The 72,089-nt window shown below is 47.1% G+C and overlaps 5 non-coding genes across 5 annotated transcripts; all 5 read right to left on the minus strand.

The window, feature by feature from the left end:
• Positions 1–3,510: 3,510 nt before the first annotated feature.
• On the minus strand, positions 3,511–3,582 carry trnaw-cca (transfer RNA tryptophan (anticodon CCA)). Its single transcript has one exon. It is a non-coding gene; the product is annotated as a tRNA-Trp (tRNA).
• Positions 3,583–4,572: 990 nt separating this feature from the next.
• Positions 4,573–4,645, minus strand: trnav-uac (transfer RNA valine (anticodon UAC)). The gene has a single exon. It is a non-coding gene; the product is annotated as a tRNA-Val (tRNA).
• A 31,665-nt stretch (positions 4,646–36,310) lies between these two features.
• trnaq-uug (transfer RNA glutamine (anticodon UUG)) lies at positions 36,311–36,382 on the minus strand. Its single transcript has one exon. It is a non-coding gene; the product is annotated as a tRNA-Gln (tRNA).
• Positions 36,383–37,445: 1,063 nt separating this feature from the next.
• Positions 37,446–37,517, minus strand: trnaq-uug (transfer RNA glutamine (anticodon UUG)). Its single transcript has one exon. It is a non-coding gene; the product is annotated as a tRNA-Gln (tRNA).
• Positions 37,518–38,579: 1,062 nt separating this feature from the next.
• Positions 38,580–38,651, minus strand: trnaq-uug (transfer RNA glutamine (anticodon UUG)). Its single transcript has one exon. It is a non-coding gene; the product is annotated as a tRNA-Gln (tRNA).
• Between the last annotated feature and the right edge of the window lie 33,438 nt (positions 38,652–72,089).

Consider the following 72,089-nt stretch of genomic DNA (forward strand, 5'->3'; position numbering starts at 1 on the left):
AAAGCTTCACTTCTGAGAAAACCCTGAGCCCTTACCCAGCTGGCCTGGGATATCTGGTTACTGGCTTGGGAAACTCGCGACCATGTTCACCACCACACGCAGCCGGTTTCCTTGCTCAGCTCAGCTGTGGGAAGTCACTGCCTGGTCTTCAGTCTCGATGGCTTCTTCTGCAGTACTGCGGCCCCTTCCTCTGGTACATCGATCGGTGGAGCGAGAGCGAGAGGGAGAGGAGGCTCTCTCTCGACACAAGCTGCAAGCTGCAAGCTCCAAGCTTCACACCAAGCTCCAAGCTAAAAATAAAGTGGAAAGGACCCTGTCTTTCTGGGAGTCTTTCTACTACTATCTTTCCCACCAATCTTTAAAAGCCCTTTGTTTCTAAGCATGGGTATTTAGTCAGTGATGGGCCATCCCACCCATGCATTGGGCTGATGGCCCTTAGTCTGGGCATCTCTCTGAGCCTTTGTGTTGGGAAAGACCCAGCTCCTCCTTGGCTGGCCAAGCTGGTGGGTTCATTGTTCTGTGTCTCCTTCTGAGATGGAGGTGAGAAGTGCTTTTACAAATTAGAGTGGCTTTGTCAGTGGCCCCCCTTCCTGGCTGACAGCTCTTTTGTCAATGGATGACTGATAGGTCTTTGTCCCAGCTAACCTCCATGCGGTCTCTGGAGTTTTAACAAAACCATTTTTTTCACATATTTGCGCAGGGTGTTCCCAGCACAGGAAAGATAGCCTCAGAAAAATGAAATCCGCAAAATATTCTTGACTGAGTCCATTCTTTAAACAGAAACTTTGCGATCTCTTCATTCTGCTCTGCTAATTGTCGATCTTGCCACGTAAAAAGTGCGTTGGCATTGCAATGCATTAATGTAAAATTAATGAAAAGAAAATGCAACGTTTTGTCGAGTGCAAAACATGCAGTGCCTGCATTTCAAAAAGCATTGCTTTTATTAATCCTGCGGAATGCATATTGCACAGATAATCTCAGCACACATTGTGCAGGCAAAGGCAGCATTAGACAACAGCTGAGCAGGATAGCTCAGCACTTATCAGCCAGCGAGGTCGGGTCGTCTCCCCCCATGTCATTCGCAATAAAGAAGTGTTCGAGCCTTTCCACAAAGGCCTCCCAATCTTCCCCATTGGCGAATTGTTCAAACGTGCCAAGGTTTGCCATTGTCACATGGAAATTCGTATTCTCGTCACCAGTTATTGTGTCTGTAAGCACTCTAATAATGACTCCACGAGGTAAGGTATTGTACTTGAACTGTGGTGACCTTCGTCCACTTATTGCAGCTCCTGAGTGAGGGTACAGTACTGTGAGCTCCCTTTTATACCTGGTTACCTATCGTGTACAGGTGACCGCGAGGTCTCCACCAGTTGCACCCTCTGGTGGTACAAGCACAGTGTATACAGTGTGAAGGTACATCCAGTGGTCTTATGTAACTGTACATTGAGTGTACAGGGTGTATACTTATTTTATACACACACAACAAAGATCATCGGTTAATTAATGGTGTTTTCCCGTGAAAGCAGGATAACATTTATCGATGATTTGATTTCTGCATTTAGAAAGACATGGGTTAATCACGGATAGTCAGCATAGATTTGTTCAGGGAAGGTCTTGTCTGACTCACTTGATTGAATTTTTTGAGGAGGGAACCAAGTGGATCGATGAGGGCAGTGCGTATGATGTAGTGTATAAGGATTTTAGCAAAGCTTTCACCAAGTTCCCACATGGAAGACTGGTCACGAAAGTAAAAGCCCATGGGACCAGGGCAAAGTGGCAAGTTGGATCCTAATTTGGCTCAGAGGCAGGAAGCAAAGGGTAATGTTTAATGGGAGTGTTTGGGACTGGAAGGATGGTTCCAGTGGGGTTCCACAGGGCTCAATACTCGGTCCCTGGCTTTCAGTGACAACATCAATGTTCTAAACTTCAATATAGGAGGTATGATTAAAACGTTTTCAGGTGATACTTATTTAATCCAGAGAAGTGTGAGGCTATGCATTTGGGGAGGGCAAACAAGGAAAGAAACACACATTAAATGGTCCGACATTGAGAAGTGTGGAAGAACAAAGGGACCTTGGAGTGCATGTCCACAGATCCCTGAAGGTAGCAGTCCAGTTGGATAAGGTGGGTAAGAAGGCGCACGGAATGCTTACCTTTATTGGCTGAGGCATGGGATAGAAGAGCAGGTTGGTTATGCTTGAAATGTATAAAACACTGGTTCAGCCACAGCTGGAGTATTGCATGTAGTTCTGGTCACCTTATTACAGGAATTATGTGATTGTACGAGAGGGTACAGAGGAGATTTATGAGGATGTTGCCAGGCATGGAGAATCTTAGCGATGAGGACAGATTCGAAAGGCTGGGTTTGTTTTCATTGGAACAGAGGAGGCTGAGTGGAAACAAAATTGAGATGTATAAAATTATGAGGGGCGTAGATATAGTGGATAGCAGAGGGGTCAACAATCAGGGGAATATATTTAAAGTAATTGGTCGAAGGTTTAAAGAGGATTTGAAGGTAAAATACTTCATGCAGAGGTTTGTGGGGGAAGGAACTCGCTGCCTGAAAGAGTGGCGGAGGCAGATACCACATGTAAAAAGTATTTGGATGTGCACCTGAAGTGCCGTGACCGGCAGGGTTATGGACCCAGAGCTGGAAAGTGGGTTGAAGATGGATCGCCTCTTGTTTGCCGGGGTGGAAGTGATGGGCCGAAATGGCCTCCTTCTGTGCTGCAAACTTCTCTCATTCTATAATTCTGTGAAAAATTGAAATGTCCAATGTGGGTGTCGAAACCACGACCCTGAGATTAAAAGTCTTATGTTCCACTGACTGAGCTCGCCAGGCTTCTGCCAAACATGCCGTTCTATCACTGATTGCAGCCAGGCGCCTGTTGGCTCCGCCCCAGATGTTTAAACTTGCTGTCGAGGAACTGCCAGGATCTTCTTGAATGGTGGACCAGTCTCGAGGGGCCGAATGGCGTAATCCGGCCCCTAATTCTTACATGCTTATCATCTTATGAACTTTTCACAGGAGAACAAACTCGCCCCTGAGCATGCATGAGGAGAAAGCTGCAGAATAATTCCCGCCTTGTGAGCTTTCGCGTGTGAGGCGAACGTGTTAACCGCGACACTGCGGAAACATCTCCAGTTTCAGCACCAGGTCAGACGGAAATGTTAAGCGAGCAGGTGAACTGCTGAATCCCAGTTTTAAGGAGTTGGTCGTGGTGTCAAACAATGAGTTTCCCTAAATGATTAAAAATAAGAAATGTCAGAAGTTTGATTCAAACCCACACCTCCAGAGAAAACTGTGATCTAATCACAGCACCTCAGACCGCTCGGCGGTGTGTGTGGCCACCTGCAAGTTGATTTGGAACTTGTGTGTCCTGGCACATGAATGAAATGAGGACAGCAGGCGTATCTCTGCCTGACACCGGGGAAACAATGAGACAGACCTTGGAACAAGGGTCTGGTTATTGCCAAACAGCAAAGAAAATATTAACTCTGAAAGAACAGTGACTCCGACGTGATTTGAACACGCAACCTTCTGATCTGGAGTCAGACGCCCTACCATTGCGCCACGAGGCCGACACAATGTGTTTGAGATGTTCCTCTATATGAAGCTTTCACAATACAAGGGGCTTTGAAATCCCCGCCCATTCCCACCAGGTGTCAAAGCAGCACTCACCTGCCAGTCACCGGATGTTTTTTTCTGAAACTTTTATGTTGCATTCATGGAAAAGGATCATTAATTAACCCGTCACCTTCTTTTGCACGATGAAAGAAATGCTAACTGAGAGACAGTCGATACTTCAATCATTTGTCCTGTGCTTTGCGGAGCGGGCAGGGAAGTGGACCTGAGTCCATGATCGCATCGACCATGATCGTATTAAATGGCGGAGCAGACTCGAGGGGCGTATGACCGACTCCTGCTCCTATTTCTTTTGTTCTTATGTTCTTCAGCTTGTTAACCAATTTTACACACTGTATTGCCGATGTCACCAGGAATCCGGTGCAACTTTTGTCAAATTTTACAGCACCGGTTATTCCTTCCGTGCAGAGAAAATAGAATCAGGAGTGAAGATAAAATCCCACGGTGTTCATTTTCAGATTCAACGCAGTAGGATTTCAAATTAAGTGAAAGAATTTTACAGTGAAAAGATTTGGAAGTTTTACTTGTATTTGTATCTTTAATTAATCTTTGTGGCATCTGACTCCCGTTCATGCCTCTGCTGAATAAGAAACGAGGATTTGACGTTGACCAGACTGCACTGCCCCTGATATTTGTGAGCTCATCCTTTATATTCAGTGGTTTCTCGTCCTTTGATGGGCTGCAGTGTAGCGGATATCACGTTGGCCTCACACGCGAAAGGTCCCCGGTGGATCCGTTTTCTCTCACTGAAAGTTATCTATTTATTGGTTAAATAAAGAGCAATTCAGGAATAAGGGAGCCCTTTTACCAGGAGAATAAATAGCAAATAAAAACAGCAAATGCTGGAAATCTCAGCAGGTCAGCCAGCATTTTCCAGGAGACTAAACTCTCCTCCGATTGTTCCCTTATAGCAAGTTTAAACATAATGTTTCTGCCTGGGATCGAACCAGGGACTTTTTGCGTGTAAAGCAAACATGATAACCACTACACTACAGAAATCACTGGAAGAGCGCCCCAACAGAGGGGAGCTGACCAGTGAGCTTCTTCTGTGCTGATCGGGAATGTGTTGGCTCACCTGAAACAACTTCTGTCCCACACAGAAAGCTCTCAATCCTTCTCCTCCGCTGCCCTTAACAGAAATGTCACGGATCACCCAGCCACCATGTTCACTTCCACATCCTCACAGTGGGGCCACAGAGGCTCCGACCGTCTCCCCGCGATCAGCGAACTCGCCCAGTTTACTTAATTAAACCCCGAACACGTGCCCGGCAAAGGGCAGGAGAAGCCAGATAGTCTGGCAGCTTGGTCCATCGCAGAAAGTATTGGTATTCATGGTGATTACAGCAATTATTAATTGTCTCACAAAACTCAATTATTTTTATGCGATAAATTGATCGAGAATTGAAACCCGTTTAGTGCGCCGGATCTTAACCCCTCGACCAACAGGGAACGGTTATAATACATGTAGATATATTTATATATATTTATATATGAACCTGAATATCAACGGCTAGCTACCGAGACCTCATGGTGCAACGGTAGTGCATCTAACTTTGAGTGAGAGAAATTGTTCCACAGTGATACCCATTTCATCCTATGTTCCCTTTTAAACACGAGAAACTGAGATAGGGGGAATAAATATAGAAATAAAAGCCCAGGGATACAGACAAGAGGAAGAGAGAAGGGGAAAGATACAGTCCCCACCCAGAACTAATGCAGAAACCCCTCTGCTGCACTTGGGGTGGCCACCCACAGCCTGGATACACTAACGGAAGAACACCAGCTGCAGGCCGGGGCCATAAAAGGAACAGCGAGTGGCCCTGGGAGCAGCTTGGAGGTCCCGGGAGACGACTCCAGGGAGCAGCGCAAACTGGTGCAGGAGGGCGGCGGCAGCGAAGAGTGACGTCATCAAGGTCCAGGTCAGTGATTGGAGCGTGGGAAGATACAGCAGGATAGGCGAGATCGGGGCGAAGGAGCGGTGAGAGACTGTGGAGGGATCAGTTCAGTGCCCAGGGGAGGCATGAGTTCAGGGCCAGGGGCCCAGGGTTAGCACGGGCCAGCCCACACTGCGATATGTGTGTGCACAAGGTCCGTGCAGCAGAGCTGGTCGCCTGTCGTCTTGGATAACCCTTGCCACTGACCAAGACCTCGCTCTGTCAAGCCCGTGTGATGGCTGGGGTGCAACGGCCACCACACGTTTAAAAAATCCACGCACAGGCATCTTCCACCCTTTGGGATGTCGTTCGGGTCCTTCATTGAAACACCTGTGAACTCATCCATTTTCGGCGTGGAAGCAAGTCATCCTCGTTTTGAGGGAACGCCTCTGATGATGATGATGATGATGGATACATTAACGTCCCAACAGCTCATTGACTGCAGGAGTGGGACCATGCGGCGCTTCAGTAGACATGACGAAAAGGCGAAGTCACTGATTCCGTCTCATGTGCTCCGCTGATCAAGAACAGCAACACACACTAAAAATGCTTCAATAATGGTTGCATCTTCTCTCCACATTTGCTAAGCAGGTAGTTTGTTGGTCTCGGGGTATGATTCTTGCTTCGTGGTTGTTACTTCAAATTTGCAGAAAAATTGTGGCTTCAAATCCCAGACCAGCCTTGAGTTTGCATTGAAAGTCTGCAAAGAGGGACTTGCATGTCTGTCAGGAACGCATGATGCCCCAAAGTGCTTTACAACCGTTGAGTTGCTTTTCAAATGTTGTCATGTGAGGAAAGATGTTCCCAAATCACCTCAATTCTTTGCAAACGAGTTCATAGAATCAAAGAAGTTGACAGCACGGAAGGAGTCCATTTCGGCCCATCGTGTCCAGGCCGGCCAACTCGAGGCGATCCAGCCTAATCCCACTTTCCAGCTCAAGGTCCAGAACCTGCAGGTTGTGACATTTCAGGTGCACATCAAAGCACTTTTTAAATGTGGTGAGGGTTTCTGCCTCTACCACCCTTTCAGGCAGTGAGTTCCAGACACCCACAACCCTCTGGGTGAAGAAATTTCCCCTCTAAACTTTCTAACAATTACTTTAAATTTATGCCTCCTTGTTGATGACCCCCGCTGCTGAGGGAAATAGGCCCTTTCTATCCACTATATCTGGGCCCCTCACAATTTTATACACCTCAATGTGGTCTCCCCTCAGGCTCTGTTCCATGGAAAACAAATCCAGCCTAGCTAATCTGTCCTCATGGCTAAGATTCTCCACTCCCGGCAACATCCTCGTAAATCTCCTCTGCACCATCTTCAGTGCAATCATGTCCTTCCTGTAATATGGCTACCAGAACTGCACGCAGTACTCCAGCTGTGACCTAACCTGCCCACCGACCCCATCTCTTGCATTCTATGCCTCGGCTAATAAAGGCAAGCATTCCATATTCCTTCATAACCACCTTAGCTACCTGGCCTGCTACTTTCAGGGATCTGTGGACATGCACTCGCTGGATTCTGGGGAGGACCCAGAAGATTGGAAAACTGCAAATGTAATGCCCTATTTAAAAAAGGAGGCAGACAAAAAGCAGGAAACTATAGACCAGTTAGCCTAACATCTGTGGTTGGGCAAATGTTGGAATCCATTATTAAAGAAGCAGGAGCAGGACATAGAAACATAGAAACATAGAAAATAGTTGCAGGAGTAGGCCATTCGGCCCTTCGAGCCTGCACCACCATTCAATAAGATCATGGATGATCATTCACCTCAGTACCCCTTTCCTGCTTTCTCTCCATACCCCTTGATCCCTTTAGCTATAAGGGCCACATCTAACTCCCTCTTGAATAGATCCAACAAACTGGCATCAACAACTCTGCGGCAGAGAATTCCATAGGTTAACAACTCTCTGAGTGAAGAAGTTTCTCCTCATCTCTGTCCTAAATGGCTTACCCCTTATCCCTTAGACTCTGACCCCTGGTTCTGGACTTCCCCAACATCGGGATCTGTCCAGTCCCGTCAGAATTTTATATGTTAAATGAGATCCCCTCTCATTCTTCCAAACTCCAGTGATCTCTCGATCCCTTGATTTCCCCGAGACTCGAAAATCTATCTAACGCAGCCTTGAATATATTAAGAGACTCAGCATCCACAGGCCTTTGAGGCAGAGAAATCCAAAGATTCATAACCCTCCGAGTGAAGAAATTCCTCCTCATCTCTGTCTTAAATGGCCGAACCCTTAACCTGAGACTGTACCCCCTGGTTCTAGACACTCCAGCCCGGGGGAAACAACCTCTCAGCATCTACCCTGTCAATCCCCTTCAGAATATTGTGTGTTGCAATGAGATCACCTCTCATTCTTCTAAACACCGGAGAGTATCGGCCCATTCTACACAATCTCTCAACTTAAGACAGTCCTCTCATCCCAGGAATCAATCTGGTGAACCTCCGTTGTACCACCTCCCAGGCAATTATTTCCTTCCTCAAATAAGGAGACCAAAACTGTGCGCAGTACTCCAGGCGTGGTCTCAGCAGGGCCCTGTACAATTGTAGCAAGACTTCCTTACTCTTGTACTATGGGCTATATATTAGGTACTATGGGGAGAGTGCCCTGTTTTTTTGCTGTTTCGATGGTTGTATAAAAAGTTATTAAAATTTGACAGTTGCTCGGCAAACATATTTGTATTTCCTTCAGTGTACTCCTTACTCTTCAAGGGCTAGATTTTCCCCAAGCAGTTTTGTCGGCGCACTGACCTCAAGCGCACCGACTTTGCGCGCTGGAAACGGCGCGGGGAAAAACTCGCCCCATCCTGGCCGCTGTGCACAGTCCCCGGAGTCCTGGCGTGGTGTCGATGGTGAAGTGGGGGGCGGAGCCAATTGCCTGCGCCGAAAACACTGCCGGCACCATCGCGCATGGGCAGTAGGGAGAGAAAACTTGGCACTCTGCCATTTTTAAACAGTGTCAAACCCGATGAAAAGCACCGCAGCTTCTCAGCTTCTCCGGTCGCTCGACGGGCTCTCCCCCCGTCCCTCCCCGATAAAACGCACAGCTCCAGCAGCTGCAACTTCTCCGGTCCACAAGCTCACACTTCTCCGGTGTGTCTTCCCTCCACTATCCCAGGGATATAGGGCCCGAGTTTCCACAAGAGAAAAAACGGGCGCCCCTCCGAGCTGGGCATTGCATCATGAGGTCGACAGCGCAGAGTGCCCATGTTTGTATACATGAAGGTTCCTGAAACACAGTTTCATTTACCCTGCATTGGTGCAATGAAAGGGCTTTAAAATCCCCGGCCACTCCCACCGTGGGTCAGACAGCATCAGAAGCAGTGCCCACCTGTCACTCACCCTCTCACGCCCGCTTTCATCACCTGCTGCCCGCGGACTGCAGCAAATCCAGTTCATCAGCATCATAGGCAGTCCCTCGAAGCGAGGATGACTTGCTCCCACGCCAAAAAAGGATGAGTTCACAGGTGTTTCAATGATGGACCTAATATTCCAGGTCCCGAACTGCCTGTTGAAGGGTGGAAGATGCCTGAGCGTGGATTTTTTTAACGTGTGGTGGCCGTTACACCCCAGCCATCACACGGGCTTGACAGAGCGAGGTCTTGGTCCAGTGGCAAGGGTTATCCAAGACGACTGGAGACCAGCTCTGCTGCACGGACCCAGTGCCCACACATATCGCAGTGTGGGCTGGTCCGTGCTGCCCCTGGGCCCCTGGCCGTGAACTCACGCCGCCCCTGGGCCTCGATCACATTCCTCCCCAGTCTCTCGCTGCTCCTGCTGTCCCTGCCCAAGCTCCAATCACTGACCTGGACTTTGATGACATCACTCTTCGCTGCCGTCGCCCTCCTGCACCAGCATGCGCTGTACCTTGCCGTGGTACACCAACACGCTGCTCCCAGGCCGCCGCTCACCGCTCCTTTTATGGCCGCGACCTGCCGCTGGTGTTCTCACACAGGTCGGGGCCTCCACGCTGCTCCCAGCAAATCCAGTTACACGCCGTGTCACTGCACAATTCTCAGCTGTGGTTGTAAGCTGACTATATTTAAAGCTATCGCAGAGAATGCAAGCAGTGTTCCCTGGTAGTCTACTGGTTAGGATTCGGTGCTCTCACTGCCGTGGTCTGGGTTTGATACCTGGTCAGCGAAAGCATTTTTACAGAGCAAGCTGACAAATATAAGTCAAGTCTGTGAGATACTGAATAATTGTTTCAATCATCATTAATCCACCCACGTGTGTTGCACACTGAAGGAAATCAAAATATGTTTGCCGAGTGACTGTCAAATTTTAATAACTTTTTATACAACCGCAGAATCAGCAGAGAAACAGGATATTCGGCCCATAGTACAAGAGTAAGGAAGTCTTGCTCCAATTGTACAGGGCCCTGGTGAGACCACACCTGGAGTCCTGCACACAGTTTTGGTCTCCTTATCTGAGGAAGGATATATTTGCCTTGGAGGTTCCTGGGATGAGAGGACTGTCCTATGGTGAGAGATTGTGTCGAAGATGCCGATACTCTCTGGAGTTTAGAAGAATGAGAGGTGATCTCATTGAAACAGACAATATTCTGAAGGGGATTGACAGAGTAAATGTTGAAAAGCCTGGCTAGCTCAGTCGGGTCAGCATGCGACTCTTAATTTCAAGTTCGTGTGTTCAAGCCCCACGCTGGGTGTTTACTTTTCATTAGCTTTCATGTTGCTTTCGTGGGTAAATATCATTAATGAACACATGATCTTCTTTTGCACAATGATAAAAATGCGAACTGAGGGAGAGTTGATAATTTAATCAAATAATGAAAGCAGTGCCTCAGACCGCTAGGCCGTCCTTAGTGTTAGATGCTCCAGTTACAAGTTATTACTCTGGAAAGTTTCAGACCGGGCGCTTGTTCAGGGCTGCTGGAAATCCCAGTGACCGGGATAACCTCTCCCCCGGGGTTTTCCTGAGCCTGTGCTCGGTGTACGGGAAGCTTTGGCCTGGGTCTGAGGTAGCTTGTATCCCAGGGATGGACAATAACCCTCTGAGCTCTGGAACTGGGGAAAAGCGAATAATTAATGAGTTGTTTGTGGTTTCAAATGCAGCTTTGATCTGCTGATGTAAACCGATAGCATAGTTTCACAGAATGAATGAAATGCTGACAGGGACAGTCAATACTTCAATCAGTGAACTTTAATAATTCATGAAACTTTAATCCTTGATGAAGTTTTATCCCCGATCTGATTTTACACAATCTGTATTTGAGAAGACTGGTATTAAATGTTCATTGCTCATGTAACAATGTATCCAAAACAGCTTTTATTTAATTTTATTGCAGACAAGTTTTTGTTTGAGAAATAATGTTTCTGCGCAGGCTTGAACCGGGAACTTTTCACGTGTGAGGGAAATGTGATAACCTCGACACGACAGAAATTGCTGCTCAGCTCAGTGCCCAGAGAGAAGTGTTCAGGAACAAGCTGAAATGCTCAATTCCTCTCTCTGCAAAAAGTTCCTTTCACAAACATTTCTCTGACCAGAATGGCACCAAACAACAATGTCCTCCTTTCAAAGTCATTAAACTTCGCAATTTCCGCGTCTGCAATTTTAAGGACAAGGACTGAAAGAGCTTTACGATCAGAAAATTGCAGGAAACCCATTGCGGTTCATGACAGGGCTTTTGATGGTTGATTTCTGTACACATCTTGTGTTATGTATTTAACCCTTGACAACCTGTACACACCACCACCAGAGGGCCTACCTGTCGAAGTCCCAAGGGATCCCAGTATCCCTTGGGAGCACGGTATGTAAGCAGGCCACACATGAGGTACCTGTACTCTGGAGTCTTATTAAAGGAGCGAAGGTCACACTTACTCATTATTCACAATACTAAATTTCATCCTTTATTATGAGCATATCAATTGGCGACGAGACAATGAACAACCACGCAAAAATGCAAGGAACAGTTGGTATCCTGGATAAGTTCTCAGAAGTGGATGATTGCGAAGCCTTTGTGGAGATTCTCGACCAATACTTCGTGGCCAATGAGCTGGAAGGGGACGAGAACGCTGCCAAATGAAGGGCGATCCTCCTTACCGTCTGTGGGGCAGCAACCTATGGCCTCATGAAGAATCTTCTCGCTCTGGTGACACCAACAACTAAATCCTATGAAGAATTGTGTACACTGGTCTGCGAGCATCTAAATCCTAAAGAAAGCGATCTGATGGCGAAGTATCGGTTCTACACGTGCCAAGGGTCGGAGGGCCAGGAAGTGGCGAGCTATGTCGCCGAATTAAGGCGCCTCGCAGGACATTGCGAATTTGAGGGATTCCGAGAACAAATGCTGAGAGACATTTTCATGCTTGGTATTGGCCATGAGATAATTCTTCGCAAACTGTTGACTCTCAGAATCTGAGCAAAGCCATAACGATAGGTCAGACAATTTCCACCAGTTCCTTTAAACACAATAACGTAATTTATTTCTCGTGGACTGGATGGAGGACCATAGCCCATGTAAATTTTTTTTATCGTTTTCCATGAACTAAATGTTCAGAAAAGTATTGGAGTGGGAACTCACTGGATAACAGTAAAGCTGGCAATGTTTGCGGAATATATTCGTGCAGCCAAAACGCACAATGACAACCTGGAACCTCGAGGAAAAACATTCCGGTGCCTTGTCTGTGACAAAGTATACTGATTTTCCCGAAGCCAGTCGTAGGTTTTAATTACTTTTCACCTCCTGACTGCAGATATTCCTGTGATTAAACCTGAACAAAAGAATTACAGGGACAGTTGTATTCATCATTTCTTTGCTTGGTGAAATTTCAAAGATTGAAAGTGACGTATATCAACTCAAACCTCGTCACCTACTCACTAACCGCGACACGCTGCTCCCGTGAGATGGAAGCCCAGTTGCTGTTTCAAGCTTGAATACAGGTACAAGCAGCACTCATTCAACGAAAGTCTAAGTCCCTGAGGCACCTGATTATTTGCACCAAACTCCTTCGCAAAGAGTTGAGGTTCGTGTGGGGTGATTTGGGCACATCTTTCCCCACACTACAACACTTCAAACATAACTCAACGGCTGTAAAGCGCTTTGGGGCATCATGAGTTCCTGAAAGGTGTTGCAGAAATGCAAGTCCTTCTTTGCAAAAGTTCGATGTAATTTCAAAATTCGTGGCAGAATAATGGGCTCGGCCGGGATCTCTCGCAAATTTCAATTAACAAGCCAGAAACGAGAATCATACCCCTTGACCAACAAGCTAACATTTTAACAAACCTGGAGATAAGGTGTAACTTTTATAAAAGCATTTTTTGTGTGTAGCTATTCTTGGCAGAAGGAGCGCATGAGATCGATTCAGTGACTTTGCTTTTTCGACCTGTCTTCTGAAGCGCCGCACGGTCCCACACCGACAGTCAATGAGCTGTTGAGACGTTAGTGTATCCAGGCTGTGGGTGGCCACCCCGAGCGCAGCAGAGGGGTTTCTGCATTAGTTCTGGGTGGGGGTAGTATCTTTCCCCTTCTCTCTTCCTCTTGTCTGTATCCCTGTGCTTTGGTTTCTCTATTTATTCCCCGGTCTCAGTTTCTAGTGTTTAAAAAGGAACAGAAGATGAAATGGGTGTCACTGTGGAACAATTTCTCTCACTCAAAGTTAGATGTACTACCGTCGCGCCATGAGTTCTCGGCAGCTCGCCGTTGATATTCAGGTCCATAAATAAATATATATTTTTATATTTGTACAAATTATCGAAGCTGTTCTCTGGTCGAGTGGTTAAGATCTCGAGCATTCTTTCCATTCTCAATCAGTTCATCGCAGAAAAATAATTGAGGTGTGTGAGAGGATTAATGATTGCTGTAATCGGCGTTAATAACCCCACTACTAGCTGTTACAGAACGAGCTTACACACTCTCCCGCTTCTCCTGCCCTTTGCTGGACACGTGTTCCGGGTTTAATTTTACAAACTGGGTGAGCTCGCTGATCGCGGGGAGACGGTAGGAGCCTCTGTGGCTCCACTGTGAGGGTGTGGAAGTGAACACGGTGGCTGGGTGATCCGCGACATTTCTGTAAAGGCAGGGGAGTAGAAGGATTGAGAGCTTTGAGTGTGGGACAGAAGTTGCTTAAGGTGAGCCAGCACATTCCCGATCAGCACAGAGGGAGATCACTGGTTTGCTCCCCTCTGTTGGGGCTGCTGTGCTAGAGGTTTCCGTAGTGTTGTCGTTTTCACGTTTGCTTGAAACGTGTAAGGTCCCTGGTTCGATCCCAATTGGGAGCATTATGTTTAAACTTGCTGTGGATGAACAATCAGAGCCGACTTGAGTCTCCGAGCAAATGCTGCCTGACCTGCTGAGATTTCCAGCATTTGCTGTATTTATTGATTAAAGTATCGACTCTCCCTCAGTTAGCATTTCTTTCATTGTGCAAAAGAAGGTGATGGGTTATTAATGATGCTATCCAGTGAAAGCAGCACAAAAGTTAAACAAATAAACATATGGTGACTGGCAGGTGAGCGCAGCTTCTGACACCCGGTGGAAATGGGCGGGGATTTTAAAGCCCCTTTTATTGCAGAACCTTCATATGGACGAACATCTCAGATTCAGTGTTTAGGCCTCGTGGTGCAGCGGTGGTGTGTCTGCCTCTTGATCAGAAAGTTGCATGTTTAAATCATGTTGAGGTCCCTGTCCTTTTGGTTAATTACAGAATTAATATTTTCTTTGCTGTTTGGCAATAACCAGACCCTTGCTCCAAGGTCTGTCTCACTGTTTCCCCGGTGTCAGGCAGAGATACGCCTGCTGTCCTCATTTACTTCATGTGACAGGACACAAAAGGTCAAAATCAAGCTGCAGGTGGCCACACATAATATTGAGCAGTCAGGATGGCCGAGCGGTCTAAGTTGCTGCATTCAGGTTGCAGTCTGCTTTGAAAGCGTGGGTTCCGTAGTGTAGTGGTCATCACATTCGCTTAACACGCAAAAGGTTCCTGTTTCAAAACCAGCTGAAACTTGTTCAATTAAATATGAGAAGCATTGAATAATGTGCATTTCTGGTTCAGTATTAACAAAGCACAATGTCTCCCAGCCCTGCTATATTTGTTGAATACTCTGTCCAGTTCGGTACACATTCAAACTCTACAGTTTCCAGCCCTGACGGTGCAGAAAGCCCCTCTCAAAGCTGCACATTCCAGGTGCTTTCAGTTGAGTTGTGAGAGATTATTGACGGAAACTGCAGCTGTGAAAAGGAAAGATGTGTTCGAGGGGTCATCAAACGAGGCCATGTGGGTTGAATTAAAGAACAAAAAAGGGGCGATCACTATAGACACCCAGGCAGTTAGAGGGAGATCGAAGAACAAATATATGGGCAGAATGTTGAGAAGTGCAAAACCTATAGAGCTGCAACAGTGGAGGATTTTATCTACCCGAATATTAACTGGGAAAATGATGGTGTGAATGGTACAGATGGGTGAAGAATTCCTAAAATGCATTCAGGAGAACTTCTTTATCCAGTATGTAATAAGCCCATCAAGGGAGGGGCGGTTCTGGATTGGGTCTTCTGATCGAAGAGGGGCAGGTATGAGGGGTATCAGTGGGAGAGCATTTTGGTGCGAGTGATCAGACTCAGTAAGGTTTAGGGTAGTTATGGAAAAGTACAAAAGGGACCAGGAATAAAAGTTCTCAATTGGGGTAAAGCCAATGTTACTGAGCTGAGAAGGAATTTCGACAAAGTGGACTGAGAACGGCTACTTGCTGGTAAATCAGTGTCAGAGCAGTGGGAGGCATTCAAGGAGGAGATCCTGAGAGTACAGAGCAAGTATGTTCCCTTAAAACAAAGGTGGGACTAACAAATCTAGAGCTCCCGGGATGTCAGGGGACATACAGGGAAAGTTAACGAAAAAAAGGGAAGCTTATGACAGACACCGATAACTCAATACTGCAGAAACTCTAGAGGTGCAGAGGTGCAATTAAAAAATATATCAGGAAAGCAAAGAGAGAGCATGAGAGAATGTTGGCAAATAAATCTGGGAAAACCCAAAGATGTTTTCCAAATACATCAAGAGCACGATGATAACAAGATAAAGATTGGGGCCTATGAGAGTCCATAAAGGGAATCTGTACGCGGAGGCGGAAGACTTTGGTAGGATTCTTTGTGAATACTTTGCATCTGTTTTCACAAAAGAGAGGGGCGATGTGGACTTTGCAATGAGGGTGGAGAAGTGTGAAATATTAGATGAAATAAACATAGTGCGAGAGGAAGTAGTGGTGGCTTAGCAGCTTAGAAAGTGGATAAATCCCCAGGCCAGAATGAAATGTATGCCAGGCTGATAAGAGCAGCAAAAGAGGAAATAGCAGAGGCTCTGACCACCATTGTCCAATCCTCACTGGCTACAGGTGCGGGGCCAAAGGATTGGAGCACTGCTAACGTTGTACCTTTGTTTAAAAAGGGAGAAAGGGATTGAGTAAATACAGGCTGGCCAGGCGAACCTTTCACAATTATTTGTAAAAATTCTGAGGGACAGGATAAATATTCATTTGGAAAGACATGGATTAATCAAGGATAGTCAACATGAATTTGTCAAGGGAAGGTCGTGTCTGACTAAGTTGATTGCATTTTTCGAGGAGGTAACCAGGAGGGTTGATGAGGGCAGTGGTATGATGTAATGTATATGCACTTTAGCAAAGCTTTTGATAAGGTCGCACTTGGCAGACTGGTTACGAATGTAAAAGCCCATGGGATTCAAGGGCAAAGTGGCAAGTTGGGTCCAAAATTTGTTCAGAGGCAGGAATGAAAGCGTAATGGTTGATGGGTGATTTTGTGATTCAGTAGGGTTCCGCAAGGCTCAGTGCTGGGTCCCTTGCTTTTTGTGGTATACATCAATGACTTGGACTTAAATGTTGAGGGTATGAGTAATTAGTTTGCAGATTTCACTAAAATAGGCTGAGTGGTTGATAATGAAGAAGAAAGTGGCGGACTACAGGAGGATATCAATGGATGTCTCAAGGCGCTTTGCAGCCAATGAAGTACTTTTTGAAGTGCGGTCACTCTTGTATTGTGGGAGACACAGCCGCCAATTTGCACATGGCAGGCTCCTGTAGGCAGCAGGGTGATGATGACCAGATCATCTGCCTCTGTGATGTTGATTGAGGGATAAATATTGACCAGGACACGAATCCTGGCCACATTGATCCTCCCACCACTTCACACTGTTCTCCGAGGGACCAGAGCGATGATACTAAAACAACAAGCGATGTTGGTAAGCTATCCATGCAGTCCATCGGAATCCAGCCACACCACCTTATACCACGGGTAACATCTCTCCATGGATTCTGGAATCTGGATCAACAAACCATAATCCCATCTTATAAGGGATTCCGGGAGGTGCTTCAAGCTTTATTACATATATGTTAACAGTTTTAAGGTATTTAAACAAATACCGACGTTTTTGAAATGGGCGTCTGGGTGACGTCATCAAAACCCTGGTCGTCATTTTGGAGCGTGAGCAGGAACATCGGCAGGGCCCAGGTGCAGAGGAGTGGGATGGTCGGGGCGGATGAGCGGTGAGTGTTTGTGGCGAGATGCGGTGAATGTTTATGGTGGAGGAGCGGCGACAGATTGTGGAGGAGGTGCGACAGATGAGGGGACGGGGCCCAGAAGAGCCGAGCGCCCAGGGGCAGCATGGGCCCAGCCCACACTGCGATATGTGTGGGCACTGGGTCCGTGCAGCAGAGCTGGTTTCCTGTCGTCTTGGTTAACCCTTGCCACTGGACCAAGACCCAGCTCTGTCAAGCCCGTGTGGTGGCTGGTGTGCAACGGTCACCCCACGTTAAATAAATCCACACAAAGGCATCTTCCACCCACTCAATTGGAGTTCAGGACTGGAACATCGGGTCCTTCATCGAAACCCCTGTGAACTCATGGAAGCAAATTGTCCTCGATCGAGGGACCGCCTATGATGATGATGATCAATGTACTGGTCAGGTGGGCAGAACTGTGGCAAATGGAATTCAATCTGGATAAGTGTGAGGTAATGCATTTGGGGAGGTTTAACAAGGCAAGGGAATACACATTAAATGGTACGACACTGAAAAGTGTAGAGGAACAAAGGGACCTTGGAGTGCAGGTACGCAGATCCCTGAAGGTAGCAGGCCAGGTAGTTAATGTGGTGATGAAGTCATATGGAATACTTGCCTATATTAATCAAGGCATGGAATACAAGAGCAAGGAGGTTATGCTTGAACTGTACAAAACACTGGCTACACCACAGCTGGAGTACTGCGTGCAGTTCTGTTCACCACATTACAGGAAAGATGTGATTTCACTGGAAAGGGTGCAGAGGAGATTTGTTGGAATGTTGCCTGGACTGGAGAATTTTGGCTATGAGGATAGTTTTGAGATGCTGAATCTGTTTTCTTTGCAACAGAGGCATCTGAGCGGAGACCTTATTGAGGTGTATAAAATTGAGGGGCCTGGATAGAATGGATAGGAAGGTCCTGTTTCCCTTGGCAGAGGGGTCAACAACCAGGGGGCGAAGAATTAACGTAATTGGGGAGGTTTAGAGGAGATATGATGGGACATTTCATCACCCAGAGGGTGGTGGGGGTCTGGAACTCAATGCCTGAAAGGGTGGTAGAGGGAGGGACCCTCACCACATTTAAAAGATATTTGGATGTGCACTTAAAGTGCCGCAACCTACAGAGCTCTGGACCGAGAGCTGGAAAGTGGGATTAGGCTGGATAGCTCTTGGTCGGCCGGCACGGACACGATGGGCCGAAATGGCCTCACTCTGTGCTAAAACGTTCTGATTCTATGATTCTATTAATATAGATATATATATATATAATATATACCATTATCGTAATTTTCCCTTGGTGGTCGAGTGGTTAAGATCCAGAGCACAAACCCTCTTTCTATTCTCAATCAGTTTATCACATGAAAATAATTAAGGTCTGTGAGAGGATGAATAATTGCATACCTCGGGAGCCTATTATCAGCGAGGGCAGGCATCGACGACGAGGTTCAACACTGCCTCCAGTGCGCCAGTGCAGCCTTCGGCCGCCTGAGGAAGAGTGTGTTCGAAGATCAGGCCCTCAAATCTGCCACTAAACTCATGGTCTAAAGGCCTGCAGTGATACCCGTCCTCCTGTATGGCTCAGAGACATGGACCTGATACAGTGGGCACCTCAAGTCACTGGGGAAATACCAGCAATGATGTTTCTGCAAAATCCAGCAAATCCCCTTGGAGGACAGATGCACCAACATTCGCGTCCTCAATCAGGCCAACATCCCCAGCATCGAAGCACTGACCACACTTGACCAGCTCCGTTGGACGGGCCACATTGTTCGCATGCCTGCCACAAGACTCCAAAAGCAAGCGCTCGACTCGGAACTCCTGCACGGCACGCGAGCCCCAGGTGAGCAGGGGAAACGTTTCAAGGACCCTCAAAGCCACTTCATAAAATGCAACTTGCCCAACAAAACCTGGGAGTCCCTGGATAAAGACCACCCTCAGTGGAGGAAGAGCATCTGGAGGGCGCTGAGCATCTCCAGTCTCATCGTCGCGAGCATGCATAACACATGCACAGACAGCGGAAGGAGCATGTGGCAAACCAGTCCCACCCACCCTTTCCTTCAACTACTGTCTGCCCCACCTGTGACAGAGACTGTAATTCCCGTATTGGACGGTTCAGTCACTTGAGAACTCACTTTTCGAGTGGAAGCAAGTCTTCCTCGATTTCGAGGACTGCCTATGATGATGATGAATTGCTGTAATCACCGTTAATAACCCCGTTACTTCCTGTTACACACTGAGTTTACAGACTCTCTGGCTTGTCCTGCCCTTTGCGGGACACTTGTTCCTGGTGTAACTTTACAAACTTGGTGAGTTCGCTGATCGCGGGGAGACGGCAGGAGTCTCTGTGGCCCACTGTGAGGATGTGGAAGTGAATATGGTGGGTGGTAATTACGTGACATTTCTGTAAAGGGCAGCGGAGAAGGATTGAGAGTTTACAGTGTGGGACAGAAGTTGTTTAAGGTGAGCCAACACATTCCTAATCCTCCTCTCTTCTTCTGAGGCAATCCCCCGGAGTCGAGGATGACTTGCTTCCACATCAGCATCGGTCCCGATCAGCACCGATGGAGCTCACTGTTCAGCTCCGCTCTGTTGTGCTTCATGTAATAGAGGTTTCTGTCGTGTAGCAGTTATCACGTTTGCATTTCATGTGAAAATTTCCTGGTTCTATCCCAGGCGGGAACATTATGTTTAAACGTGCTGTGGATGAACAATCGGAGTCGAGTTTAGTCTCCTGGCAAAAAAGCAGATGCTGCCTGTGCGGTACCAGAAGTGAACACAGTCCCCCAAGTGAGGTCTAACCAGGGCTTTGTATAGCTGCACACAACATCTGTCCCCTTGTGTTCCAGTTGTACGAACATAACAAATAGGAGCAGGAGTTGGCCACACCGTCCCTCGAGCCTGCTCCACCATTTAATTAGATCATGGCTGATCTGATCATTGACTCAGTTCCACTTCCCTGCCCGCTCCCCTTAACCCCTTATCCCCTTATCATTGAAGAAATTATCGATTTCTGTACTAAATATATTCAATGTCCCAGCTTCCACAGCTCTCTGAGGCAGCGAATTCCACAGATTTACAACCCTCTGAGGGAAGAAATTTCTCCTCATCTCAGTTTTAAATTGGTGGCCCCTTATTCTAAGATCTAGTTCTCGTCTCCCCCACCAGTGGAAACATCCTCTCTGCATCCACCTGGTCGAGCACCCTCATAATCTTATACATTTGGATAAGATTACGACCCATTCTTCTGAATTCCAATGAGTAGAGGCCCAATCTAAACAACCTTTCCTCAGAAGTCAACCCCCTCAACTCCGGAATCGACCGAGTGAACCTTCTCTGAACTGCTTCCAGAGCAAGTATATCCTTCCGTAAATATGGAAAACAAAACTGCATGCAGTATTCCAGGTGTGGCCTCACCAATACCCTGTATAACTGTAGCAAGATTTCCCTGCTTTTATACTCCATCCCCTTTGCAATAAAGGCCAAGATTCCATTGGCCTTCCTGATCACTTGCTGGTGATCGAGTTCGCGAGATATGAAGGCCAGCTTAACATTAGTCTTATTTGATTATTTTCTGTACCTCCCATGACATTTAAAGAAAACCATGTTGACTCTGTCAAATCATGTTATAACTTTCAAAGTGCCCGGACACCACTTCCTTAACAATGGATTACAGCATTTTCCCGATGACTGATGTCAGACTAACTGTCCTGTAGTTCGCGGTTTTCTCTCTCCCTCCTTTCTTGAATAGCCATGTTACATTTTCTACCTTCCGATCGGCTGGGACTGTTGTAGAATCTCGAAATCGTGGTGCAACGGTTACGGGTCTAACTCCCGATCAGGAGGCTGCGTGTTCAAATCAGTTAATTTAGCTGTTGTTCTTCCGGAATTGATACTGTGTTTGCTGTTTCACAATAACCAGACCTTTGCTCTAAATCCAGTCTCAATGTTTCTCCAGGTGCACATTCATGTTACAATGAGCATTCTGAATCAGATGCCTGAAGTACAGTGTGTAAAATGGGATATGGTTTAACAGTTAACATGCAAAACACAGAACCAATTATTCAATTATCGACTCTCCCTCAGTTAACATTACTTTCACTGTGCAAAAGAAGCTGATCGGTTAATTAATAAAGTTTGCCAGAGAAAACGACATAAAATTTAACGATAATGATTCACCCAACGTGGGGCTCAAGCCCACAACCCTGAGAATAAGAGCCTCATGCTGTATCTACTGAGCTAGCAAGGATTATGTCAATCATATTCCCTGTCGGTGAGGCGCCTGTTGGTTTCGCCCCATTTCCCAGTGTTTCCCGACCCTGTCTGTCTTTCTGGCTCTGTTCAATCTGTGTGTGGCCACCCCCAGTTTGATTTTGAACAAATACCTGTGTTTGTATATTCAGTAAAAACAGAACATGCTGGAAACACACAGCAGGTCGGGCAGTATCTGTGGAGGTGGGGAAGTGGGAATAATCGATGGGTTTGTTTGCGGCTTTGATCTGTTGCTGGGAAGTGAGGCAGCGCTGCAGGATGCTTTTTTTCGAGGTGTAAGCAGAGGTTTCCGTCGTGTAACGGTTATCACATTCGCCGCACATGTGAAATATCCCCGGTTTGAGCACGGACAGAAACATTATTTTGGCGAATATTTTTCTGTGGGATACCTTTTAAAAATTCGCCGCAGGTTCCTTGTATCATGAGCGATGGGCATTTTAACTCACACTCCTAAAATACAATGTGTGTAAAATCAGATAGGGGATAAAACTTCATCAATGATTAAAGTTCCTTAACTCAGTAAAGTTGATTTATTGAAGTTTCCATCGATGCATTGCATAAACGTAATTGAGGTGTGTGAGAGGATTAATAATGGGCTTTAATCGTTAATGAGCCATTACTTTATGTTATAGACCCAGGTTACACACTCTCCTGCTTCTGAAAGAGTTGAGATGCGTGTGGGGTTATTGGGGCACATCTTTCCCCACATTACAAGGCTCCATCGGTACTTCATTGACTTTAAATTACTTGGGGATATCCTGAGTTGTTGAAAGGCCACGTAAAAATGCAGTCATTCTTTGCAAAATTCTAACCGCAAGTTCAAACTTCGCCGGCAAATTGAGGCTCACCCAGAATTTGTTCTGACACCACGACAACGTCCTTAAAAGTGGTATTCAGCAGTTCAGCTGATCGCTTAACATTTCCGTCTGACCTGGTGCTGCAAGTGGAGATGTGTCCGCAGTGTAGCGTTTAACACGTTCGCCTCACATGGGAATGCTCACCGGGTGGAAATATTTTGTTGGAACTTTCTCCTCAAGCATGTTCAGGGGAGAGATTGTTCTCCAGTGAAAGGAAATAAGATCATAAGAACGTAAGAATTCGGAACAGGAGTCGGCCATTCGGTCCATTTTAAAGTTTTCAAAATGATTCCACGCGGGGACCTTTGGTGAGTTTGGGGAACATGATAACCACGACACGACAGACACACAGTGGTAGATGTTGTCTAAGGAACATAACCAGAGCTCCAACCAACACAGCTGGCCGATACTTCAGGAGCTGGTTTTACGAGAAGAGAATGATGGTGCTATATTTAGGAAGGCTGTGAGAGTGGCAGGAATTGATCTTGTGTTTCCCAGACTTTATACACAGGGACATAGGAACAGGAGGAGGCCATTTGGCAGCGAGTGGTTAGGATCCGGAATGCGCTGCCTGAAAGGGTGGCAGAGGCAGAATTAACCTTATCTTTCAAAATGGATTTGGATAAGTATCTGAAGGTACAATATCTCAGGGGTACGGGTAAAGGCCGGAGGAGTGGGACTAGCTGAGAGTCGGCACGGGCTCGACAGGCCGAACGGACTACTTCCGTGCTGTAACCGTTCCATGATTCCATATTATGTTTAAACTTGCTGTGGATGAACAATCGGAGGCGAGCTTCGTCTCCTGGTAAAAACGCTGATGCTGTCTGACCAGCTGAGATTTCCAGCAATTCTGTTTTTATTTGTTATTTATGGATTGAGTCGGTACAACTAGAGCTTTCTGATCCAGAAGATTCGGGGGGCACGGAAATTTGGGAGTTTAACGACTTTGAAAGGAACATTTTTGACTTGTGCAGCTTCGGTCACAGAAATGTTTGTGTAATGATTTTTTCACAGAAAGGGATTCAGAATTACACCTTCTGGCTTAACACTTCTCTCTGGGCAGGCAGTTAAACAGGGGTTTCTGTAGTGTAGCGGTTATCATGTAAGTCTTTCACACACAAAAGGTCCCCATTTCAAGCCTGGGCTGAAATATCATTTTAGAATATATTTGCTGTGAAATAAGTTGAACATAAGTACCCCAGGTTCCTTGTCATTTGAGCAATGAACATTTTAAACCAATCTGATAAAATACAGAGTGTGTTAAGTCAGATAGGGTGTAAAATGTCATCGATGATAAAAGCTCCTGAAATTATTACAGTTCAGTTTTTGAAATATCGACTGTAAGTCTGCAAAACAATCCGGGTGGGAATATTGGCCTTAAAATTCGGGTTGGAGGCTTCCCACGGAATTCCCTTCCGACCGGAGATGTTTTACGAACCTACCTGGTGGTCTAGGAGGCACCGTGGATTCCGCTGGGGAGGCCTTCTCTTCCCGCGGTGCGAAGCACACTCCCGTCCGGAGGGATCCCAAATGTGACTGCTCAGCCAATCAGGTACGTATTCCACAGCTTTCCCATTAATAGCAATGAGACTCGCGTACCTACGAGATCTCAGTGCTATTCATGAGAAAAAAAAACACACACACACTGAGAAATAATAAAAAACAGACCTCACATAATTAAAATTAATTGAAATTAAAGTTAATAAACGCATTAGAAAAAAACAAGATTTTTTAAATTTTTTTTAAGCTTTGTAATTCGGGTTAAAAATAAACTTACCTTAGTTGGCAGAGTTTTTCACAATACATTGTGTTTATTTTATTTTATTTTATTGTGGTTATGAGTGTTTTTAAACACTTGCACCTGTAAAATTACGCTCTGCGCTTGCTTTTTCAGCTGCAAGTTTTTTGAGGATATTTGCTGGGCAAGATATGCGCAAATCCCGCAATCCGTAGAAACTTTTTACGGGCCCAGGATGTTGGAATTTCCCTAAACTTACTGTGCATGAAGAAACGGAGGCAAGTTTAGTCTCCTGGCAAATGCTGCCTGACCTGCTGAGAATTCCAGCATTAGGTGTTTTAATTTTCTATTTATTCTCCTGGCAAAAGGGCTACCTTATTCCTTAATTGCTTTTTATTTCACTTCAATAAATAGATAACTTTCAGTGAGAGAAAACAGATCCACCGGGGACATTTCGCGTGTGAGGTCAACGTGATATCCGCTACACTGCAGACCATCAAAGGGCGAGAAACCACTGAATCTAAAGGATGAGCTCACAAATATCAGGGGCAGTGCAGTCTGGTCAACGTCAAACCGTCCTTTCTTATTCAGCAGAGGCATGAACGGGAGTCAGACGCCACAAAGTCGCCATTAAAGACAAAAATTCTAATAACACTTCCAAATCTTTTCACTGTAAAATTCTTGCACTTTCCTTCAGCTTCCAGCGATTTCCCCCAGCGTTCATTTCTGCAATTTCTGTAGGTATTTTGCTCATCTCTGCAAACTCCGGCTGAGTTTGTATCTCCATGCCTCCAACATGAGCTATTGTTGGAAACAAAACGTCCCTTGCCAGTCGATCGTCCCTGACTACCCCTGTGACTGTCCTTGAGTGTGCCATGAACAGGTGTTGATGGCCCCATTACTGGCCACATTGTCCCTTGCAATGGTGTGAATCGCCGTTTTGCTTGCCATTATCTCTGTCGAACTCCCCCTCTGAGTTTGACTACATGTTGGGGCATGCCCGATTGCTCTTGTCTGGAGAACTGTGCGCTACTTCAACAATGTTGATTCTCTGTCCCAACCATTCCTGAACACAGTATCTCTCATCTGTTGTGCTCGTGGCCATGTTCACGTGGTTTAAATACCAGTTTCTCGTCGCCATTGATAACATCATTACTATACAGTATAAATGCACACGAGGCCCATGCTTGAGAGAAGGTCAGTCTGTGGCCTGTCCTTTATTCCTTAGCACTCAAGTGATGAAAGTGGGTGGAGCTTCCCCTTTTATACCTGCAGGTCCATATTAGGAGTGTCTCCCACAAGTTCACCACCTAGTGGTCATTGTTCTCACAGTGTACAACTGAGGTCAGATTATATATGGGTCACAATGTTGGTTGAATACATGACAATAAGCACTTAAAATTTTAAACCATTCTCCTAAAATACAGTGTGTAAACGAGATAGGGATAAAAGTTCATCACATGTAAAGAGAAAATTAATGATTGAAGCTAGTAAAAGATCCTCTCGGAATAAGTGATCACAGTATGGTTGAATTTATAATACAGATTGAGGGTGAGGAAGTAGTGTCTCAAACGAGCGTACTATGCTTAAACAAAGGGGACTACAGTGGGATGAGGGCAGAGTTGGCTAAAGTAGACTGGAAACACAGACTAAATGGTGGCACAATTGAGGAACAGTGGAGGACATTTAAGGAGCTCTTTCATAGTGCTCAATAAAAATATATTCCAGTGAAAAAGAAGGGCGGTAAGAGAAGGGATAACCAGCCGTGGATAACCAAGGAAATAAAGGAGAGTATCAAATTAAAAACCAATGCATATAAGGTGGCCAAGGTTAGTGGGAAAATAGAAGATTGGGAAAATTTTAAACGACAGCAAAGAATGACTAAGAAAGCAATCAAGAAATGAAAGATACATTACGAAGGTAAACTTGCGCAAAGCATAAAAACGGATAGTAAAAGCTTTTACCGATATATAAAACGGAAAAGAGTGAGTAAAGTAAATGTTGGTCCTTTAGAAGATGAGAAGGGAGATTTAATAATGGGAAATGTGGAAATGGCTGAGACCTTAAACAATTATTTTGCTTCGGTCTTCACAATGGAAGACACAGAAACCATGCCAGAAATTGCTGGTCACAGGAATGTGGGAAGGAAGGACCTTGAAACAATCACTATCACTAGGGGGGTAGTGCGGGACAGGCTAATGGGACTCAAGGTAGACAAGTCCCCTGGGCCTGATGAAATGCCAGGGTATTAAAAGAGATGACGGAAGTTATAGCAGATGCATTCGTTATAATCTACCAAAATTCTCTGGACTCTGGGGAGGTACCAGCGGATTGGAAATCAGCTAATGTAACGCCTCTGTTTAAAAAAGGGGCAGACAAAAGGCAAGTAACGATAGGTTGGTTAGTTTAACATCTGTAGTGGGGAAAATGCTTGAAACTATCATGAAGGAAGAAATAGCGGGACATCAAGATAGGAATAGTGCAATCAAGCAGACCAACATGGATTCATGAAGGGGAAATCATGTTTAACTAATTTACTGGAATTCTTTGAGGATATAACGAGCATGATGGATAGAGGTGTACCGATGGATGTGGTGTATTTAGATTTTCAAAAGGCATTCGAGAAGGTACCACACAAAAGGTTACTGCAGAAGGTAAAGGTATGCGGAGTCAGAGGAAATGTATTAGCATGGATAGAGAATTGGCTGGCGAACAGAAAGCAGAGAGTCGGGATAAATGGGCCCTTTTCGGGTTGGAAATGGGTGGTTAGTGGTATGCCACAGGGATCGGTGCTGGGACCACAACTGTTTACAATAAGCATAGATGACCTGGAAGAGGGGACAGAGTGTAGTGCAATAAAATTTGCAGATGATACAAAGATTAGTGGGAAAGCAGGTTGTGTAGAGGACACAGAGAGGCTGCAAAGAGATTTAGATAAGTTAAATGAATGGGCTAAGGTTTGGCAAATGGAATACAATGTCGGAAAATGTGAGGTCATCCACCTTGGGAAAAAAAACAGTAAAAATGGAACATTATTTGAATGGGGAGAAATTACAACATGCTGCGGTGCAGAGGGACCTGGGGGTCCTTGTTCATGAATCCCAAAAAGTTAGTTTGCAGGTGCAAAAGATAATCAGGAAGGCGAATGGAATGTTGGCCTTCATTGCGAGAGGCATGGAGTACAAAAGCAGGGAGGTCCTGCTGCAACTGTATAGGGTATTGGTGAGGCCACGCCTGGACTACTGCATGCAGTTTTGGTCACCTTACTTAAGGAAGGATATACTAGCTTTGGAGCGGGTACAGAGACAATTCACTCGGCTGATTCCGGAGATGAGGGGGTTACCTTATGATGATAGATTGAGTAGACTGGGTCTTTACTCGTTGGAGTTCAGAAGGATGAGGGGTGATCTTGTCGAAACATTTAAAATAATGAAAGGGAGAGACACGATAGCGGCAGAGAGATTGTTTCCACTGGTCGGGGAGACTAGAACTAGGTGCAAAGCCTCAAATATGGGGGAGCCAATTTAAAACCGAGTTGAGAAGGAATTCCTTCTCCCAGAGGGTTGTGAATCTGTGGAATTCTCTGCCCAAGGAAGCAGTTGAGGCTCGCGCATTGAATGTATTCAAGTCACAGATAGATAGATTTTCAACCAAGAAGGGAATTAAGGGGTATGGGGAGCGGGCGGATAAGTGGAGCTGAGTCCACGGCCAGTTCAGCCATGATCTTGTTGAATGGCGGAGCAGGCTCGAGGGGCAAGATGGCTGACTCCTGTTCCTAATTCTTATGTTCTTAAGTTCTTATGTACCACTATCCCTCATCACCATATTATCATTTCTTTAATTCTGCAAAAGAAAGTTATCGGTTAATTGAACGTGATTAAATGAATTCATTTTTTCACATTCGCTGCATGTTGACATTTATATAGGGCTATTAGTTTGAAAACTGTGTTGTAAATATTATCTCCCTGACCAAGAATCGAACCTGTGTTGCAGTGGAACAAGGGGTGGATTGAGTGAATCATTTGAATGTGATCTCAAGTGGCGTGAATTGAAGATCACGTTTTTTGTAGTGTATTTAGGCACCTTTATTAATGACTCCAAGAGGCAGGTTATGATACTTGAACTGTGCAGACCTGTCGTCCTTTATTTGAAGCTCCTCGAGTGAGGACACCAAGCTGTGAGCTCCTTTATACACTGGGTTGCAGGTAACCTTTCAGTCTCAAGCAGCAGCATCCTCTGGTGGAGGTCAGGTGTGTACAGGTTAAGAGTACATTCAGTGTTGCATAGCAGTGTTACAGACGCCACACAGTAAACAGGCATGCATATACAACAGTTACAATCTGTTTCGGTGTGAATCAAGGGAACTGAAAATGACAATAATGTCATGAAATATAACGATGCAGCAATCAAACAGTATTTCGGTCCCTGGTTGTCGAGTGGTAAGGGTTCCATGCTCTCAACGTTGTGTCCTTGGTTCAATTCCCATCCAGGGAAGTTGTACTTTTAATTCAAAACCTTATAAAAAAAAGAGTTCATTTATTTTACAGATCTATATGCAAATCATGTATAAAAAATAAGAATTATTGACTTGAACATCATTAATTAATACATAAATTATTTTGTAAATCTTTTACCATTTATTTTGCCATGAGCATGTGAGGCACTTTTATCCCGATCTCATTGGGTTTAATTTTGGTACAAATGACGAACCGGCGGCTGGGTTAAGGAAAGGTTTACGTAGTGCAGTCGTTATCATGTTCACTTCCCACATGAAATGTCCCTGGTTTGAGCCTGAGCGCGTGCTTTATTTCAGAATATATTTGCTGTGAAATAAATTGAACAAAAGTAGCCTCAGGTTCCTTGTCTTATGAGCAATGAACATTTTAAAACAATCTCCTAAAATACAGGGTGAGTAAAGTCAGATTTATGGATTGAGTCGGCACAACTAGGGCTTTCTGATCCAGAAGATTCGGGGGGGGTGTTAATTTGGGAGTTTGACGACTTTGAAATGAACATTTTTGACTTGTGCAGCTTCGGTCAGAGAAATGTTTGTGAAATGATTTTTTCACAGAAAGGGTTTCAGAATTACACCTTCTGGCTTAACACTTCTCTCTGGGCAATAAGTTCAGCAGTTGTTTCTATAGTGTAATGGTTATCACGTTTGTCTCACACCCGAAAAGGCCCCGGTTCAAGCCTGGGCAGAAACATCATTTTAGAATATATTTACTGTGAAATAAATTGAAAAAAGTACCCCAGGTTCCTTGTCTTCTGAGCAATGAGCATTTGAAACCAATTTCAAAAATTCAGAGTGTGTTAAGTCAGATAGGGTGTAAAATATCATGCATGATGAAAGCTCCTGAAATTATTACAGTTCAGTTATTGAAGTATTGACTGTAAGTTTGCAAAACAATCCGGGTGGGAATATTGGGCCAAAAATTCCGGTTGGAGGCTTCCCGCGGGCAATTCATTTCAAATCGGTGATGTTTTAATCACCCCGCCTCCCACAGAGTTTTATTAATTGCATGTAATTATTTGAAAAAGTTTGAATTAAAAAGTTACTTTCCGAACTCGGGCTCCCTCTGTGAATGCCTAACCACTAAACGAGCAGGATACAGATTAAATAATTTAATTCCAGACTTCATATTTTCTTTGCTGTTTCACAATAACCAGACCAATGCTCCAAAATCTGTCTCACCGTTAAACCGGTGTCAGTCAGAGAAGCACATGGGACTGAATCAGTGACTTTGCTTTTTCGTCCTGTCTTCTGAAGCGCCGAACGGTCCCAATCCGACAGTCAATGAGCTGTTGGGACGTTAGTGTATCCAGGCTGTGGGTGGCCACCCCGAGCGCAGCAGAGGAGTTTCTGCATTAGTTCTGGATAGGGGCAGTATTCCCCCTTCTCTCTTCCGCTTGTCTGTATCCCTCGGCTTTGTTTTCTGGATTTATTCCCCCGGCCTCATTTTATGTGTTTAAAAGGGAACAAAAGATGAAGTGTGCGACACTCTGGAACAATTTCTCTCACTCAAATATATCTATTTAGTGAAGTGAAATAAAGTGCAATTAAAGATTAAGGGAGAAGCCACTGTCACCCTTTTGACAGGAGAATAAACTCGCCCATGACTGTTCATCCACAGCAAGTTTAAACATAATCTTCCTGCACGGGATCCTTTCGCGTGGAAAGCAAACGTGATAACGGCTCCACTGCGGAAACCGCTCTGACCAGAAGTACAGCAGAGGGCAGCTGACCAGTGAATACATTCTGTGCTGATCGGGAATGTGTTGACTCACCTTAAACAACTTCTGTCCCTCACTGACAGCTGTCAATCCTTCTCCTCCGCTGCCTTTTACACAAACATGTCACTGATCCCCACCCACCACCCCACATCCCCATCGTGTTATCTTCCATGTTAGCATCGTGGGGCCGCGGAGGCACCTACTCTCTCCCGGCGGTTAGTGAACTCAATCAGTCTGTAAAATTAAAGGGGAACAAGTGTCCCGCAAAGGGCAGGGGAAGGAAGAGAGTCTGTAACCTGGGTTTAAATGTTTGTCAAAGGCTACCTGTCCTGTTGTGTATTTCCAGCAGTTTCCTACTTTCACAGGTGGAGATACCGGGGCTGGACCATGCTCCTAAAATACAATGAGGTCGGGATAAAAGTTCCTCACATACTCAGGGCAAAATAAATGATTGAAGTTCGACAATGGATTAATTAATGATGTTTAAATCAATGAATCGTTTTTTCCACATGAGATGCATGTAACTCTTTCTTCTAAGGTTTTAATTTTGATGGAAATGCAATTTCCCTGGCCGGAAATCGACCCAGGGCCGCGGTGGTGAGAGCGCCGAATCCTAATCACTTCACCACCAGGGAACGCTGCATTGCTGCATCGCTGCATCGTAATGCTTGGTGTCATTATTGTCCTTTTCAAACCACTTGTTTCACACCGAAACACATCGTAACCTTGGTCTGAATTTAACGCCACGTGATTCTTTGAAATCACCTTTAAATGATTGGGTAAAACCACTCCTCATACCACCGAAAAACAGTTTCGATTCCAGGTCAGGGCGGTAACTTCTGTAACAGCTTTTTTCAATTCAAAACCTTATAAAATTGACGACATGTAGCTAATATGAAAAAATAAGAATTCATTTAATCACCGTTAAATAACCGATAACCTTTTTCAGGATGAAATAAATAATAATATAGTTACTGAGGGGCAGTAGTATCTTTAATCATTCATTTTCTCATTACATGTGATGAATTTTTATCCCTATCTCATTTACATGCTGTATGAGAAATTATAAGTGTTTATGACTCAGTTGGAAAACCATTGATTGTGTGTGTGTCTATTCTTGATAGGAGGAGCACTTGAGACCGAAGTTCCAGTTCGAAATATGTATCAATAGAATCAATTTTCACCAGTTCCATTAAACCCAATAACATAATTTATTTTGATTGGACTGGATGGAGGAACATGATCCATGTAAAAAATTGTGATCGTTTTACTTGTGCGCAATGCTCATGCAATTATTGGAGTGGGAACTCACTGGATAACAGCAAAGCTAGCAATGTTTGCGGAATATATTCGTGCAGCCAAAATGCACAATGACAACCCGGAACTGTGCGGCACCGAATCCTCGGGGAAAAACATTAAAAGGCTTCGCCCGGAGATGGGTTTGGATTAACCATCTTTCAGTTACCAGCCGAATGCTCTAAACCATTGCGCCACAGATACACACTGCAAAACATGCAAAACCAGGGTGTCAGTCAGTTAAAGCTTCAGGTTGCTCCGACCCGTATGGAACGTATCCACTCTCAGTTTTACTTTTCCCAATTAAAGTGTGGGACATTCATTGTGGATGTGTGGTAGCAGTCTGGTCCCGCACACTGCAGACACTTCCATGTCACCACCAACCAGCTCTCCCACAACCGGTGTGATCTACTTTCCAGCCTTCCAGTGCCTTGTCTGTGACGAAGTATGTTTCAAACGTTTTGCCATAATTGGTTCCATGGTGTAATGGTGAGCCCTCTTGATTTTAAATCTAGCGATCTGAGTTTAAATCTCGGTGAAACCTAAATTCTTGTTGTCGCAGCTGCTGAAAATTTGGGAAAAACAAGTGAAAGACACCTGGTGCTGGTGGGCAGTTTTGTTGCCTTTGTCATTGATGCTTGATCGACAAGTCGAGATGTCAAATTGTTTGCTCAACCGTCAGTTATCTGCTACAAATCAGCGGAGGACAAATCACTTTGTTGTCTAATGCTGCCTTTGCCTGCACAATGTGTGCTGAGATTATCTGTGCAATATGCATTCCGCAGGATGAATAAAAGCAATGCTTTTTGAAATGCAGGCACTGCATGTTTTGCACTCGACAAAACGTTGCATTTTCTTTTCATTCATTTTACATTAATGAATTGCAATGCCAACGCACTTTTTACGTGGCAAGATCGATAATTAGCAGAGCAGAATGAAAAGATCGCAAAGTTTCTGTTGAAAGAATGGACTCAGTCGAGAATATTTTGTGGATTTTATTTTTCTGAGGCTATTTTCCCTGTGCTGGGGACACCCTGCGCAGATATGTGAAAAAGCTGGTTTTGTTAAAACTTCAGAGAACGCATGGAAGTTAGCTGGGACAAAAGACCTGTCAGTCATCCATTGACAAAAGAGCTGTCGGCCAGGAAGGGGGGCCACTGACAAAGCAACTCTAATTTGTAAAAGCCCACTTCTCACTTCCATCTCAGAAGGAGACACAGAATAATGCACCCACCAGCCTGGCCAGCCAAGGAGGAGCTGGGTCTTTCCCAACACAAAGGCTCAGAGAGATGCCCAGACTAAGGGCCATCAGCCCAATGCATGGGTGGGATGGCCCATCACTGACTAAGTACCCGTGCTTAGAAACAAAGGGGTTTTAAAGATTGGCGGGAAAGATAGGGGTAGCAAGACTCCCAGAAAGACAGGGTCCTTTCCACTTTACTTTTAGCTTGGAGCTTGGTGTGAAGCTTGGAGCTTGCAGCTTGCAGCTTGTGTCTGGAGAGAGCCCCCTCTCCCTCTCGCTCTCGCTCTACCGATTGATGTACCAGAGGAAGGGGCCACAGTACTGCAGAAGAAGCCACCGAGACTGAAGACCAGGCAGTGAGCTGAGCAAGGAAACTGGCTGCGTGTAGTGGTGAACATGGTCGCGAGTGTCCCAAGCCAGTAACCAGATATCACAGGCCAGCTGGGTAAGGGCTCAGGGTTTTCTCAGAAGTGAAGCTTTTCAGGGCTATTCTGGGGAGGGTAATTCATTGGTAGGGGTGGGGTTAGACTCCACCAGGGAATTACTGCGTGTTACTAGGTCTCATTTCTGTACTGTATGTATATTGTTTGTAACCTGGATTTAATTCTCCACAGAGACAGTGATTTCGTTTAGCAGTGCATGTTTTAGCCATTGTATGTTAGACCAAATAAATATACAACGATTTATCACCGAAGCATCCCTTTCCGTGACTTATTTAATTTACACTCAGAATAATAATTCCCGGATCTAGAACTTTCGTAAGGTGGGGGCGATTCAAACCGTCCGTCTGGCAACTGGGCGAGGATCACAAACACTTACAATATTTACTAAAGGATATACTAGCTCTGGAGGCAGTTCAGAGAAGGTTCACTGGGTTGACTCCGGAGATGAGGGGTTAACTTATGAGAAAAGGTTGAGTAGGTTGGGCCTCTACTCATTGGAATGAAGAAGAATGAGAGGTGATCTTATCGAAACGTATAAGGTAATGAGGGAGCTTGATAAGGTGGATGCAGAGAGGATGGTTCCACTGATAGGGGAGACTAGAACTTTGGGACATAATCTCAGAATAAGGGGCCTCCCATTTAAATCTGTGATGAAAGGAATTTCTTCTCTCAGAGGGTTGTAAATCTGTCGAACTCACTGCCTCAGAGAGCTGAGAAAGCCACGACATTTGATAAATTTAAGACAGAGATAGCTTCTTAACTGATAAGGGAATAAGGCTTCTGGGGAACGGGCAGGTATGTGGACTTGAGTCCATGATCGGATCAGCCATGGCCATATTAAATGGCGGAGCAGGCTGCAGGGGCCATATGGCCTACTCCTGCACCGAGTTCTCAAGTTCTTATGTCTTGAATAGCGACACACAAAAAAATGCTTTGATCATGGTTAAACCTTAACTTCACGTTTGTCAAACAGTTGGCTCATTGGTCTCGGGCTGTGATTTCCCTTCGGAGTTGTTCATTGAAATTTACGAGGGGTCCCAGAGGAGACCTGATATTGCTCGCAAATTTTGAAATTGCATCGAACTTTTGCAAAGAAGGACTTGCATATCTGCAGCGCCTTTCAGGAACTCATGACGCCCCAAAGCGCTTTACAGCCATTGAGTTATGTTTGAAGTGTTGTAGTTTGGGGAAAGATGTGCCCAGATCACCAAATATGAACCTCAACTCTTTCCAAAGAGTTTGGTGCAGACAATCAGGCGTCTCAGGGACTTGGAATTTCTTTGAATAAGTTTTGCTTGTACCTGCATTCAAGCTTGAAACAGCAACTGGGCTTCCATCTCATGGGAGGTTTGGGGTTGATGTGCGTCGCTTTCAATCTTTGAAATTTCACCAAGCAAAGAAACGGTGAATCCAACTGTCCCTGAAAGCATTTAGTTCCCATTTAATCACAGGAATATCCTCAGCCAGGAGCTGAAAAGGAATTAAAACTTAATACCGGCTTCGGGACAATCAGAATACTTTGTCACACACAAGGCACCGGAAGGCTGGAAGGTAGATCACACCGGTTGTGGGAGAGCTGGTTGGTGGTGACATGGAAGTATCTGCAGTGTGCGGAACCAGACTGCTTCCACGCATCCACAATGAATGTCCCTTCATTTATTTGGGAAAAGTACAACTGAGAGTGGACAAGTTCCATACCGGTCAGAGCAATCTGAAGCTTTGACTGACTGACACCCTGGTTGTGGATGTGTTGCACCTTATACTTCCATCAGTCTCTGTGGCGCAATGGGTTAGTGCTTTTGGCTGTTAACCAAAAGGTTGCTGGTTCAAGGCCACCCAAATACAAAGTGTTTAACTGTTTTTCCCCGAGTATTCGGTGCCGCACAGTCCCAGGTTGTCATTGTGCGTTTTGGCTGCACGACTATATTCCGCAAATGTTGCCAGCAGTGCTATGATCCAGTTTGTTCCCACTCCAATATTTCATGAGCATTCAGTTCAAGTAAAACGATAACAATTTTTTACATGGATCATGTTCCTCCATCCAGCCCACTAGAAATAAATTATGTGATTGGGTTTAAAGAAACTGGTGGAAATTGATTCTATTAATACATATACGGAGCCCAAGTTTCCACATGATTTGCGCCTGATTTTTAGGAGCAACTGGTGGAGAACAGACTATCTTAGAAATCGCAATTCTCCACATTAAATTTTCTGCAGTTCTAGTCAGGTAGAACAGTTCCACTTTGGAACAGAATTTTTTCTTCAAAAGGGGGCATGTCCGGCCACTGACGCCTGATTTCAAAGTTTCGACAGTGAAAACGTCCTCCAAACTAAGTTAGAATGTAGCAAGTGAAGATTTTTGTCGAACTCAAAAAACCTGTTCTCCACATTAAAAAATCAGGCGCAGATTACAAATTAGGCGAACATGCGCAAGAACATAAGAACATAAGGAATAGGAGCAGGAGTCGGCCATACGCCCCTCGAGCCTGTTCCATCATTTAATACGATCATGGCCGATCCGATCATGGACTCAGGTCAACTTCCCTGCCCGCTCCTCAAAGCACAGGACAAATGATTGAAGTATCGACTGTCCCTCAGTTAGCATTTCTTTTATTGTGCAAAAGAAGGTGAGGGGTTAATTTACCATGAAAGCAACACAAAAGCAATTTACACAGATGCCGTCGAGGCTAGGGGTTCTCAAGTGCGTGTTTTTGTTTCACATTGTTCATCACAGCTTGTACTTCAGTCTTGCCAGGTAAAAAGTGCATTGGCATTGCAATGCATTAATGTAAATGCTTGGCATGAAAAGAAAATGCAAATTTTTTCGAGTACAAAACATGCAGTGCCTGAATTTCAAAAAGCGTTGCTTTTATTCATCCTGCTGAAAGCATATTGCACAGATAATCTCAGCACACATTGTGCAGGTAAAGGCAGCATTAGATAAAACAACTGGTTTCTCCTCAGCTGATTTGTAACAGGTAACTGATGGTTGAACACACGATTTGACAACTCGACTCGCAGATCAAGCATCACTGACAAAGGCAACACAACTGCCCCCCAACACCAGGTGTCTTTCACTTGTTTGTCCCAAATTTTCAGCCACTGGGACAACAAGAATTGAGGTTCCACTGAGATTTGAACTCAAATCACTGGATTCAAAGTCCAGAATGCTCACCATTGCACCATGGAACCCACCACACAAAAATCTTTGAAACAGTTCTTAAAAACAAAAAAATCATCTCCAACATTGCACTTTGGCTCGGCCTTTTCTCATATTTCATGTCAGTTTCCCTTCTTTGCACTCTGCTAATTATCGACGCAGAGCAATTCACACAGATGCCGTCGAGTAGCTGTTTCTGTTTCACACTGTTCATCACAGCTTGTACTTCAGTCTTGCAAGGTAAAAAGTGCGTTGGCATTGCAATGCATAAATGTAAAATACTTGGCATGAAAAGAAAACGCAACGTTTTGTCGAGTGCGAAGGTTCACCAGACTGATTCGCGTGATGGCAGGACCGACATATGAGGAGAGACTGGATCGACTGTGCCTTTATTCACTGGAGTTTAGAAGAATGAGAGGGGATCTCATAGACACATATAAAATTTTGATGGGACTGGACAGGTTAGATGCAGGAAGAATGTTCCCAATATTGGGGAAGTCCAGAACCATGGAACACAGTCTCGGAATAATGGGTAAGCCATTTAGGACCGAGATGAGGAGAACCTTCTTCACTCAGAAAGTTGTTAACCTGTGCAATTCACTACTGCAGAGAGTTTTTGATCACAGTTCATTGGATATATTCAAGAGGGAGTTCGATGTGGCCCTGACGGCTAAAGGGATCAAGAGGTATGGAGACAAAGCAGGAATTGGATACTGAGGTGAATGATCAGCCATGATCTTATTGTGTGATGGTGCAGGCTCGAAGGGCTGAATGGCCTACTCCTGCAAGTATTTTCTATGTTTCGATGTTTCTATGAAGTGCCTGCATTTGAAAAAGCGTTGCTTTTATTCATCCTGCGGAATGCATATTGCACAGATAATCTCAGCACACATTGTGCAGGCAAAGGCAGCATTCGACGACAAACTGATTTCTCCTCCGCTGATTTGTAAAAGGTAACTGATTGTTGAGCAGACGATTTGACAACCAGACTTGTGGATCAAGCATCAATGACAAAGGCAACAAAACTTCCCCCCAACACCAGGTGTCTTTCACTTGTTTGTCCCAAATTTTCAGCCACTGGGACAACAAGAATTGAGGTTCTACTGAGATTTGAACTCAGATCACTGGATTCAAAGTCCAGAGTGCTCACCTTTACACCATGGAACCCACCACACAAAAATCTTTGAAACAGTTCTCAAAAACAAAAAAATCATCTCCAACATTGCACTTTGGCTCGGCCTTTTCTCATATTTCATGTCAGTTTCCCTTCTTTGCACTCTGCTAATTATCGACGCAGAGCAATTCACACAGATGCCGTCGAGCAGCTGTTTCTGTTTCACACTGTTCATCACAGCTTGTACTTCAGTCTTGCAAGGTAAAAAGTGCGTTGGCATTGCAATGCATAAATGTAAAATGCTTGGCATGAAAAGAAAACGCAACGTTTTGTCGAGTGCGAAGGTTCACCAGACTGATTCGCGTGATGGCAGGACCGACATATGAGGAGAGACTGGATCGACTGTGCCTTTATTCACTGGAGTTTAGAAGAATGAGAGGGGATCTCATAGACACATATAAAATTTTGATGGGACTGGACAGGTTAGATGCAGGAAGAATGTTTCCAATATTGGGGAAGTCCAGAACCATGGAACACAGTCTCGGAATAATGGGTAAGCCATTTAGGACCGAGATGAGGAGAACCTTCTTCACTCAGAAAGTTGTTAACCTGTGCAATTCACTACTGCAGAGAGTTTTTGATAACAGTTCATTGGATATATTCAAGAGGAGTTAGATGTGGCCCTGACGGCTAAAGGGATCAAGAGGTATGGAGACAAAGCAGGAATTGGATACTGAGGTGAATGATCAGCCATGATCTTATTGTGTGATGGTGCAGGCTCGAAGTGCTGAATGGCCTACTCCTGCAAGTATTTTCTATGTTTCGATGTTTCTATGAAGTGCCTGCATTTCAAAAAGCGTTGCTTTTATTCATCCTGCGGAATGCATATTGCACAGATAATCTCAGCACACATTGTGCAGGCAAAGGCAGCATTCGACGACAAACTGATTTCTCCTCCGCTGATTTGTAAAAGGTAACTGATTGTTGAGCAGACGATTTGACAACCAGACTTGTGGATCAAGCATCAATGACAAAGGCAACAAAACTTCCCCCCAACACCAGGTGTCTTTCACTTGTTTGTCCCAAATTTTCAGCCACTGGGACAACAAGAATTGAGGTTCCACTGAGATTTGAACTCAGATCACTGGATTCAAAGTCCAGAGTGCTCACCATTACACCATGGAACCCACCACACAAAAATCTTTGAAACAGTTCTCAAAAACAAAAAAATCATCTCCAACATTGCACTTTGGCTCGGCCTTTTCTCATATTTCATGTCAGTTTCCCTTCTTTGCACTCTGCTAATTATCGACGCAGAGCAATTCACACAGATGCCGTCGAGCAGCTGTTTCTGTTTCACACTGTTCATCACAGCTTGTTCTTCAGTCTTGCAAGGTAAAAAGTGCGTTGGCATTGCAATGCATAAATGTAAAATGCTTGGCATGAAAAGAAAACGCAACGTTTTGTCGAGTGCGAAGGTTCACCAGACTGATTCGCGTGATGGCAGGACCGACATATGAGGAGAGACTGGATCGACTGTGCCTTTATTCACTGGAGTTTAGAAGAATGAGAGGGGATCTCATAGACACATATAAAATTTTGATGGGACTGGACAGGTTAGATGCAGGAAGAATGTTCCCAATATTGGGGAAGTCCAGAACCATGGAACACAGTCTCGGAATAATGGGTAAGCCATTTAGGACCGAGATGAGGAGAACCTTCTTCACTCAGAAAGTTGTTAACCTGTGCAATTCACTACTGCAGAGAGTTTTTGATAACAGTTCATTGGATATATTCAAGAGGGAGTTAGATGTGGCCCTGACGGCTAAAGGGATCAAGAGGTATGGAGACAAAGCAGGAATTGGATACTGAGGTGAATGATCAGCCATGATCTTATTGTGTGATGGTGCAGGCTCGAAGGGCTGAATGGCCTACTCCTGCAAGTATTTTCTATGTTTCGATGTTTCTATGAAGTGCCTGCATTTCAAAAAGCGTTGCTTTTATTCATCCTGCGGAATGCATATTGCACAGATAATCTCAGCACACATTGTGCAGGCAAAGGCAGCATTCGACGACAAACTGATTTCTCCTCCGCTGATTTGTAAAAGGTAACTGATTGTTGAGCAGACGATTTGACAACCAGACTTGTGGATCAAGCATCAATGACAAAGGCAACAAAACTTCCCTCCAGCACCATGTATCTTTCATTTGTTTGTCCCTAAATTTCAGTAGATGGGACAACAAGCATTCAGGTTCTACTGAGATTTGAACTCAGCTAATTGGATTTAAAGTCCAGAGTGCTCACCATTACACTATGGAACCAACTACAGCAAAATCTTTGAAACATTTCTCAAAAACAGCAAAATCATCTCCAACATTACACTTTGGTTCGTCCTTTTTTTATCTCTCGTGGCAGTGCCTGCATTTCAAAAAGCGTTATTTTTGTTCATCTTGCTGAATGCATATTGCACAGATAATCTCAGCACACATTGTGCAGGTAAAGGCAGTATTTTAGACAATGAGCTGATTTCTCCTCCGCTGATTTGTAACAGCTAACTGATGGTTAGTAACATAGAAACATAGAAAAAAACAGGTGCAGGTGTAGGCCATTCGGCCCTTCGAGCCTTCCCCGCCATTCTATAAGATCATGGCTGATCTTTCCTTCAGTACCCCTATCCTGCTTTCTCTCCATACCCCTTGATCCCCTTAACCGTAAGAGCCATATCTAACTCCCTCTTGAATATATCCAATGAACTGGCATCAACAACTCTCTGCGGCAGGAAATTCCACAGGTTAAGAACTCTCTGAGTGAAGAAGTTTCTCCTCATCTTGGTCCTAAATGGCCTACCCCTTATCCTAAGACTATAACCCCTGGTTCTGGACTTCCCCAACATCGGGAACATTTTCCTGTATCTAACCTGTCCAGTCCCGTCAGAATCTTACATGTTTCGATGAGATCCCCTCTCATCCTTCTAAACTCCAGTGAATGAACACACGATTTGGCAACGAGACTTGTCGATCAAGCATCAATGACAAAGGCAACAAAACTGCCCACCAATTGTCTTTCATCTGTTTGTCCCAAATTTTCAGCAGCTGGGACAACAAGCATTCAGGTTCCCCCAAGATTTGAACTCAGATCGCTGAATTCAGAGTCCTTACCATTACACCATGGAACCAACAATGAAAAAATTATTTGAAACATTTCTCAAAAACAATAAAATCATCTCCAACATTACACTTTGGCTCAGCCTTTTCTCTTCCATAGCGTTCCCCTCTTTACGTTCGGCTAATTATCCATGCAGACCAATTCACACAGATGCCGTCGAGGCTTTGGGTTCTCAAGTGCCTGTTTTTGTTTCACACTGTTCATCACAGCTTGTACTTCAGTCTTGCCAGGTAAAAAGTGCATTGGCATTGCAATGCATTAATGTAAATACTTGGCATGAAAAGAAAATGCAAATTTTTTCGTGTACAAAACATGCAGTGCCTGCATTTCAAAAAGCGTTGCTTTTATTCATCCTGCTGAAAGCATATTGCACAGATAATCTCAGCACACATTGTGCAGGTAAAGGCAGCATAAGATAAATAACTGGTTTATCCTCCGCTGATTTGTAACAGGTAACTGATGGTTGAACACACGATTTGACAACTAGACTTGCAGATCAAGTATCACTGACAAAGGCCACAAAACTGCCCACCAACACCAGGTGACTTTCACTTGTTTGTCCCAAATGTTCAGCAGCTGGGACAGCAAGAATTGAGGTTCCACCACAATGTGAACTCAGATCACTGGTTTACTGAGTCCAGAATGCTCACCATTACACCATGGAACCAATCATGCCAAAGTTTTTGAAACATAGAAACATCGAAACATAGAAACATAGAAAATAGGTGCAGGAGTAGGATTGCAAAAATTCGTTGGACAACCCCCCAGTCTGTGGACTCATTGGAAAGGAAATTTAATTTGGAACAATCAACCAGAAAGTTTGGGATCTTAAAGTGCACATGGAAGAAACTACGAGTTTTAATCAAATTTTGGATTTTACAAGGCAGATTGGTTCTGTGTGGAAAGGGCTGAGAACTGAAGGATCGTTCAAAGAAAGCAGTTTGGGTATTGAAGCTGTCTGGGATATTGAAGCTGAACAAATTGTCTGGGGTTTGTGTAAACTCGAAAACCCATCTCCCTGGGGGACATTAAAATAGCAACAATCAACCCAGAGATAGCCAGCCATCACTCTGAGCAGGAAACCCATCCAGCGTATACATAATGACAATGGCCCATCCAGCCCGCATGGAAAACCCAGGCCTAGGCAGACATTGCAAATACCAAAAATCTAATTTTCCCGATCAATTAACAAATTCAAAAGTTCGACACATCCGAGACAGGTTACCATTAATGGGCCCGCCAAAATATAACAAAGAGATATCAAGCACGCCAAAATGAAAACAAAGAATCGGGGCTCATTTGTCACGCAGATTAGAACGGCTCCCAAAGTATAACTGGGTCCCTGTTTTTTAACAAAAGAAGGAGAACGGGAAGGAGGGAAAAAGGAGAGAGAACGCTGCAGCAGTTTGTAACAAGCCTTCCAGAGAGCTTGCTACACAGCCTCCTATACAGCTCTTCTGAGCTCCGACATCTTCAGCCTCGACGACACTCCTGGACCACACTGCCCTGCTACCGAAGGAGAAGGAAGAACATCATCACAGCAGAGAAAGCAGTTCCCAGTAACTTCGAACATCATCATCGTGGCAGCAACTGACCACAGCCAATGTGGTAACATCGAAAACACCGCAATCGACAAATTCTAAGAATAAAAGTCCTCAAGAAGAAACCGAAGCTTCGAAAGTTTCCCCTCTACAATCTGTTCCTGGATACCAACAGGTGAAACATTACCCAAAAGAACTTTAAAACCTACTGCTGACGGAAGAAAGTGGGTACTCACCCCATAAATCCAATACGCACCCTACCGCATCAGCGGACACCACCCAACTGAAGACTACGCAGTAAGAAGTCTTCCACGATGTTCGGGTTACGGCAAGCAGAACTTAAAGAGTCCAGCGAACCTCGAAACTGCAAACCACCGCCAACTGACAATAAGAGGATTGGTGAGCATAATCCCTGTTTACCCTCGAGTTTCACCGAGTCAGAGTTAGGCATTGGGAGGTGGGAGGTGTATTATTTTTCTGTAACCCCTTTAAAGTGTGATAAGTGTTTTTTATTCTAGTAATTACAAGCTCGACATTTTACGTTCTTGCTCTGAATAAAATTGAGGTTCTTTGCACCAAAACCAGTTGTTTCTTGCACTTTATCACATTCGCAAATAAATCCAAAGCCTAGAACCCAGATAGTGCGAGCGATTCAAACCGTTCAGAAGGTCAGAGGTGAACCTCACCCCACACACCACGCCCGACAGAATGGCGACCACGGCAGGACTTTGGTGTAAAGGATGTGATGCAGAGATTGCTGTTTGGGAGGAAAGAACAAAAATGGAAGAGAGGATTTCCTCCGATGTGTACAAGAAAGTGAATGTCACTAAGGAATGGGTGCTTGGTCTGTTGCGCGCTGAGCGTTCAGGAGACGCTGCGGCCCAGTGGACAGCCAGCAAGTACCATGAGGAATCAGTAGAAAAGGCAATTTGGTTGTCCTGACGACAGCAACAGGTCCAACCCCTAGATAAGAACATCGAGTTACTGCGGGCAGAACGATGTGAATGTGCAGAAACATCACATGACAGGGCTATGGCAGAAGAAAGCTGTGGGGGGAACTCCGTAAACTAAAACATGGAAAGACACAGCGAATGGAAAGGTTCAAAAACAGCCAGGACTGTTTTCAGTGTCAGGTTACCGAGGCGAAGAATAATGAAAAGATACTTTGGGAGGAAAACACTCGCCTCACCCTTCAAGTAAAAGAGCTGGAGGATAAGTTAAGAGACGTACAGCAGCTTATAAAGTAGCCAGCACTAATGGGTTTGAGTCAGGAGACCACGGTCCCTGCCAGCAACAAACAAAAGTTTAACCCTTGCTCTGTGCAAGGCAAAAGGCAAGGTATTCCTAATAAACCCGGGTATGGCCCGGGTAAACCTGGAAGAGAAGGAGGAAACTGTTCAACCACCACCTGTGGTACCAGTGACTATACCGGTTCGGCAGCAGGAGGGTGAACGAGTTGTGGGGCGGACAGAGATAGCGGACCACCACCACCTGTGGCACCGAGTTTCAGCTTGGCTTGGCAGCAGGGAGGAGGAGTAGGCGAGCCAGAACAGGAAGGGCCAGAACCAGGGCCAATGTGCCCGGTCCGGCAACAAATGTTTGGCCCGCCCACCGGTGCTGGGGGTCTGGGGCCCCTGAAAAGTCAGTTTGTGGTTCCCCACACGACCCAACAGCTCAGGGCTATGATAATTCACCTGGGAAAGCTCACCCCAAAGGGGGACACCTCGGTCCACTTTATGGAAGTGGAACAGGCAGGGGATATTAACAGGTGTGATGATGCTGAGATAGCAAATATGCACCTCCTCTCATTTGACGGCAAGCTGTACCAGTCCCTCTCTGCCGAGAGCAAAAGGGGGCAAAGGACATGTGCCGCTGTCCAGGAAGATATTCTCGAAACCATGGACTGTAATGATGGGAATCCCAACAGTGCAGCTCACAGGGAAAACCCGACAGGTTTTCGCAGACAGGCTGTGGCCTGTGTACCAGAGCGTCTGTGGAGGGGACCTCGACCGGAATCACCTAAGCCGGGATGAGAGAGCCCACTGGCTCCGAAGCCTGATGGCAAACAATTTACCACGTATAAGGACAAAGGCTGAGGCCTGGTTTGACCCGAGAAATCCCCAGGCCACCGAACAGGGAGTGGTCAGGGAACTGACCCGAGCCTACTGGAACGGCAGGGGGATCGAAGAGCACACACCCAAGGGAAGGGTCCTCGAAATCAGACCTAGTCAGGACAAGAGGGAATGGTGCCACGACGGGGGCAACCCCTCCGGTACAAAACGTACCTGTTTTGGGTGCGGAAAGTGTGGGCACTGGAGAAAGGATTGTAGAAACCCATGGAAGAGTAGCACAGGGAAGAGTTCTCCTGCCCCTGCCCAAAAGACCGAGACCGAGAAGCCAGCCCCTCCCCACACGTTTGATACCTTTCTGACTGCGCTGCGAACAATGCTGGATGGCTCTGGGAGGGTGGCCACCGCCACCGGTACCGAAATCCCATCTGCCCCATCCCAGCCAAAACAGTGACGAGAACAGACACAGCCTGTTCCCCTGTGTTCCCTCGAGTACGATGCGTGGGGGAGACCGACCGTTCAGATGGAGGTGGAAAAGGTTAAAGGGACTGACTTGCTGGATACCGGTGCATCAAGTACCCTTGTCTATGTAAATAACCCCGCCGCCTAACCTCTGTCTAACGGGGTCCCCTAGAGTTTGGTGGGTTTCACAGGCACCGAGCAGGTTGGCTCATTCTCCGTTCCGCTCTCTGTTCATTTAGGAACACTCCACACCAAGTGGACTTGTGTCCTGATGAAGTGGGAACAGGAAGGGAGAGGAATCCTGGGGGCTGACTTTATTCTAGGCCAGGGATCCTAGTTGATTTAAGAAACGACTGTCTTTGGGGGTCAGTCTGTACGGGACAGGAGAGTGAGGTAATGGTTATCCCAGAAAAACGGGGAAAGGGGACAGTGTGCACCATGAAGCCAAAGGAGTGTTACGACCGTGAATCACTGGTCAGTAACACTCCGATGGAGTACCAAGAGTATGTAAGGGCAAACCTTGCAGCTTTTGCCACTCACAAACACGACTGTGGGAGGATAAACGTGGTCGAGCTTAGCATAGATGGTGACCCTATGACCCGACCGTAGAAACAGTATAATTTCCCCATGGAGGCGGAGGCAGACATGGAAACAGCCTTGGGTTCTTTAGTGAAACAAGGGTATTGAGACCAATAGCTACCCATGTGAATTCTCCGTTTTGGCCGGTTAAGAAACGGGACAACACCTGGAGAGCCACGGTGGACTATCGAGTACTCAACCGTAACATCCCCGCCTGTGCACCCACGGTTGCTGCTGTCGCCGACCTCATTGGACGTATCCCAGCCTCCGCGACCACCTTCACAGTGCTGGACATTTGCAACGGGTTTGGTCCATACCTTTAAGAAGAGAAGATCAGTACAAATTTGCTTTTACCTTTAAAGGACAGCAATACACTTGGAACTGTCTCCCTCAGGGCTTCCACAACAGCCCCAGTATTTTCCATCAATGTATGGCCAACTGTTTAAAGACCTTCAGCAGACCCCAGCAGCTGGTACAGTATGTGGACGACCTGCTCCTATTCGCCGATGAGGGGGAGGCGCATGGTTTCACTTTGGAACAGAATTTTTTTTTCAAAAGGGGGCGTGTCCAGCCACTTACGCCTGTTTTCAAAGTTTCGGCAGTGAAAACTTACTCCAAACTAACTTAGAATGGACACCAGGAGTCCTTCAACAGCGTGCTGGGATGGTCCCAGTTGGTGAGAGGGGAGCGACCTGTCAAAAGCCCAGCGGGAGATCGAGAGCCAGCGGCAGTTGGTGAGAGGGGAGCGACCTGTCAAAAGCCCAGCGGGAGATCGAGAGCCGGCGGCAGTTGGTGAGAGGGGAGCGACCTGTCAAAAGCCCAGCGGGAGATCGAGAGCCAGCGGCAGTTGGTGAGAGGGGAGCGACTTGTCAAAAGCCCAGCGGGAGATCGAGAGCCGGCGGCAGTTGGTGAGAGGGGAGCGACCTGTCAAAAGCCCAGCGGGAGATCGAGAGCCGGCGGCAGTTGGTGAGAGGGGAGCGACCTGTCAAAAGCATACTGGTGCAGCTACAGCGGGAGAGAAAGCAAAATAGAAGTAGAAAGTAATCAAAAAGTGACGTCACAGCCAATGGGGTAAGTGATTGGCTGGTGTTGGGTGAGTAGCTTTTCTTTTCTTTTTTATATCAGTAAGTGAACTATAACATTGTTATTACCAATTTAAGGGTATCTAAGGTTAAGACATGGCAGGAGAGCTCAGTCATGTGATATGCTCCTCCTGTACCATGTGGGAACTCGGGGACACTTCCGGTGTCCCTGACGACTACGTGTGTGGGAAGTGTATCCGCCTCGAGCTCTTGACGGTCCGCGTTGCAGAATTGGAGCTGAAGGTGGATTCACTCTGGAGCATCCACGATGCTGAGAATGACGTGAGTATCACGTGTAGTGAGTTGGTCTTACCGCAGGAGAAGGGTCCACAGCCAGATATGGAATGGAAGACCAACAGGAAGAGCAGTGCAAGAAAGATAGTGCAGGAGTCCCCTGTGGTCATCCCCCTGCAAAACAGATACACTGCTTTGAGTACTGTTGGGGAGGATGACTCATCAGGGGAGGGCAGCAGCAGCCAAGTTCATGGCACCGTAGGTGGCTCTGCTGCAAAGGAGGGCAGGAAAAAGAGTGGGAGCGCGATAGTGATAGGGGATTCGATGGTGAGGGGAATAGATAGGCGTTTCTGCGGACGCAACCGAGACTCCAGGATGGTATGTTGCCTCCCTGGTGCAAGGGTCAAGGATGTCTCGGAGCGGGTGCAGGACATTCTGAAATGGGAGGGAGAACAGCCAGTTGTCGTGGTGCACATTGGTACCAACGACATAGGTAAAAAAAGGGATGAGGTCCTACGAAAAGAATTTAAGGAGCTAGGAGCTAAATTAAAAAGTAGGACCTCAAAAGTAGTAATCTCGGGATTGCTACCAGTGCCACGTGCTAGTCAGAGTAGGAATCGCAGGATAGCGCAGATGAATACATGGCTTGAGCAGTGGTGCAGCAGGGAGGGATTCAAATTCTTGGGGCATTGGAACCGGTTCTGGGGGAGGTGGGACCAGTACAAACCGGACGGTCTGCACCTGGGCAGGTCCGGAACCCATGTCCTAGGGGGAGTGTTTGCTAGTGCTGTTGGGGAGGAGTTAAACTAATATTGCAGGGGGATGGGAACCTATACAGGGAGACAGAGGGAGACAAAAAGGAAGCAAAAGCAAAAGACAGAAAGGAGATGAGGAAAAGTGGACGGCAGAGAAAACCAAGGCAAAGAACAAAAAGGGCCACTGTACAGCAAAATTCTAAAAGGACAAAGGGTGTTAAAAAAACAAGCCTGAAGGCTTTGTGTCTTAATGCAAGGAGTATCCGCAATAAGGTGGATGAATTAATTGTGCAAATAGATGTTAACAAATATGATGTGATTGGGATTACGGAGACGTGGCTCCAGGATGATCAGGGCTGGGAACTCAACATCCAGGGGTATTCAACATTCAGGAAGGATAGAATAAAAGGAAAAGGAGGTGGGGTAGCATTACTGGTTAAAGAGGAGATTAATGCAATAGTTAGGAAAGACATTAGCTTGGATGATGTGGAATCTATATGGGTGGAGCTGCAGAACACTAAAGGGCAAAAATCGTTAGTGGGAGTTGTGTACAGACCTCCAAACAGTAGTAGTGATGTTGGGGAGGGCATCAAACAGGAAATTAAGAGTGCATGCAATAAAGGTGCAGCAGTTATAATGGGTGACTTTAATATGCACATAGATTGGGCTAGCCAAACTGGAAGCAATACGGTGGAGGAGGATTTCCTGGAATGCATAAGGGATGGTTTTCTAGACCAATATGTCGAGGAACCAACTAGGGGGGAGGCCATTTTAGACTGGGTGTTGTGTAATGAGAGAGGATTAATTAGCAATCTCATTGTGCGAGGCCCCTTGGGGAAGAGTGACCATAATATGGTGGAATTCTGCATTAGGATGGAGAATGAAACAGTTAATTCAGAGACCATGGTCCAGAACTTAAAGAAGGGTAACTTTGAAGGTATGAGGCATGAATTGGCTAAGATAGATTGGCTAATGATACTTAAGGGGTTGACTGTGGATGGGCAATGGCAGACATTTAGAGAACGCATGGATGAATTACAACAATTGTACATTCCTGTCTGGCGTAAAAATAAAAAAGGGAAGGTGGCTCAACCGTGGCTATCTAGGGAAATCAGGGATAGTATTAAAGCCAAGGAAGTAGCATACAAATTGGCCAGAAATAGCAGCGAACCTGAGGACTGGGAGAAATTTAGAACTCAGCAGAGGAGGACAAAGGGTTTGATTAGGGCAGGGAAAATGGAGTACGAGAAGAAGCTTGCAGGGAACATTAAGGCGGATTGCAAAAGTTTCTATAGGTATGTAAAGAGAAAGAGGTTAGTAAAAACAAACGTAGGTCCCCTGCAGTCAGAATCAGGGGAAGTCATAACGGGGAACAAAGAAATGGCAGACCAATTGAACAAGTACTTTGGTTCAGTATTCACTAAGGAGGACACAAACAACCTTCCGGATATAAAAGTGGTCAGAGGGTCTATTAAAGAGGAGGAACTGAGGGAAATCTTTATTAGTCGGGAAATTGTGTTGGGGAAATTGATGGGATTGAAGGCCGATAAATCCCCAGGGCCTGATGGACTGCATCCCAGAGTACTTAAGGAGGTGGCCTTGGAAATAGCGGATGCATTGACAGTCATTTTCCAACATTCCATTGACTCTGGATCAGTTCCTATCGAGTGGAGGGTAGCCAATGTAACCCCACTTTTTAAAAAAGGAGGGAGAGAGAAAGCAGGGAATTATAGACCGGTCAGCCTGACCTCAGTAGTGGGTAAAATGATGGAATCAATTATTAAGGATGTCATAGCAGCGCATTTGGAAAATGGTGACATGATAGGTCCAAGTCAGCATGGATTTGTAAAAGGGAGATCATGCTTGACAAATCTTCTGGAATTTTTTGAGGATGTTTCCAATAAAGTGGACAAAGGAGTACCAGTTGATGTGGTATATTTGGACTTTCAGAAGGCTTTCGACAAGGTCCCACACAGGAGATTAATGTGCAAAGATAAAGCACATGGGATTGGGGGTAGTGTGCTGACGTGGATTGAGAACTGGTTGTCAGACAGGAAGCAAAGAGTAGGAGTAAATGGGTACTTTTCGGAATGGCAGGCAGTGACTAGTGGGGTACCGCAGGGTTCTGTGCTGGGGCCCCAGCTGTTTACATTATACATTAATGATTTAGACGAAGGGATTAAATGTAGTATCTCCAAATTTGCAGATGACACTAAGTTGGGTGGCAGTGTGAGCTGCGAGGAGGAAGCTATGAGGCTACAGAGTGACTTGGATAGGTTAGGTGAGTGGGCAAATGCGTGGCAGATGAAGTATAATGTGGATAAATGTGAGGTTATCCACTTTGGTGGTAAAAACAGAGAGACAGACTATTATCTGAATGGTGACAGATTAGGAAAAGGGAAGGTGCAACGAGACCTGGGTGTCATGGTACATCAGTCATTGAAGGTTGGCATGCAGGTACAGCAGGCGGTTAAGAAAGCAAATGGCATGTTGGCCTTCATAGCGAGGGGATTTGAGTACAGGGGCAGGGAGGTGTTGCTACAGTTGTACAGGGCCTTGGTGAGGCCACACCTGGAGTATTGTGTACAGTTTTGGTCTCCTAACTTGAGGAAGGACATACTTGCTGTTGAGGGAGTGCAGCGAAGATTCACCAGACTGATTCCCGGGATGGTGGGACTGACCTATCAAGAAAGAGTGAATCAACTGGGCTTGTATTCACTGGAGTTCAGAAGAGTGAGAGGGGACCTCATAGAAACGTTTAAAATTCTGACGGGTTTGGACAGGTTGGATGCAGGAAGAATGTTCCCAATGTTGGGGAAGTCCAGAACCAGGGGTCACAGTCTAAGGATAAGGGGTAAGCCATTTAGGACCGAGATAAGGAGAAACTTCTTCACCCAGAGAGTGGTGAACCTGTGGAATTCTCTACCACAGGAAGTAGTTGAGGCCAATTCACTAAATATATTCAAAAGGGAGTTAGATGAAGTCCTTAGTACTCGGGGGATCAAGGGGTATGGCGTGAAAGCAGGAAGTGGGTACTGAAGTTTCATGTTCAGCCATGAACTCGTTGAATGGCGGTGCAGGCTAGAAGGGCTGAATGGCCTGCTCCTGCACCTATTTTCTATGTTTCTATGTTTCTATGGTCCACTGCTGGCTGAACTGCTGGAGCTGCTGAAAGAAGGAGGTTTTAAAGTGAATCCCACAAAGGCACAGATCGGTCTGAAGGAAGTAAAATTCCTGGGACTGGCTGTGCGCGCTGGGGAAAGGGCCATTGACAAAGCTACAAGGGAAGCAGTGCAGAAGTTACCAGCCCCCAACACAGTAACAGAAGCAAGATCTTTTCTCGGGCTAACCGGGTACAGCAGAGATCTCATTGAGAATTATGCAGCCACAGCAGCCCCTCTGCTCCGACTCCGACACAAGGGAGTGGAGTGGGAATGGGACGAAGGCTGAGAAGCAGCATTTATCCAACTCAAAAAAGACCTGCAGACCGCACCAGCTCTAGGGGCTATTGATGGGGGTAAAGAGTTTTTCCTGGAGGTAGCAGCCAGTGAAGGGACAGCCTGAGTGCAGTACTGCTCCAAGAGTGGCATGGCCGGCTGAGACCAGTGGTCTACTCCTCCAGGATACTCACGGATGTGGAGAAGGGACACTCCAACTGTGAGCGGCATCTCCTAGCCACTCACTGGGCTGTGAAAATTCACTGATCTTCACAGGGGGGTCCCCTATCACAGTCCTTACCCACCATACGCCCACCCAAATGCTCCTGGAAGGTCGGATCAAGGACGGGACAGAGAGCAGTGCCTGCATTGCTCGCTGGACCCTCCTCCTCTCCCAGATGGACCTGAGGGTACAGGGTCTCTGCGAGCCAAGACTCGCAGCCAACATGATCTATCCAGGGACTGCCCACCGGTGTACGGTAGGAAATTAACATAGGTTTTCGGTCTGGGTTACACCGCAGAGGCCGAGAGATCTTTGTGGACGGTTCAAGCACGGATCTGCGGGTGAACGACTCACAGGCTGCGGAGTTTATGACCCAGAGGCAGGCATGGCCCTGGCAATTAAACTCCCCAGTGTGATGAGTGCCCAGCACGCTGAACTGTCTGCGGTGGTATATGTAGTCACACACACCGAAGAATTCCCCAGCCCACACACGATTTTCTCGGACAGTATGTTCACAAGCAATTCGTGTCTGGAGTACTTGGCTATCTGGTCCCGTCGCGGATACACATCTGCAAACGGGAGACCCCTGCAATTAAGCCCCGACTGGAAAAGATCATGACAGCCGTGGAGGAGGAATGGAAGATCTATATACATAAAGTGAAGGCACATTCCACCACTGAACCCCGTAGCGAGGGAAACCAGCAGGCTGACATGTTGGCCAAGCAAGGTGTGCGCACGGGCAAGCTCTGGCATCCGTACAACCCAGGCCCCATTGCAGCAGTCAGGGGCAGGATTGGGATGACAGGGAGGGCAGGGGTAGCATTGTCCCCGAACCTAAAAACGGTTCAGATCCAAGACCCCGTCCCCAAAACTGTCCTGAACACGCTAGAAAAAGGGGATAGGGTAGACGGCCCGTACAGAAGGAATGCTGTTCAGGGGGGAGCAATGGGTAGTACCCCAACAACAGCGGAGAGAATTCCTCCAGCTGGCCCACAAGGGTCCAGGAGCAGGACACCCTGGACCTGAGACCACTTGGCAACAGGTGGAACAGGCAGGGTGCTGTCCGGGATTCAGGGAAGACGTCCGCGAGTTCTGTGCCAGCTGTCTAGTGTGCGCTGCCAACAACCCCGACCTCCAGAAAAGGAAGGTGTCTATGGGACATATCAGGAGGGTAGAGGGATCCTGGCAGTCGATCCAGGTCGATTACATTGGGCCCCTACCCACTGCCCAGGGAGGTTACAAGTACTGTCTCGTGTTGTTGGATGTATTCACCAAATGGGTGGAAGCCTTCCCATGCCGAACAGCCACTGCTCTGGGAACAGCTAGGATCCTGGTCAGGGAGGTGTTCTCCCGATGGGGACTACCCCAGTACGTGAAGTCCGACTAGGGGAGCCACTTCACCAGGCAGGTGGTGCAGGAGATCCTTAAGGTGCTCAGCATTAAAGGTAAATGGCATGTCGCCCACAACCCGCAGTCATCCGGGCCTGTGGAGCCTTTCAACCGCAACATCAAAGAAAGGCTGCGAAAAGAGACAGGGGACTCACCCAAGAGGTGGGTAGAGGTCCGACCACTGGTCCTCATAGGGATCCGGGCCAGCCAGTCAAAGATCACGGGGTACTCCCCGTATGAGCTCATGACCGGCAGAGCCAGGTGAACCCCCACCCATATATTAGTCCCGGTACTCACGGAAGGTCAGCTTCGGGAAGCGAGCTGGGACAGCTTTGTCAGGAACCTGTTTGAACACATTAAACAGATTCACTGGCAGGCTGCTGACAATATGGGAAAAGAGCATCGGAGCAACTGACTGCTGCTAGAGCCCCACAAACACCACGAATGGGAGATAGGGGACCAGGTTATGGTCAGCAACTACGCTCGAGTCGGGGTTTATGAGGCACTGTACATGGGGCCGTACCACATTGTTGACAAGGCAAGCCCCATGGTCTGTGCCGTGAAAATGCCTCGCCATACAAAGTGGTTCCACATAAACCAGTGCAAACTTTTCAAACCCGGGACAGCAGCGAAACGCAACAGACAGCCAGGAACAGAGAACCGTGCTAAAGGCATGGACCCTCAGCCAGCAGCCCCCGACTGTGGAAATCCCACAGGGGACGTGGCAGACCCACAGACTGTACCCAGAGGGGCGATGGACTGAGTTACTGGAGGAGCTATCCCCCCAATCATTTGGGACTTGGACGCACCCACAGGGGTCAAAAACCTGAGAAGGACTCTCCGCACACCACGGCCGAAGGCACCGTGGTCACCAGCGCCACAATTTAGGTGGTTCTGCCCCGGGAGAGGGACCTGTCGTGAAAGGGTACCAAAGATCAGGGACCAGCCTGCGAGTAGGGACACCCAGCCATTAGCCTCGGGCGACGAGGGACCCCCAGAAGAGATAGTGGTGGACCAGCCACTAATTGGGGGTCCCCAGCCCACGGCCCTCAACCAGGCAGAACCCCCAGGGGACAAAATGAACCAGGCCGCCACCCCCAAAGGAGCGGTGTGCTGTATCACCGGAGGGGACATTACCCCAATAGTGTGGGACTCAGACCCACCTCCGGTCATGACACTCCAGGTCCTGCGGTAATGTCCGACCTACTACCGGCCCCGCTGGAAACACAGAGGCCAGGGAAGAAAAGAGAAGGACAGGAATTAACCTGGCCACCCGGAGATGGGTGGCAGATATACATAAATAATACGATATGTGTTAAGGTATGTTTGGTAAGAATCTAGCGTAGTGTAGATTATGCATGTAATGATTTCAGGGCACCACAACTGAAAAGAAACCACACGTATGGAAGGTGTGAAACGAGTAGAATAGGATAAGGATGTTTTTATGAATATAGAAGTCAAGAGTTTCAGCCGACAGCCGGTGACTAAATAGTGACATGTGTATTGGGGAAAGGAAAAGAACCCATCTTGTCGGTAGTAAAAGAGGCACTACAAGAAGGATAACAACATGAACAGGGTCCTGTTCCTGCTCGCACTGATAAGGATGAGCAGCGACAGCTGAGGAGACGTGAAGAATCCTCCATTTATGGTCTCAGGAGAGAGAGCAGCGATCGTGACTGCAGCGGGTGACACCCCGGGTGTGGAAGAGCTCGCCGTGTACGCCCACGAGGGAAGGTGGCCAGGGTGGATGGGGTCTCTTCCACCCACTACTCCAGCCAGGAAGGGTTTACCTCTGGGGAGGCCTCCGTTCCATGCCCCAGGATACGGGTCGTTGCTGCGTGGGTCAGTGTCACGGAGGGAAAACGTGTCTGTTTGAAAGACACAGACACATCACACTGTGACAGACACACACAGTGGCGGTAGTCGAGAGAGGCAGCGGCCTATAAAAGGCTCAGCAGTCCGGGGAGCGTCGAGAGAGGCGGGAGTCGAGAGGGGCAGCGGCCTATAAAAGGCTCAGCAGTCCGGGGAGCGTCGAGAGAGGCGGGAGTCGAGAGAGGCAGCGGCCTATAAAAGATTCAGCAGTCCGGGGAGCGTCGAGAAATGCGGGAGTCGAGAGAGGCAGCGGCCAACAAAAGGCTCAGCAGTCCGGGGAGCGTCGAGAGAGGCGGGAGTCGAGAGAGGCAGCGGCCGATAATAGGCTCAGCAGTCCGGGGAGCGTCGAGAGAGGCGGGAGTCGAGAGAGGCAGCGGCCTATAAAAGGCTCAGCAGTCCGGGGAGCGTCGAGAGAGGCGGGAGTCGAGAGAGGCAGCGGCCTATAAAAGGCTCAGCAGTCCGGGGAGCGGCGAGAGAGGCGGGAGTCGAGAGAGGCGTACTTGTGCAGCTCCAGCTGAGAGAAGTCAGAAAAGAAGTAGAAAGAAATCAAAAGGTGACGTCATAGCCAACGTGGTAAGTGATTGGCTGCTGATTGGTGAGTAGTTTTTCTTTTTCTTTATTAGTCAGTAACTTTTAACATTGTTGTCGGCAATTTAAGTGTATCTAAGGGTTAAGTCATGGCAGGACAGCTCGGTCACGTGATATGCTCCTCCTGTACCATGTGGGAACACGAGGACAACACCAGTGTCCCTGACGACTACATGTGCGGAAAGTGTGTCCACCTCCGGCTACTGACGGTCCGCGTTGCGGAGTTGGAGCTGAAGGTGGATTCACTCTGGAGCATCCACGATGCTGAGAATGACGTGAGTATCACGTGTAGCGAGTTGGTCTTACCGCAGGAGAAGGGTCCACATCCAGCGAGGGAATGGAAGACCAGCAGGAAGAGTAGTGCAAGGCAGGTAGTGCAGGGGTCCCCTGTGGTCATCCCACTGCAAAACAGATACACTGCTTTGAGTGCTGTTGAGGGGGATGACTCATCAGGAGCGGGCAGCAGCAGCCAAGTTCATGGCACCGTGGCTGGCTCTGTTGCACAGGAGGACAGGAAAAAGAGTGGCCGAGCGATAGTGATAGGGGATTCAATTGTAAGGGGAATAGATAGGCGTTTCTGCGGCCGCAACCGAGACTCCAGGATGATATGTTGCCTCCCTGGTGCAAGGGTCAAGGATGTCTCGGAGCGGGTGCAGGACATTCTAAAAAGGGAGGGAGAACAGCCAGTTGTCGTGGTGCACGTTGGTACCAACGACATAGGTAAAAAAAGGGATGAGGCCCTACGAAATGAATTTCAGGAGCTAGGAGCTAAATTAAAAAGTAGGACCTCAAAAGTAGTAATCTAGGGATTGCTACCAGTGCCACGTGCTAGTCAGAGTAGGAATCGCAGGATAGCTCAGATGAATACGTGGCTTGAGCAATGGTGCAGCAGGGAGGCATTCAAATTCCTGGGGCATTGGAACCGGTTCTGGGGGAGGTGGGACCAGTACAATCCGGACGGTCTGCACCTGGGCAGAATCAGAACCAATGTCCTCGGGGGAGTGTTTGCTAGTGCTGTTGGGGAGGAGTTAAACTAATATGGCAGGGCGATGGGAACCAATGCAGGGAGATAGAGGGAAACAAAAAGGAGGCAAAAACAAAAGACAGAAAGGAGATGAGGAAAAGTGGAGGGCAGAGAAACCCAAGGCAAAGAACAAAAAGGGCCATTGTACAGAAAATTCTAAAGGACAGAGGGTGTTAAAAAAACAAACCTAAAGGATTTGTGTCTTAATGCAAGGAGTATCCGCAATAAGGTGGATGAATTAACTGTGCAAATATATGTTAACAAATATGATGTGATTGGGATTACGGAGACGTGGCTCCAGGATGATCAGGGCTGGGAACTCAACATCCAAGGGTGTTCAACATTCAGGAAGGTTAGAATAAAAGGAAAAGGAGGTGGGGTAGCATTGCTGGTTGAGGAGGAGATTAAGGCAATAGTTAGGAAGGACATTAGCTTGGATGATGTGGAATCTATATGGGTAGAGCTGCAGAAAACCAAAGGGCAAAAAACGTTAGTGGGAGTTGTGTACAGACCTCCAAACAGTAGTAGTGATGTTGGGGAGGGCATCAAACAGGAAATTAGGGGTGCGTGCAATAAAGGTGCAGCAGTTATAATGGGTGACTTTAATATGCACATAGATTGGGCTAACCAAACTATGTAGTTTATTTGGAAATAAGGTGTAACCATTATTAAGCATTTTTAGTTTGTTGCTATTCCTGATTGGAGGAGCACATGAGACGGAATCAGTGACTTTGTCTTTTTGACATGTCTTCTGAAGCGCCACATGGTCCCACTCCTGCAGTCAATGAGCTGTCGGGACGTTAATGTATCCATCATCATCATCATCATAGGCGGTCCCTCGAAACGAGGATGACTTGCTTCCACGCCAAAAAAGGATGAGTTCATGGTAGTATGGTGTTGCTCCTCCCTGTGCGATCCCCAAGTTTGGCCAGGGAGCGTACAGCACCTTTGGTGCCTGACCTGACGGCCTCTGCGTTTCACTCAACAAGTGAGATACCATAAGTAAAGAATAATCGCGAGTTGACAGACAACCAAAAAGTGGGAAGCTATTCTGATCCCAGCAGGAACTTCTATATTTCTGAAAATGTCCCACCAAGGTGGAATTGTGATCATTAGAATCTTTCTCCCTATCTCAATTGTTTTCTGTTCTCGAGAATCGAAATGTTTTTGTGAGATTACTATAGCTGCTAGCAGAGCAGTAAGTTGTTCGGGTAGTGGGGGATTTTCATCGCCAAATGTACAACATAATCCTGCTGGTTTGTGATGTTTTCTCTCACAGTGAGGTGAACACTGGAGGGTTCAGGAATGGGGACAATCCGTTCCTGGGACACTTGAACTTCTGCCTCGGGTTTGAAGAAAAAACTGCTGTCACTGACCGGACACCAGAAGTGTCCATGTTGGTAGTGGGGCGCACTGGTGGTGACACAATATGTCCCAACCCCGATGTATGCTCCCTGTGGAGGGACATGATTTTGCGCCATTACCTCCATGGTACAGTTGATAGACTGTGCACCAGCAGCTTTAAACCCACACTGTGGTTTAGAATAGGTGTTCAAGTGCTGGGGACACAGTATTATGTGTGCACCCGGAGAGGTTAGTACCCATCACAGCGTGTTCCCACTTTATGACAAAGGGTGGGATTGCTGTGAAATGAACATGTGCACCTCCTTGAATGACTCCAATGTTCTCCACCCTGTATACAATGTGGGCTGTCCCACCAATGACTGACATCCTTAGTACTATCTCCATGATGGTGTGATTAGAACATCGCGATCGACTGGGACAGGGTAAGTTTAAGAAGCTAGGCCGAGCTGGCACGGGCTTAGTGAGTTACTGTACGGGTGGAGGGCTGCAAGGTGCGTGTTACTGATCCAGTAGGGGACTAAACCTTGTTTTAAATCCTCCAGGTTGTTGCGGCCCTCGCCCAACAACCATGCCCCGTACAACACACACACCTCGTTCTGTGCAACCTGGTCAGAAGCATTCCTATCCTCCCGCATGAGTGCATTCCCTGTCTGTGCATGTTTTTCCAGCTCAGCCACGATTTCCTTTCAATGGATCATCATAGACTGGTCCTCGTGTAGCTCTGAGCCTTCTCCTGTGTTTTCTTCTTTCATGATGTTTCTCAGTTGGTTCTTTAGACCATTTATCTGCATGTGTAGTTCTATATCGTCCAGGCTATTTATCACAGAGGATCCTGCATGATATGCAGTTAAAATGTCGTTCAAGGTGCCCCTTCTAGGTCTTCCCGTGCCCATGGTGTCCCTCGCGTATAGGATGTATATATCTGTTTTGTCTACATTGTCAAATTCTAAATCGTAAAAGTTCTTGATCATTTCTCTGAGTAGGGCCGGGTATAGCTGCTCTGTTTCCTTCGGGCACCAGTCAGGAGATTGCTAATTACTCCTCTCTCATTACATAACACCCAGTCTAAGATGGCCTCCCCCCTAGTTGGTTCCTCGACATATTGGTCTAAAAAACCATCCCTTATGTACTCCAGGAAATCCTCCTCCACCGTATTGCTTCCAGTTTGGTTAACCCAATCTATGTGCATCTTAAAGTCACCCATTATAACTGCTGCACCTTTATTACACGCAACCCTAATTTCATGTTTGATGCCCTCACCAACATCACTACTACTGTTTGGAGGTCTGTACACAACTCCCACTAACGTTTGTTGCCCTTTGGTATTCTGCAGCTCTGTCCATATAGATTCCACATCATCCAAGCTAATGTCCTTCCAAACGATTGCCTTAATTTCCTCCTTAACCAGCAATGCTACCCCACCTCCTTTTCCTTTTATTCTATCCTTCCTGAATGTTGAATACCCCTGGATGTTGAGTTCCCAGCCCTGATCATACTGGAGCCACGTCTCCGTAATCCCAATCACATCATATATGTTAACATCTATTTGCACAGTTAATTCATCCACCTTATTGCGGATACTCCTTGCATTAAGACACAAAACCTTCAGTCTTGTTTTTTTAACACCCTTTGTCCTTTTAGAATTTTGCTGTACAGTGGCCCTTTTTGTTCTTTGCCTTGGGTTTCTCTGCCCTCCACTTTTCCTCATCTCCTTTCTGTCTTTTGCTGTTGCCTCCTTTTTGTTTCCCTCTGTCTCCCTGCATTGGTTCCCATCCCCCTGCCATATTAGTTTAAATCCTCCCCAACAGCACTAGCAAACACTCGCCCGAGGACATTGGCTCCGGTCCTGCCCAGGTGCAGACCGTCCGGTTTGTACTGGTCCCACCTCCCCCAGAACCGGTTCCAATGCCCCAGGAATTTGAATCCCTCCCTGCTGCACCACTGCTCAAGCCACGTATTTATCTGCGCTATCCTGTGATTCCTACTCTGACTATCCCGTGGCACTGTTAGCAATCCCGAGATTACTACTTTTGTGGTCCTACTATTTAATTTAGCGCCTAGCTCCTTAAATTCGTTTTCTAGGACCTCATCCCTTTTTTTACCTATGTCGTTGGTACCAATGTGCACCACGACAACTGGCTGATCTCCCTCCCTTTTTAGAATGTCCTGCACCCGCTCCGAGACATCGTTGACCCTTGCACCAGGGAGGCAACATACCATCCTGGAGTCTCGGTTGCGGCCGCAGAAACGCCTATCTATTCCCCTCACCATCGAATCCCCTATCACTATCGCTCTCCCACTCTTTTTCCTGCCCTCCTGTGCAACAGAGCCAGCCACGGTGCCATGAACTTGGCTGCTGCTGCCTTCCCCTGATGAGTCATCCCCCTCAACATTACCCAAAGCAGTGTATCTGTTTTGCAGGGGGATGACCACAGGGGACTCCTGCACTACCTTCCTTGCACTACTGTTCCTGCTGATCTTCCATTCCCTCGCTGGCTATGGACCCTTCTCCTGCGGTAAGACCAACTCGCTACACGTGATACTCACGTCATTCTCAGCATCGTGGATGCTCCAGAGTGAATCCACCCTCAGCTCCAATTCCGCAAAGCGGACCGTCAGGAGCTTGAGGTGGATACACTTTCTGCAGATATAGTCGTCAGGGACACTGGAGTCGTCCCTGAGTTCCCACATGGTACAGGAGGAGCATAACACCCGACCGAGCTCTCCTGCCATGACTTAACCCTTAGATACACTTATATTGGCAACAACAATGTTAAAAGTTACTCACTGATATAGAAGAGAAAAAAGAAAAGGGAAAAACTACTCACCAATCACTTACCCTCTTGGCTGTGACGTCACCTTTTGATTTCTTTCTACTTCTTTTTTGCCTTCTCTCCCCGCTGCAGCTGCACAGGTACGCCTCTCGGACTGCCGCCGCCTCTCGCTGCCGCTGGATCTTTATAGGTCTCACCAGCCATGCACTCCCGCCTCTCGGACTGCCGCCGCCTCTCGCTGCCGCTCGGCCTTTTATAGGCCTCACCAACCACGCACTCCCGCCTCTCGGTTTGGTTAGCCCAATGTCTATGCAGATTAAAGTTGCCCATGATAACTGCTGTACCTTTACGCATCCGTAATTTCTTGTTTGATGCTGTGCCCAAACTCACTACTAATGTTTAGTTGTCTGTGCACAACTCCCATGAGTGTTTTCTGCCCGATGGTATTCCGCAGCTCTATCCATACAGATTCCACACCATCCAAGCTAATGTCCTTCCTTACGATTGCGTCAATTTCCTCTTTAACCAGCAACGTTACCCGACCTCCCTTTCCTTTCTGTCTATCCTTCTTGAATGTTGAATACCTCTGGATGTTGAGTTCCCAGCCTTGGTCACCCTGGAGCCATGTCTCTGTAATCCCAATTATATCATATTTGTTAATTGCTGTTGATGCAGTTAATTCGTCCATCTTATTACGAATACTCCTCGCATTGAGGCACAGAGCCATCAGGCTTGTCTTTTTAACATACTTTCTCCCTTTAGAATTTTGCTGTAATGTGGTCCTTTTTGATTTTTGCCTTGTGTTTCTCTGCCCTCCACTTTTATTTTTCTTCTTTCTATCTTTTGCTTCTGCAATCATTTTACTTCCTTCTATCTCCCTGCATAGGTTCCCATCCCCCTGCCATATTAGTTTAACCCCTCCTTAACAGCACTAGCAAACACTCCCCTCGACATTGGTTCCGGTTCTGACCAGGTGCAGACCGTCCGGTTTGTACTGGTCCCACCTCCCGCAGAACCGGTTCCCATGTCCCAGGAATTTGAATCCCTCCCCCCTGCACTACTCATCAAGCCACATAGTCATCTGAGCTGTCCTGCAATTTCTACTCCGACTAGCACGTGGCACTGGTTGCAATCCTGAGATTACTACCTTTGAGATCCTACTTTTTAATTTAACTCCGAGCTCCCTAAACTCAGCTTGTAGGACCTCATCCCGTTTTTTCCTATATCGTTGGTACCTATATGTACCACGACAGCTGGCTGTTCACCCTTCCCCTCCAGAATACACTGCAGCCGCTCTGAGACGTCCTTGACTTTTGCACCAGGGAGGCAACATACCATTCTGGAGTCTCGATTGCAGCCGCAGAAACATCTATCTTTTCCCCTTACAATAGAATCCCCTATCACTATAGTTCTCCCGTACTTTTTCCTGCCCTCCTGTCCAGCAGAGCCACCCCTGGTGCCATGGACTTGGCTGCTGCTGCCTGCCCCTGATGAGTCATCTCCTCCAACAGTACCCAAGATGGTGAATCTGTTTTGCAGGGGGATGACACCAGTGTACTCCTGCACTACCTTCCTTCCACTGCTCTTCCTGATGGTCACCCATTCCCTATCTGCCTGAGTAACCTTTACCCGCGGAGTGACCAACTCACTAAATGTGCTATTCACGACATTCTCAGCATCGCGGATGCTCCAGAGTGACACCATGCGCAGCTCCAGTGCCGCAATGCGGCCTGTTAGGTGCTGCAGCTGGATACACTTCCTGCACATGTAGTCATCAGGAACACTGGAAGCGCCTCTGTCTTCCCACATAGCACAGGAGGAGCATGACACGTGTCCGAGCTCTCCTGCCATGACTGAACCATTAGATTACTTATTTTGGCAACATGCCAAAGATTTCTTGCTGCTAAGAACAAGAAGAAAGACAAAGAAACAGCAAACTACTCACCACTCAACCAGCCAATCACTTACCCTCTTGGCTGTGACGTCACCCTTTGATTACTTGTGACTTCTTTCTTACTTTTGACCCGGCACCAGCTGTAGCTCGCTGCTCACTGCTCCTCCAGCCGCTGCTCCTCCGACTGCCGCCGATCCCCGGACTCACGCTGGGCCTTTATAGGCCGCTGCTCACACATCCTCCGGTCACTGCTCCTCCGACTTTTGAAAAAAAATAATTCAGTCAGGCAGAGTCTGCATGGATTTATGAAAGGGAAGTCATGTTTGACAAATTTGCTGGAATTCTTTGAGGGTGTAATGAACAGGGTGGTTAAAGTGGAACCAGTGGATGTGGTGTATTTGGACTTCCAGAAGGCATTTTGACAAGGTGCCACGTAAAACATTACTGCACAAGATAAAAGATCACGGGGTTGGGGGTAATATATTAGCATGGATAGAGGATTGGCTAACTAACAGAAAACAGAAAGTCGGGATAAATGGTTCATTCTCTGGTTGGTAAACAGTAACTAGTGGGGTGCTGCAGGGATCAGTGCTGGGACCCCAACTATTTATAATCTATATTAACGACTTGGAAGAAGGGACCGAGTGTAACGTAGTCAAAGATTGGAGGAAAAGCAATGTGTGAGGAGGACACAACAAATCTGCAAAACAACATAGCCAGGCTTAGTGAGTGGGCAAAAATTTGGCAGATGGAGTATAATGTTGGAAAGTGCAAGATTATGCCTTTGGCAGAAAAAATCAAAGACAAGTTATTATTTAAATGGAGAAAAATTGCACAGTGCTGCAGTAACAGCGGGACCTGCGGGTGCTTGTGCATGAAACACAAAAGGTTAGTATGCAGGTACAGCAATTGATCAGAAGGCCAATGGAATCTTGGCCTTTATTGCAAAGAGGATGGAGTATAAAAGCAGAGAAGTCTTGTTGCAGTTATAAAGGAGATTGATAAGGCAAGACCTGGAATACTGCGTGCAGTTTTGATTTCCATATTTAATACTGCTTTACTTGCTTTGGAGATGTAGAATTTACCATTATTTCGCAGATTCCTTGTACCTGTTCCCCTGCAGAGGAGAAGAATCCCTTTCTGGACTTTTAAAATGGAAGGACAAACTTCGGGACACAAATGAGTTTAAAGAGGAAGACGAGGCCTGCAGGGGATAAAAGGGGATGCATTCATGGAGCCCCCACAGTGTTTTAACTCATAAGAAAGAGAATTTAATTTAGACCTAAATTACAGAAGCCTGAGATCCCCTAAACATCTCTGGGAAGCAGCATATCAATTTTAAGATTCTACAACATTTTGGCTGCGAAAAAAGAGTTACCGAATACATGACATGGGGCTAACCTCTGTGAAGCAAATTCGTGTATTAAGGATCCCAGACTGTCTGGGGGAACTATGCAACACCAATTCACCCCCTAATAGATAATCAAATTACCAACCATTATCTAAACGACACAATTCAATCAAATTACTGCTGAACAAGCCCGACAAATTCTGACAAAGAAGAGAGCTCAAAACTAATGAGCAGCTCCCTTGAAACAAAGAGTTGGGCCAGATTTGGTGGGAGATAAGGAAGCCTTTTTGGGATATATCTATTCCCAGTTTTACAAGGAAAAGAACACAAGCAGCCGGAGGTGGGGAGTGAAGAAATGGAGTCGTGGAGAAAAGTGTAAGAAATCATCAAGGACTGACCGAGCATGCAAACAGCACGAGGCCCACGAAACGGAAGGTTGTCAGCAACCAAATTGACAACCCGGGCCACCACAACCAGCGAAACGACCAACCGAAACCAACTCAGCAAAAACCGAAGAATCGACATTATTTCCACTCTACAATCTACTTCTGAACAACCAACGGGTGAGAAATTACCAAAAAGGACTAACTAAAACTGTTCCTAACCAAAGAAAGTGGGTACTTACACCATACATCCAAAACGCAACTTACTGCATCACCCCAACTGAAGACTACGCAATCTGAAATCCTCTCCTCCATCCGGGATACGGCTTGCCTAGAAGGCCAAGTGCAGTGAACCCCGAAACCGCGATTCACCGGCAACTGTCAAAAGCGATTGGTGAGCATAGCTCCTGAACCCCCAGAGCTATAACTTAGTTAGTCAGGGGAATTGAGAGCGGGGGAGGCTAGGATAACTCGTGTAAATGTATCTGCATTCTCCTCTTTACCCCATTTAGAGTTTAAGCTGTATTCTTTTCCCCATAGGCTGCATGTTGACAATTTATTCAACGTGTTGTACCCCTTAGTGTCTATTGCTATTACTATTCTGTGTGTGTTATTAAAGATGTGTCTTTTACTTCCTTTTAAACACAATAAAGCCATACCTGCTTCCTATCTTGAAACCAATTGTTTGCCCAAGTCTGTCACAGCCCCTTTATAATTCAAGTGTCTAGAACCAAGGGTGTGGGAGCGATCCATTTAAGGGCAGAAGGGAAAGCTGACCCTCCGAAAACCACCCCTTACATAATGGTGACCACCAAGGGCCTCTGGGGCAAGGGACGTGATAAGAGATAGAGTGGTTTCATGAAAAGAAGCAAAAAGGAAGAAGAAATTTCCTCTTATGTGTTTAAGAGGGTAAATGTGGCGAAGGAGTGGGGACTCGATCTATTGTATGCTGAGCGTCCAGAAGATGCTGCAGCTCAATGGACCGAGAGCAAGGACCATAAAAAGTCAAAAGAGAAGGCGATTTGGCTAATTTGCCTTCAGCGATAGATCCGGCTTCTCGATGAGGAGAATGAGAAATTAAAGGGAGTATTGAGGCAGGCAGAAGAGAGGTCCAGTGCAAGGGACACAGTCGGGGATAGGCTGTGGACTGAGGTGGGACAGTGAAAGGAAAGTAGAGAGCTCACTAAAGAAAGGCACAAAACCCAACTGGACCTTTTGCAGTGTCAGATTATTGAAGCCAAGAATAGCGAACTTGCATTGCGGGAATATAATTCCTGCCTCGCCAAGCAAGTTAAAGATTATGGGGAGAGGGTGAAAGACATTCAGGTAGCCTATAAGGTAACCAGTACCAGGGAATTTGAGGCTGGTGACCATGGCCCCCGCCAGCAGCTGATCCAAGGCTTGAACCTTGCTCTATCCCGGGCTAAAGGCATGGTGTGCCTGATAAACCCGGGTTTAGCCCAGGAATACCTGGTAGAGCAAGGAGAAACCCCGCAGTCACCGCCTGCAGCTCCCGGGAACAGCCCAGAGCAGCGGGGATGTCAACCAGAGTGCAGGGCAGGTAACAATTGCGAACTACCAACAACGACGGCCCCGAGTTTTAAATCGGTTTGGTAGCAGGGGGAAGCAGGCGAGCCAATACAAGGAGGGCTGGAGCCAGGGCCAATGCACACGGTCCGGCAGCAGACGTTTGGCCCACCTGGTGCAAATGGGGCAGCAGGACCCCAAGTAAGCAATTTCATAGCCCCCATGACACCCAAAAACTGAGCGCTATGATCGGCCACCTAATTAAGCTCACCCAACAGGGAGATCCCTCGGTACACTTCCTGGAAGTGGAACACACAGGGGATATTAACGGGTGCAATGATTCAGAGCAGGCTAAGCTGTTGCTCCTCTCACGAGACACCAAGCTGTGCCATTCCCTCTCTGCGGACAGCAGAAAGGGGCGAAACACGTACGCTACGTTTAAGGAGGAGGTTCTAGAGGCCATGGGTATGAACGACGGGAGTCCTTTCTCCCGAGTGGAGAAGACAGTGCAGCTCCAGGGGAGACTCCACAGGCTTTCGCCGACAGGTTGTGGCCGGTCTACGAAAGGGCCTGTAGTGGGGTTCTTGACCGGGCCCACCTGGCCCCGAACGAGTTGGATCACTGGCTCCGCAGCCTGCTGGCAAACAGCTTACCTGGAGTAAAGGCAAAAGCCCAGGTCTGGTTCGATCCAAGAGATCCCAGAACCACCGAGGAGACAGTGGTCAGACAGTTGACCCTGGCTTACCGGAACGGGAATGTCTATCAGATAAAACCCAGACAAGGCAAGAGAGAGTGGCATCAGGAAGGTGGGAATCCTCCCCACAAAGGGGTGAATGTTTTGGGTGTGGGAAAAGTGGGCACTGGAGGAAGGACTGTAGGAACCCATGGAAAGAGACTCAGGGAAAGGCCACTTCAGACCCAGCCCGTAAGGCCGCGGCAGGAACACCCGACTCATATGAGACACTCGTAGCCACCCTACAGAGACTTATAAATGGACTGGGAGCAGTAGCTACTGCAACCGGTACAGTAGCCGGTACGGTAAATTCCTCTGCTCCAACCCACCCATGTGTATGACTAGAGCCAGCGCAGCCTGTGTACCTGTGCTCCCTAGAGTACGATGCCTGGAAGAGACCATGCGTTACAATGGAGGTGGAGAAAGTGAACGGGACCTACCTGCAAGATACTGGTGCTTCCTGCACCCTTGTACATGCAGATAACCCGGCTACCTCACCTCTATCGAACGGGATCCCGTACAGTCTAGTGGGGTTCACAGGCAACGAGCAAACTGGTTCGTTTCCCATCCCGCTCACCATTCAGTTGGGGACACTCAAAACCAAATGGAAGTGTGTCCTGATGAAATGGGAGCAGGAGGGAAAATGTATCCTGGGGGCTGATTTTATCATTAGCCACTAGATCCTTTTGGATCTGAGAAACCACTGTCGATGGGGAGCCATAGAGACAGACATGGAAGGTGAGCTGGCGGTGATCCCAGAAAAAGAGGCCGTGAAGCCAAAGGAGGGTTATGACTTGGAATTACTGGTCAGTAACACCCCAGTGGAGTACCAGGCATATGTACGGGCACACCTTGCAGCATTCGCCACCCACAAACATGACTGTGGCAGGGTAACGGGGGTGGAACTTAGTATAGAAGCGGACCCCATGACCCAACCACAAAAGCAATTTAACTTCCCCAGGGAGGCAGAGGTAGTCCTGAGAACGGCGCTGGGATCACTGGTAGAGCAAGGGGTGTTAAGAGCGATAGCAACCCATGTGAACTCTCCACTGTGGCCGGTTAAGAAACCGGACAACTCACGGAGGGCCACCGTGGACTATCGAGTGCTAAATAAGAATATCCCTGCCTGTGCACACACTGCTGCAGCCGTAGCGGACCTCAGAGGGAGTATTCCAGCATCCGCGACCACTTTCACGGTGTTGGACATTTCAACTGGGTTCTGGTGCATTCTTTTAAATTGGGAGGACCAGTACAAGTTCGCCTTTACCTTTAAGGGCCAACAATACACGTGGAACTGTCTTCCCCAAGGCTTCCACAACAGTCCCAGCAATTTTCACCAATGCATGGCGAACTGTTTAAAGGGCTTTAGCAGACCCCAGCAGTTGGTGCATTATGTGGATGACCTGCTCCTGTTCACCGATCAGGGAGAGGAGCATGGCCCACTGCTGGCTGAGCTGCTGGAGCTGCTAAAAGAAGAAGGGTTTAAAGTAAACCCGAATAAGGCACAGATCGGCCAGAAGGAAGTCAATTCCTGGGGCTGACTGTGCGCGCTGGGGAACGGGCCATAGACAAGGCTAGAAGGGAGGCAGTACAGGAGTTACCAGCCCCCAACACAGTGACAGGGGTAAGATCCTTTCTAGGGCTCACTGGGCACTGCAGAGACTTCATTGAGATTTATGCAGCCACCGCAGCCCCTCTGCTCAGGCTCCTACACAAGGCGGTAGAGTGGGACTGGGATGAGGGTTTGTGAGGCAGCATTTAATCAGCTCAAGAAGGACTTGCAGACCGCGCCAGCATTAGGAGCGATAGATGTAGGAAATGAGTTTTTGCTGGAGGTGGCAGCCAGCGGGGACAGTTCGAGCTCAGTGCTGCTTCAAGAGCGGCACGGCCAGCTGAGACCGGTGGTTTACTCCTCCAGGATCCTCACAGATGTGGAGAAGGGGTACTCCAACTGTGAGAGACACCTCCAAGCCACACATTGGGCAGTGAAAAGATCCTTGATCTACACGGGAGGGTCTCCTCTTACACTCCTAACCCACCACACACCTACTCAGATGCTCCTAGATGGAATGATTAAGGACGGGACGGTGAGCAGTGCCCGCATTGCTCGCTGGACCCTGCTCCTCTCCCAGATGGACCTCAGAGTAGAAGGCCCCCATGAGCCAAGGCTCGCAGCCAACCTAATCTACCCAGGGAAAGCCCACAGGTGCGCCGCAGAAGGGGTATGGGAGGTGAACATTTGCCTTCGGTCTGGGTTACACCCTACAGGCCGGGACATCTACGTGGACGGGTCCAGCATGGTATCTGCTGGCAAACGACTCACTGAGTGCGGAGCCTATGACCCAAGGTCAGGTATTGCCCGGGTAATCAAGCTCCGCAGCTTCATGTGCACCCACCATGCTGAACTGTCCGCCGTAATGTACGTGGTGTCCCACCCCGAGGAATTCCCTACCCCGTACACGATTTGCTCGGAGAGTATGTTCACCTGCAATTCGTGTACAGAGTACCTGGCTATATGGTCCCGTCGCGGATACACGTCCGCTGACGGGAGACCCCTGGCAATCAAGCCCCTGCTGGAGAAAATCATGACAGCGGTGGGGGAAGAAGGAAAGGTATAAATACATAAGGTGAAGGACCATTCAAAAACCGAACCCCATGCAGAGGGAAACCAACAGGCAGACAAACTGGACAAAGAAGGTGCCCGCACGGGAAAGTTCTGGGACCCCTATGACACCGGCCGCATAGCAACGGTCAAGAATAAGAACAGGGCAGCAGAGAGTACAGGGATAGATTTGCCCCCGGACTTTAAAACAGTTCAGGCACAGGACCCGGTCCTGAAAGCTGTCATGAACGCGCTAGCTAGAGGAGAGAGAGTCGAAGGTCCGTACGGCACAGCAGTCATTACCGTTAAGAAAGGCATGCTGTTTAAAGAGGGACAATGGGTCGTGCCACAGCAGCACCAGAGGGAATTCCTAAAACTGGCCCATGAGGGTCCAGGAGCGGGACACCCCGGGCCTGAGACCACCTGGCAACGGGTGGAACAGGCAGGATGGTGGCCGGGACTCAGGGAGGATGTCCGTGGGTTCTGTGCGAACTGCCTGTTGTGTCTGCGAACAACCCTGACCCCCAGAAAAGGAGGGTGACCCTAGGACACGTCAGGAGGGTAGAGGGACCATGGCATTCAATCCAAATTGACTGCATCGGGCCCCTACCCACCGCCCAGGGAGGCTACAAATACTGCCTAGTCCTGGTGGACGTGTTCTGAAAATGGGTTGAAGCCTTCAACTGCCGAACAGCCACCGCACGAGGGACAGCTAAGATTCGAGTGAGGGAAATATTCTCCCGGTGGGGACTCCCACAGTATGTGGAGTCGGACCAGGGGAGCCATTTCACCGGGCAGTTATTGCAGGCAACTCTTAACGTGCTCGGCATTGAGGGGAAATGTCACATTGCCCACAATCTAAAGTCATCGAGTAATGTGGAGCTTTTAAACTACACCATTAAAGAAAGGCTGCGGAAGGAGAAAGGAGACTCACCCCAAAAGTGGGTGGAGGTCTTACCGTTGGTCCTAATGGGGACCAGAGCCAGCCAGTCAAAGAGCACGGGGTATTCCCCATGCGAGCTCATGACTGGCCGGATCATGCGGACCCCCACCCATGTCCTAGCCCCGGTGCTCACAGAAGATCAGCTCAGAGAGGTGAACTGGGACGAGTTTGTCAGGAACCTGTTTGAACACCTCCAACAGATTCACTGGCAGGCTGCTAGTAACATGGGCAGACAGCATCAGAGTAACCGATTGCTGCTAGAACCCAGCAAACACCACGAATGGGAGATAGGAGGCCAGGTCATGGTGAGGAACCATGCTCGGGTCGGGGTTTGTGAAGCATTATATATGGGGCCATACAGCATTGTCGACAAGGCAAGCCCGATGGTCTATGCCATAAAGCTGCCTCGCTGTACTAAGTGGTTCCACATCTACCAGTGCAAGCTCTACAACCCAGGGTCAGCCAAGCACAGAGGGCAGCCGGGAGGGGTGAACCGTCCTCAGGACAGGGACCCTCCGTTGGCCGCCCCCGACGGTGGAGGGCCCACAGGGAATGTGGCAGTCTCAGAAACCGTGCCTTTCGGGACGGTGAATTGCAGTACTGGAGGGGCTATCCCACCCATCGTTTGGGATTCGGACGCACCCCCAGTAACCCAAGCCCTGCGAAGGACCCTCCGTACACCACGGCCAAAGATACCATGGTCACCGGCATCTGAGCCGGAGCGATTCTACCCTAGGAGAAGGGCAGCCTGACAGGAAAGGCCGAAGGTCAGAAGTACAGAGGCCACTCAGAGTAGGGACCCCCAGTCAGCCGCCTCCAGCGGTGAGGGTCTCACAGGAGCAGTAGCATCGAGCTGTCCCAGAGACAAGGGTCTCCAGCTCACCGGCTGCGAGGAAACCCTAGCATCCAGGCGGCTATCAGACCGCAGCAGGCATGGGCCTGAAAGGGACGAACCAGGCCACCCGGAGACGGGTGGCGGATGCACATAGCTCTAATTTTTAGACTAAGGTAGCTGACTGCACCATTTTACATTTTAAGGTTTAGTTTAGAATTGACGGTAATGTTGCAGTAATGTTTAGGTGATTGTTTTGAGTTTGTCTTGTGTGTCAGCCAGCCTGAGAGCAGTTCTCAAGGGCAGGATCCAGACATTACCAGGTGATGGACAAACCTCAGGAGACCAATTGATTCTGTTTAATTTTAATCTATGTTCTTCCTTCTGTAATGTGGTTGTACGTTGACTACATGCTGGTGAATATAATGTAATTGAAATGATGTGTAACTGTGCTGAAATGCAATTGTAGGGATGGAACCCCCTCCAAGCTGGGAGGGTGTAAACGTAAAAAGTCTGTACCTGCAAAGGGAAAAGTGTGTATCTGTGGTGATGTTGCATAAGTGTAATGCATATTTTGGTATTAGTTTAGTTAATCTACAGGGACGGTTATTTCTTGAGAGCAAGGAACTTTGCTCACCTGTAAGATGACACCATAAATGACATGGTATCACAGGGGGGGAATGTAGAGTTTACCAATATCCCGCAAAGATGCCTGGTACCTTTCCCCTGCAGAGGAGAAGAATTCCTTTCTGGGCTTTTAAAATGAGTTTAAAGGGGCAGACGACGCCTGCAGGGGATAAAAGGGAATGCATTCATCGAGACCCCCACCCCGCCCCCCACCCGACAGTGTTTGGACTCATAAGAAAGAGAATTCAAAATGGACCTAAATTTCATAAGCCTGAGATCCCCTAAACATCTGTGGAAAGGAGCAGATCAATTTTAAGATTCTACAACATTTTGGCTGCGAAAAAGAGTTACCGAGTACAGAAGGTGGGGCTAAACTCTGTGAAGCAAATTCATGTATTAAGGATCCCAGACTGTCTGGTCGGAACTATTCACCCCATAAGAGATAATTGAATTACCCAATCAAGCACAATGGAAATCATGGTCAGGAAACTGGACAATCCTCAAACAATGCAAAACCAGTGATAGCACATTCTCACACCCAAATCGAGTTACTGCCGACAAAGGAGACATTTGAAAATCAATGGACAGAACAGTTTAAACAGAGCCCAAGAGATTTGATGGGAGATAACAAAGCCTTTTTTGGGGGATATATCTATCCCCCAGTTTTACAAGGAAAAACTAACAGAACACAGACTTGAACTCGCACTGATTCGAACAAGGACATAGACTGGAACACAGACACAGACGCAAGCAGCCTACTTCCTCTACAGTGAAGAAATGGAACAGTGAAGGAAACTACCAGAATTCATCAAGAACTGACCGAGCACGAGGCCCACGAAATGGAAGGTTGTCAGCAACCAAACTGACAATCACTCTACAATCTACTTCTGAACGACCCAACGGGGGAGAAATTACCAAAAGGGACTAACTAAAACTATTCCTAACCAAAGAAAGTGGGTACTTACCCCATACATCCAAAACGCAACTTAGCGCATCAACGGACGCACCCCAACCGAAGACTACACAGTCCGAATTCCTCTCCTCTGTCCGGGGTACGGCTCGCCGAGAAGGCCAAGTGCAGCGAACCCCGAAACCACGAATCACTGGCAACTGTCTAAAGGGATTGGTGAGCATCGCCCCGATCCCTCAGAGCTATAACTTAGTTAGTGAGGG

This window comes from Pristiophorus japonicus, unplaced genomic scaffold (genome assembly GCF_044704955.1).
Source record: "Pristiophorus japonicus isolate sPriJap1 unplaced genomic scaffold, sPriJap1.hap1 HAP1_SCAFFOLD_43, whole genome shotgun sequence".
NCBI classification, from domain to species: domain Eukaryota; kingdom Metazoa; phylum Chordata; class Chondrichthyes; family Pristiophoridae; genus Pristiophorus; species Pristiophorus japonicus.